The 72,089-nt window shown below is 37.1% G+C and overlaps 2 long non-coding RNA genes across 2 annotated transcripts; both read left to right on the forward strand.

The window, feature by feature from the left end:
• Positions 1 to 23,105: 23,105 nt before the first annotated feature.
• Positions 23,106 to 24,453, forward strand: LOC135086369 (uncharacterized). The gene is made up of 3 exons (XR_010260450.1): positions 23,106 to 23,137; positions 24,059 to 24,157; positions 24,367 to 24,453. It is a non-coding gene; the product is annotated as an uncharacterized LOC135086369 (long non-coding RNA).
• A 21,515-nt stretch (positions 24,454 to 45,968) lies between these two features.
• Positions 45,969 to 47,358, forward strand: LOC135086280 (uncharacterized). Its single transcript, XR_010260369.1, has 3 exons — positions 45,969 to 46,565; positions 46,676 to 46,898; positions 47,085 to 47,358. It is a non-coding gene; the product is annotated as an uncharacterized LOC135086280 (long non-coding RNA).
• Positions 47,359 to 72,089: the final 24,731 nt, after the last annotated feature.

A 72,089-nucleotide genomic window follows, 5' to 3' on the forward strand; every position in this document is an offset into this window, starting at 1 on the left:
GGTACTTACCGATGCGACTTCAGACAGGCCTCCGTCACTCGCCTATGCCGGCCGAGATAATTACCTACAGCGCGCGACAACTTCAAGTTGCAAATCAGTCCGGGCCGCCACGCGCCTGTTTGCTTACGCGTATTTCTATACACGCTCGGTCGATCATCGTTGCAATTAAGGTTTATTGTTCCAACAGCATTGTTATTCTTCTTTAATGAAAAATTGTAATATTTAGGAATAATAATTAACTGTAGTGATTTAAATAATAAAAAAAAACTACACTTTTTAAATAATAAATTATTTTGAAATACTTATGACAAAAAACTATAGCAAAAAAATTATTTTAGCTAATAAAACATTAACTTTACTTCACCGTGTCTATTTTCCGACACTACACCTTTTAAAACTGTTTGTTTAATTTCGAATTATCGCAACACTGAAGTTTATTAATAGGTACTTTAGAGATGGTACGATTATACAAACTCCACTAGATTAAAGTTTTCTAATCGTAAATACAATAAATGCTTCTTAAAATTAAGTTTTTATTTATTTTACTTTGCTCATACAACCCTGACGCTTGAGCGGTGACGTAGATCAATTCTAAACACAAAAAAAATGCGCTCTTGTGAGCGTAGTAGTAAGGTGCGATTTCGAATGTACCATGTGCGTTGGATATTTTGCATTATTATTATTACCGTTAAAATGTCGGCATCTGATCCTACACAAAGGAGTGCAATTTCTGTTGCTACTATTATGTATTCTGTGCTTCAGATGCGTTTCCACGTGCCCTCCCGTAACAGTAAACCATGTTTACGTATCTACTCACGAGCACTGTACGTATGGTTAGGCATATTCCTAACACTCACTCACTATTACACGTTCACACACTAACTACTCAAAACCGCACGAGAAAACAATCAAAAATCGCAAATTTGCACATTCGATGACCGAAGATCTTTGTTAACTAAAGATCCGTCCTATCATAATTAATGCTCTTATAGCAAGCTTCCAAAATACTCAAATGCAAATGATTTGTAGTAGCTCAATCGTTATTATTAAAAAGATAAGAATATCAATACATTTTGATAGTTATTTCGTGTAAAGTAATGAAATTAAGTTCATTTAAAATAATCACGAACATGATGATGAATTATTTCATGTAAGTTATGAAGAATGGAAGTTTAACCTGAACCTTACTAACAGCCTAACAGTCGTTCAGGGAATTTAAATTAAACGCCGATAGAAATTAAATTACGTTATTATTTTAAATCAAATTTTTACAGAGATAGAACACGGTAGTAAGAAGTTTATGTACTAGAAAACATTTATCAAGCAGAGAGGAAGAGAAAAGTTGATGTTACAAGGCAAGAAATAAAGAAATAGCGATTGAGTACTAGGAATTCTAAATACGAGCTAGATTTCGCGGAGCGTGCGCGCAGCCTCTCAACGTGGGAAGCAAAATCGGACTGATGAATGGAGAAAATCGATGATCCACGATTGAGCGCCGATGACGCCCGAAACACGAAGATGAGCGAAGTATGTATTGTCAGTGCGAGCCCGATATCCGTGCGGCGGTATTATTGTATTTAAATGAAAGAAGTGCTAAATGATAGAAATTTTGTTTAGATACTGAAATCAATCGAGTTTAAAAACAAAATCTTGTCTTATCTCCTATCGAAAGTGAAGGAACAAGAGTTTGCCAGTGTGTTATTTCTAGGTGTTCAGTTTGCGGTAAGTTAAGTTTTATTTTAATAATTACTATCGTAAAGACGTAAAAGTTTTTAAGGTAGAGAGCTAGTATGTAATGTAAGGAATAACGAACCTGTATGAAAGAGCATTATTGTCATCTGTTTACTTTTGAATGATAAGTAGGTACAAGCTTATCACACACATAAAAGCATGGTTTAATTTAAAAAAAAATGTGGCTTCTGTAAAAATTTTTATTTTGCGGAAGGAAGCAAATTCGTGTAAAAGGTTTTTTTATTAAAGACCTACTTAATTAATTAGTTTTTAGAACAAAAATAAACTCGTAACGTGATAAGGTGTAATTAACTAATTTACTCATTACATTTTTAGGGTAGATTTGGATTAAGCTCCGTCCAGTAGTCGTCGTTGAACTCACAGCTGATTGTGGCTGATAGTTGACTGACTCATGGGCGAGCGCGGGTAGTGGGGCGCGGGACGGGGGGCGCAGCGTTTGCCCGGGTCACCGGGTGAGCGCCGCGCGCCGTTTGCGTTGGGGGACTATTCTGCACTGTAGTGGTCGATTATGGAAATCGTAGATATTTAAAATATAATTTTAAAAAAATTTGAAGTCAGTTTTTTTGCTGATTCGTGATCAGAATAAGCTACTTAATCAACTCCCTAAATATGGCGGGTATTGAAATCAACACCCTGTATAGTACAGATAAAAGAAAAAAATCGAAAATTATAAATTTGAAGTTACATAAAATATTAAAATATTATTTTTGCTTACATGACATAAAATATTTTTTTAATAATTATAAACTTACTACCTACCCTTTTTCACATGAACGCGTAGAGATATTAAAGTTGAAATTCATATCAAACACTTCTTAAATCTAATTGCCTCTAAACTGTGAAAAATTCTAAATCAACGCAAAAATTCAAAACGCTGAGGTAGGTACCTACCTATAATCATACCGCATATTTTGAAATTCGCCACTACTCGCAACGGAATCAAAACTTAAAGACTACTAAGTACGATATCTATAGTCTGGTCCGTGAGCACGTAGAATTTTGTCCAATGACCCCTAGCTACGCATCCTTATCGCTCGCGCGTAATTATGTTGCTATCGCGCTTGTTAGATTAATTATATTATGTACATACCTGATTGATATTAATATTTCATGTGACCTATAATTAATATTAGTAACTACACTATTTATTAACTTTCTATAACATCACACACACCAAGTATCAAACAGCCGCCATATTAACTGTCAGATAAAATTAAGACTTCCGTTTGCAAATAAGAATTTATTGTAAGATTTCCGGCTTCTGAATAGTGGTTATTAATGTTTCTTAAATATAATTAAATTGATAAATTAATAAGCTAACTGGCTAATATTCAATCAAAAATAAATCTGGGTCCGTTTTAATATTATTAGTTATAATATATTCGAACTTCCTGTTTATAGAATTTATTGTAAGATTTCCAGCTTTTGGATAATAATTATTAATATTTCTTTGATCAAAAACAAATATTGTAAAATGAGAAATTCCAACTTCCGGGTCCGTTTAAATATTATCTAACTTCCTGTTTTCTGATTGGTCGTCTTAAGTGACCAATCAGAGTTGAGTAGAGGAAAGGTAGGAGTATGGGTATAAATATATGGAATTCCTCGTTGAAAGGCAGTCTCGATGGATCTTTGAGGTGATGCTGACCAAAGTTAAGTGTACATTGTTTATTGGTACTATTATTGTGCTTGTTGTGTTATTGTATTGTATTATTGTGATATTGTATTAAAACCTGGCTATGTGGCTGCGCCAGGGCTATTATTTTGACACCTGGCCAATTGATGGTGACATGCCACGGGGTCGGGTCGGTAGTTTGTTGACCAGTATAAAGAAGGACAATGCTAATAGTTGCTGGTTATGTTATGGTACAAAACCTAAGTCCTAACCTAACCTAAATCTAACTCTTGACCTAACCAAAACCTAAGTCTTAACGTAACCTAACTTAGAACTTGTGTTCTGTGTGTTTGATTATAAATACTGGTTATACAAAATACCGTCAAAATGTTAATAATAAATAAGACTTAATTACTGCTAGATTATTCATTTTTATGTAAGTTATAAATTGTTGTATCTGGTTGGAAAAGAGGCTGACAAAGGTGACTGAGTTTCTTCCGCCACTTCTTCTCAGCACCAGCCCATGATGTCCCGAAGTGGTGGTAGGGCAAGCTATATTTGGGACGTGTATAAATGCCCTGGAAAAGGGATTTATACTGAATAAACTATTTGAATTTGAAATTGGATTTTTAATTTGGAACTTATTAAATTACAGTATTATAGTCCTATATATTTCCATGGTATAATACGATATGATAGGAATATAGCATAAAGTATTTATGCTAGATTTTGCTTACTATTATTCTTCTTTTTGTGGTAACTTTATTAATTAAAGAATCTGCTTTAATACATTAATATTTCCTAATTTAGAAATGACTAATGCCCAAAAATCTAACATCAGAAGTGGGATTCGAGCACTTTTGCTAATACGTCCTTGTCTAAGTTTCAGAATGGAACCTGTTCTCTGGCTCAGACCTGAAAACCGTATGGGATGCTGCTTTCTCGAATCGAAGACCTGATGAAGATGTGGTGCTGCGAGTCTTCGAGCCAGCGGCCGGCGGCAGCGGTGCAGAAAGGTAGTGCAAATACTTCGAAGAAAGATCGAAAGAGTTTGGATGGAGCAGCTTGGTGACGTCGCAAAGGCCGGTAAGGCCCTTAGGGGCTTTGCTTTAGTATTTATTAAGTTGTGAAATTGTAACACCCATCTGAACTGATAATGCTGTGCTCTAGTATAATATCAAATCTAAGAAACATCCCTCAGAGCAGAATTGTACTGGTAGTAAATAGTCCTCGTATGGCAGTGTTGTTTAACTTATGGTCGAAAATAGGGGGACTTTGTCAGATTAAAAAAATAAAACAAAGCATGAAATTTATTCCAATAATCAAAATACATTGTGTAGGAAAATATCAAAAATAGTTTTCATATTAAAAAATCGCATAGTTAGATACCAAATACAACTAAAATTTGTCAGATTTAAACTACAATATTATATTTGAAAATATGTCGGGTCAAATTGACGAGTAAAATAAAATGAATTTCAAAAACAATTAAAAAAAATCGTATATATTCACTACGTCTTTTTTTTTTTTTTCTTCTTTATCTCACCGCCCGGATGATTTAACACCGTGTCTAGTTATTTCCTTCTTTTGGATGTATTATATTCGATAAGTCTTTCTTCTAGTCTCGTGGCATTTTTCTGTAGTCTGCTGCTTTACCCCTTCATGCCATTCCGACTCATATAATCCATTGTAGGCTATGTACATATCCTAATCTTGATTGATGGTTTTTCTAAATTTAGTTTACTTACACTATTAAAAACACTTGGTTCATTACATGATTACTACCGGTACATCCATCCAGTGGAATGTAATATTTATGCTGTCTCTGATATGCTCAACGCATAATAATTTGTATTTAAATGTCAGATTGGCCGAACGATTCCAAAGTCTACGGGTCTTTTTACAGCCTCGTGTGCTAAAAAACAGTGAAAACAAATATACCATGTATATAATCTGCACTGTTTAATGGTACCTAGGTCCTTGATAATATTGTATACCTTGATTCATTTCTAATTATTTGGATTCTACCGATAGCGTCTTATACAATCTCTTTTACACACAATCACACTATAATCACTTACGTTCCCTTAAATTACACGTTATTTCAAACCATGTTCATTCCCACTATAAAACAAATGTGAAACATTGTATTGAAAACAACCTACCTATCTTAGCAACATATTTGGATGATAAAAATTCGTGCTAGTCGTTATACAACTAAAATGTACTAAAATTTAAGAAATTGACAATAATCCGTAAATTTAGTTGATTAATATTATTACGGATACTGTTTCTATATAATACTTATAAAATATGGCAAAATAAATCATTTAGTGTAATATTAAGTATTTCAATTTTCTTTGTTTATAAATGAATCTCTAGTTCAGCTTTAGACATCTATTTGTAAAATACATATCGCACGTTCATAATCAAACCGTCACTATACGAAATTGGGAGAAATTGAGTTAACAACGCCATCTATCAGAGCTCCGCGAAAAGTGCATGCTGTAAAAATCCCACGCTTAAAAGTCAAATAGTTCGGCAGATATGACTAGTGTCGTTATGGAGTTTAATGGGGAAACCGGCATATGTTGTGAGTAACAGTGACACGTTTTTAGTAGTAACGGGAACTGGACGGGCACGCCGTGATAGTTATGTGGACTCTGTGTTGAAAAACGTCATTTTTAGCATAAAGACGCTTTTACTCCAAATCATTAAGATAAGTCACAATAAAGTAATACGAAAAACGCCTTAAAACAAAAAGTGACAATATTTCTCTTACATTTTTAAGAAGATTGTTCCATTACTTCGTAGAATATTGTGTTTATCCAAATTGTGTAATATTAAAACAACAAGAAAGATTTTTAAATGATTAAGTAGGTAGTTATAATTTTTTTTAACAGCTAACAAAAATGCCACCAGTCAATCCAAACACTAGTAAAATCAAAGAAATTATCAATTACAACTGTATCTAGCGTTTGTGGATTATTTATTTATTTATTCGATCACCAACAAGGTTACATTGAGGCTTCACAAAAGTAACTATAAAGAAATGAAAATGCCTTGGATTCGATCGAGATCTGAACTGAGAAAGGCTTGTACGAAAACGCCACAATGTCGGTTCGTCTCCAGGATCAGGACTCGAAACTCATCCAGTTGCAGCAAGGGGTGAGACAGGGAGACGTCATAATATCTCCGATACTGTTCAACACCGCCCTGGAAGATGTTTTCAAGCTTCTGGACTGGAGTGGATTCAGCATAAATATCAACGAGTACATCATCCACCTTCGATTTGCTGACGATGTCGTAATCATGGCTGAGACTGTGGAAGATCTAGGCATAATGCTCGATGGCCTAAGTAGAGCCTCTTCAACAAGTGGGCCTGAAAATGAATATGGACAAGACAAAAAACATGTCAAATGTCCATGTAGTATCCACTCATCTGGAGACTCTACACTCGAAAGTTTGTTGACAATTTATGTATACCTGGGAAAAACTGTCCAGTTACGTAGGTCCAACTTCGAGAAAAGGGTCAATCGTCAATCCAACTCGGCTGGGCAGCGTTCGGGAAGCTTAGTGATATTCTCACGTCCGAAATACCGTAGTGCCTCAAGACAAAAGTCTTTGATCAGTGTGTGTTGCCAGTCATATTTTATGGATCTGAGAGGTCACCCAAAAGGTGATGGAGCGTGCGATGCTCAGTTAGTTTCCCTACGTGATTGAATCAGAAATGAGGAGATCCACAGGAGAACCAAAGTGACCGACATAGCCCGCAGAATCGCTAAAATCAAGTGGCAGTGGGCGGGGCACATAGCTCGCAGAGGTAATGGCCGCTGGATAATGATCCAGAATTTAAACCTACTTCTCTGAGCCCTTTTCCCATGAAAAATCACTATCTAGTTCGTCAAGTTCATCGAGGTCATCAAGTTCTTGTTGTTTAAAGGCTGCCTGAACAAAAGAGTACCTTATTTTCTAAGAAGTTGATTTATGTGATTTAATTTTATAGTAATTTCATGTGTGTAACGTATTTATTTCTGATCGAGAATTTACATTTATTACTGTTACCATAGGTACCACTTAATCCAAATTATAAAGTTTTAAGTTCATTAAAATTACTGATTTTTCTATGTTAGTTTTATTTAATAATAATCATTTTTTAATTTTTCATCGTCAAATTTATATGAAAATAGTGACATTTCTACCGGAATTAATAATACAACATTAACATGTTTTTAATTGAAAACTGTCACTGTCTCAGTTTTAGTGGAAAAGTGACACTATTTTTAGGGAAAAAATTAAATATTAAATAAACCATTATGATAATTTGAAAGATTTTTTTTTTTTTTTTTTTTTTTATGTGATAGGAGGCAAACGAGCAAACGGATCACCTGATGGTAAGTGATTACCGTCGCCCATAGACACCCGCAGACCCAGGGGCGTTACAGGTGCGTTGCCGGCCTTTAAGGTAAAGATACGCTCTCCTCTTGAAAGCTTGCAGGTCGTATCCGTCCGGAAACACCGCAGACGACAGTCCATTCCACAGTTTGGTTGTACGGGGCAGAAAGTTTCTAGAGAAACGTACTGTTGTGGACTGCCAACCATCTAAGTGCTGGGGGTGGAAGTGCTGTCGGGTAGATCGGTGGCGAAAAGTGGCGGCAGGAATAAGTCCGGATAATTCTTCGGAGCACTCCCCGTGATACATGCGATAGAATATGCACAGTGAGGATACATCTCTACGCAGCGCCAAGGGGTCAAGCCGATCCGAAATGTCCTGGCAGTCAACGATTCGAGCTGCTCTCCGTTCAATGCGGTCCAGAGGGAGAAGCTGGTACTGGGGTGCACCTGCCCAAAGATGAGAACAGTATTCCATATGAGGCCGAACCTGCGCCTTGTAAAGTTGCAGACGATGGGCTGGAGTGAAATACCGTCTCGATCTATTGAGCACACCAAGCTTCTTCGAGGCTAATTTAGCCTTACCCTCTAAATGACCACGGAACTGGACTTCGCTCGATATGTCGACACCAAGGATTCCGATATTGGCTGAGGCAGTTAGGGGAGTGCTCTCGAAACAGCGGGATACGACAAACGGCAACTTTTTGGCGGTGAACGCGCAAACTTGTGTCTTTGTAGGGTTAAATTGGACCAAATTGCGTCGACCCCAGTCTGAGACCTCCTTCAAGGAGGTTTCAATGTCGGACACAAGTTTGTTACGGCTCTCAATGACGTTCTCCCGAGAGATATTTGCGCGGCCGGTATAAGCAGCATCAACCGTGCTGTCGTCCGCATAGCAATGAATGCCGCTAATTTGCAGCATATCATTGATATGCAGAAGGAAGAGCGTAGGCGATAGCACACAGCCTTGGGGGACACCAGCATTCACAGACATAGAGTCTGAGCATTTACTGTCGACAACGACCTTAATGCTTCTGTCTGCTAAAAAGCTGGCGACCCATCCGCATAATTTCTCGGGAAGCCCATAGGAAGGGAGCTTCGAAAGAAGCGCTTTGTGCCAAACCCGATCGAAGGCCTTCGCCATATCCAAACTGACCGCCAATGCTTCCCCCTTAGTCTCGATCGCCTGTGCCCAACAATGTGTCAAGTAGACCAGAAGATCACCAGCCGAGCGACCTCCACGGAAACCGTACTGTCGGTCACTTAGCAACTGGTGGGCCTCTAGGTACCGAAGGAGCTGGCTGTTGATAATGGATTCCATTATCTTCGAGAACAAGGAGGTGATTGCTATCGGCCTATAGTTGGACGGATTTGAGCGGTCACCTTTTTTAGGGATCGGGTGCACCAAAGCTGTCCTCCATGAGGTCGGCACTATGCCAGAGAGGTAGGAGAGCCGAAAAAGGCGCGTTAAAACCGGTGCTAACTCTGGAGCGCACGTCCTCAGCACGATAGGAGGGATTCCATCGGGCCCACTCGACTTATGGATATCCAGGGAAAATAGAGCCAGGCGTACTGAGCTTTGGTGGAACCGGATATCCGGCATACAGCTCTCACACCTTGGTATAATCGGTGGCTCATGTCCCCCGTCATCCAGTGTCGAGTTGGACGCAAAGAGTTTGCCCAGAAGATCGGCTTTCTCCTTTGCATCGTGGGCCAACGAACCGTTTCCCATGTGCAGGGGTGGAAATGATGGCGTGCAGAAATTTCCTTGGATAGCTTTGGCAAGAGACCAGAACGCACGAGTTCCAGAAGGAAGACGCTCTAGCTTCCCACCAATTCTACCAATGTGCTCCGACTTCGCCCTTGCAATGACTCTTTTGAAAGACCTAGAGGCAAAGTTAAACTCCTTTTTTAATGCGCTGGTGTTTTCATCCCGTAGCCTCGCTGCATTTGCCCAGGCTTGGTAGGATTCCTGCTTCCGGCGTAAAACCTTTTTGCAGGATTGACTAAACCAAGGCTGAGATTTGCCACCAATGGGAACAACAGAAGACGGTATGAAAAGTTCCATACCCTGCAGCACCACATCAGTAACAAGATCAGCAACGACGCTGGGATCATCCTGCGTGAAGCAAACCTGCCTCCAGGGGTAAGATGCGAAGAAGGACCGCATCTCATCCCAGTCTGCTGACCTGTAGTGCCACACGCGGCGACTGCATGCAACTCGTGGTCGCGGCGAGCACGTGAGTGGCACCGTACTCCGGATAAGGCAATGGTCCGAGGAGCCCAGAGGGGCGCCAACGGATAGCTGATAGCCATCCGGATGGGAAGTCAGCAGAAGGTCTAACAGTGAAGGTTCTTGGCTCTCTACATCTGGGATTCGCGTGGGCGTAGTAACCAGTTGTGTCAAGCCATATGCGAAGGCGAAGTCGTGAACAGATCTCCCTGCATGATCGGTTTTGCTCGATCCGAGCCATTCGGTGTGATGGGCGTTGAAATCGCCAAGTATCACGATCTCTGCAGAGGGGATCTGCTGCTGCACTGATTCTGCAGCCATTTGGACGTGCTCAATGAGTCGGTCAGTTTCGGCATCACCGCTATGGGACCTATAGAGGCAGGCGTAGACGCGGGGGTGGTCATCGCTGTCTACGCGGAGCCATAAGGTGGAGAGGTCCCTGCTTTCGAGGTGGCTGAGGCGTCGAGAACTGATATTGCCCCCTACGTACACGCACACCCCGGCCCTAGGCACAAAGGCATGTTCCAGTTTATACCCAGGGTAGGAGAGATAAGATGTGTCCGCAGGAGACGATATCTGAGTCTCGGTTAAGAAAAGCAAGGCCGGCTTTGCTGTCTCAAGGTGGTGGTGAACAGCATTGAGGTTAGAGTGTAAGCCCCTGATATTGCAAAAGTCCACGGCCAGCGTGGCAGGGGGTGCCATGGTAAATTTGCTCTTGCCCCAGGTGTTGAGCGCGGTTTTGCCCTCCCCAGAGTACGAGGGGCGGCCTGGGCATCCACGCTCAGGTGTGTTGTGTCCTGAGCATGGATGTCCAGGGAGGGATTCTCCAACGCTAACGCAGCTGGTACCCTCCTGGGGTAAAATAGTTTTTAACTGCGCTATCATTAGGAGGTGGGGAGGGGGGGGGCCTCCGGTACCCTCACTCACTCGGCGAAACACAACACAAGTGCTGCTTCACGCCGGTTTTCTGTGAGGCCGTGGTATCACTCCGGTCGAGCCGGCCCATTCGTGCCGAAGCATGGCTCTCCCACGGTTAAAAATAAGACGTAATTACTGCTAGATTATTCATTTTTATGTTAGTTATAAATTGTTGTATCTGGTTGGAAAAGAGGCTGACAAAGGTGACTGAATTTCTTCCGCCACTTCTTCTCAGCACCAGCCCATGATGTCCCGAAGTGGTGGTAGGGCAAGCTATATTTGGGACGTGTATAAATGCCCTGGAAAAGGGATTTATACTGAATAAACTATTTGAATTTGAAATTGGATTTTTAATTTGGAACTTATTAAATTACAGTATTATAGTCCTATATATTTCCATGGTATAATACGATATGATAGGAATATAGCATAAAGTATTTATGCTAGATTTTGCTTACTATTATTCTTCTTTTTGTGGTAACTTTATTAATTAAAGAATCTGCTTTAATACATTAATATTTCCTAATTTAGAAATGACTAATGCCCAAAAATCTAACACGCTCGTATACTCACTGCGGGTGTCAGTCGCACAGTCGCGACAGCAATATAATTATAGCAATATATTACGCGCGAGCGATAAGGATGGGTAGCTAGGGGTCATTGGACAAAATTCTACGTGCTCACGGACCGGGCTTTAAATTAAAATTAAAATTCAAATATATTTATTTATAAAACATAGGTACAAAGGGTGATAATTATAATTACAGTGAGCTCTATGCTTAACCTATTCAGGTACATGAATTATTTTGTGACTTCCGTCAGAATACATAATCAAATTTAAAATTATTATTAATTGTCAATTGAAATTAAATTATAGTTCGTTCGTTCGTTCGTTATTAGTTAGTCATTACGTTACATTAAATTAAATAAAAAATATAAATAAATCAGAATGTCAAGATATCATCTAAATAATCGTTAATATTATAATAGCATTTGTCAATTAGTAATTTAGATAGTGCATTTTTAAATTCATTATGTTCAATAGTTCAGCAAATGTGTATGTGTGTGTAAGGACTTCTAGGTTTCTTGAATAAGCAACAACTCAAGTAGACTGGTAGTTAACAGGTTTACTATGAAATATTTAAGTAGATACAGAGCAATGGAAGTAGAAACCGCGACAGTATGGATTCGTAAGCAAAAGAGAAGGGCCCCGCGCGGCGCGCAAACGTTTATATATTGTAGCCCCCGCTCGTGCCCCCACCATCCTGGGAGGCGCTGAATGCGTGGGGCGCGACCATGCACCCGGCCGTTGAAGATGCTTCTTCTTCAACTGCATCCACTGGCAGAAGGCATATGTTGTTGTAGGCTCGGCGGATTATGCCCTTTGACGTTTGAACGTCAGCAACCCTTGCAATCCCGTCGTTGCCAGGAATGAGCCGTACGATGCGACCCAGCTGCCACATCATAGGAGGTGCGGCCTTGTCCTTAATGATGACCATGGCCCCGGACCGCAGCTTGCCAGATGAAGATTTCCATTTGGTTTTCTGTTGTAATAGAGATACATATTCATTAGCGTATCTTTTCCAAAAATGTTGTTTGAGGAGCTCGACCCGTTGAAATCTCTGAAGACGAGTGATGTTGGTTCACCGACTTCAGGGTGTGGAACTGATGTGAGAGACCGACCAATAAGGAAGTGAGAGGGTGTGAGATAGGTAAGATCAGATGGGTCACTTGAGATAGGTGTAAGGGGTCTGGAGTTTAAAATAGACTCTATTTGTGCCAAACAAGTAATCATCTCCTCATAAGTCAAATGTGAACGTCCTAGAATTCTAACTAAGTGAAATTTAACAGCTTTCACAGAGTTCTCCCATAAACCGCCAAAATGTGCTGTGTAAGCAGGAATATGTTTAAATTGTATACCTTGAATATCATTACGACAATGTTTCATTAAATAATTAAATGCTCCTACAAACGTGGTCCCGTTATCGCAATATATTGTTTGTGGTTTCCCCCGCCGAGCGATGAATCGGTCCAGTGCGCCAACGAAGCATTCCTTGGTGAGGTCCGAGACGAGCTCTAAGTGCAAGGCCTTGACTGCAAAACAAACAAAGACACATATATAACTTTTTATAAGTCTACTTCCACGTCCCTTTCGATTGAGAATCATCACTGGCCCGGCATAATCAACACCTGTATTTAAAAATGGATATTCTAAGTGTAGTCTATCTTTAGGCAGGTTTCCCATAATAGGTTGTGTAGTTTTTGCCTTTTGTCTAACACAACGAACACATGAATTTACCACTTGTCTAGCTAAGTTCCTGCCACCTAGCGGCCAATATTTTTGCCGAATTTGAGATAATAAAAGAAGAGGGCCAGCGTGAAGAGAAATTAAGTGTTGTTTTTCCATAATTAGTTTAGTAAGTTTATGTTTACTACATAACAATATTGGGTGTTTTATGTCGTAAGTGTAAAATGAATTATCTAGACGTCCTCCGACACGAATGACGTCATCAGAGTCTATAAATGGTGACAACGAAAGCAATCTATTTTTTGAAGGTAAACTTTGACCTGATTTGAGAATGTGATATTCTTCCGGAAACATGTCGCGCTGTGAACATTTTAATAATAAGTTTTCAGCTGATAATATTTCTTTACATGTTAAATGAAGATTATTTGATATTTCATTATGTTTTAAGTTATTTATAAATCGCTTTACGTAAGCTAATACTCTGACTAATTTTGAAAAGTTTGACATTTTACTTATTAGGTTATTTATTAAATTTTCAGATACATCTGAAACAAAGGACATTTCCGGAAGAATATTATCATTTGTCTCCGGAAGCGTTTCCGGGTTTACGGTAGGATAAGAAACATTAAGTGAATGTAAAAATGACGGGCCAGTCCACCACAAACTGGACACGCTGAGTGTATCAGCCCTCACCCCACGAGAAACCAGGTCTGCTGGGTTCTCTTTTGACGGCACGTAGCACCACACCTGGTTATTAGTATTTTCATGTATTTCATTTACTCTATTTCGGACAAATGTTTTTAATCGACTGGATGGTGCAGATAGCCATCCTAAAATGACAGTTGAATCAGTCCAGAAATAAGATTTATCTAATTGAATAGTCAATGATTTAATAATTTTCTTATAGAGGCGTGTGCCTATTAAGGCCCCACATAATTCAAGACGAGGGATGGTGCTTGATTTTAAGGGTGCAATTTTATTTTTAGAAGCCATGAGATGAATGCATACCTTCCCATCACGTGTAATAGTTTTAATATAACAACAGGCGCCATATGCGCGTTCTGAGGCATCTGTGAATGTATGTATCTCAACAGTAACAGCATCATCACCTAGTACCCACCTAGGAATTTTTATAGTTTTAAGCAAGGGAAGAAGTGTAATTAAATTGCTATATTGCATTTGTAACTCAGTCGGAACTGCGTCATCCCAATCTGACTTGAGTTTCCACAGTTTTTGTAAAATGGCTTTGGCCTCGACTATGCAAGGACCAACTAGTCCAATGGGGTCAAAAATTTGACTAATTGTCGATAAAATTATACGTTTTGTTATTAAAGAATCTTTGTTTGGCTGAAATTCAAAAAATAAGTTATCCGATTCTGAGTTCCAATAGAGCCCAAGAGTTTTACTTGGCATTGAGTCTGATAGATTTAAAGCTTTATCTTTGTCATCCTTTAATTCTAAAATATTTTTTAAAATTTCAGGGTTATTAGATTGCCATTTACGTAAATTAAATTTTGCTGAATCTAATGCTTGTATAACGTTAGTGCATAATTCTGTAACAGATTCGACTGAGCTTCCTCCTGATAAAAAATCATCAACATAAAAGTCGTGCGCTATGGCACGTTTTGTTTGAGGGTCTGTACACTCCTCTGCCAGAGCAAGTAAACATCTCGTGGCCAAGTAAGGTGCGGATGCTGTACCGTAGGTTAGTGTATTTAATGTGTAAGTATGTAACGGTTCCAATGGGGTAAATCTGAAAATAATTTGTTGAAGTGATCGCTGGGATGGGTCTAGCATGACAGCTCTATACATTTTCTCAATATCGCTTGTAACGACATACTTATGTTGTCTGAAGCGAAGTAAGATTGATATGAGGTCGTCCTGTAATGTAGGACCGACAAGTTGTATGTCGTTAAAGGAAACATTAGAGGATGTAGTTGCGGAAGCGTCAAATACTACCCTGAGCTTGGTTGTTGTGCTGGATTCGCGCATGACTCCGTGATGAGGTAAAAAATTATTTACTTGAGATTGGGATTTACCAGAAGTAAGTTTACTTGAAAATGAATCTGAGTTTTGAGTCATGTGATTAAGATTGATGTATTCCTGCATAAAATGATGATATTGTTGTTTAGTTTTTTCATCACTTTGCAGTTTTCTTTCTAAAGACAAAAACCTACGTTTTGATATTATGTATGAATCCCCAAGAGTATCTGGTGAATCTTTAAGAGGGATTTTTACAACAAATCGTCCATCATTGTCGCGTTTTGTTGTATTTTTAAAGATTGACTCGCATTTGTATTCGTCTTTTGACATGGAATGAGTAGGAGAAATGGAATCTAAATCCCAAAATTTACTGAGCTGAGATTCAATAGAATCACTGAAATTACAATGATTAATATTATGACAATGATTTGTATTCCTTGAAGTAGGATTTTGAAGAATGCTACCTGACATTATCCAGCCTAATTTTGATTCGCGTAGTACTGGATAATTCTTCCCTAAAGATATGGAATTTGCTTCTAGAATATTCCAGAAGACTTCAGCACCTACTAGAATGTCTATTGTTGCTGGAATATTGAATGAAGGATCGGCTAATTGAAGACCGTTGGGTATGGGTATGTGTTCCCTATAAATGAACGTTGAAGGTAATGATGATGTGATTTGAGGTAAGATGTAGCAAGTTATGTTTGTTTTATAGTTAGTATGGCGAGATTGTAAGGTTAATGAGCAAGAATAAGTGCTGGATGAAACCTGACTATTGATGCCTATGATTGTGGAGCTCGTGACGCGTCGCGGCAGACCCAGTTTCTCGCAGAGCTCGGAAGTCACGAAGTTGGACGTGCTGCCGTTGTCCAGAAGAACGCGAGCGTTGTGGACTCGCCCGTCCCTGCCCACTACTTCCACCAATGCTGTGGAAAGTAACACGTGCGAAGCTTTAGCAGGTGATGAAGATAGATGATATGCATTTGTTGATAGCACTACGTTTTCAACATTATTAGATTTGCCCTTATCCAAATCTTTGTGAAGAAGAGTATTATGTTTTAAGTTGCAATATTTACAATGTGTAAGTCTGCACTGTTTACTTTGATGTCCAGTACGTAAACAATTTTTACAAACGTTATTCCAAGAAGCAACCTTTGTGTTGCGTGTATCAACGTCTAATGTACGGAATGATTGGCAATTAAATAGGTAGTGTTCTTGTTTACATAATGGACACATAGGTTTACGGTTAGTGTTTTCAGTTACTATTGCAAAAGATCTTGATTTTTGAGTAATTGTGTCTGTATTAGTATTTTTGTTAATTGTTTTATTACTATGCAATGTCTCTAATAACTCGGCCCTGTTATTTAAAAAGATACAAAACTGTTTTAAAGTTGGTTGTTCAGTTAATGTATTCTTGTATTCTTCCCACTGTCTATTACTAAGAAAGTCTAATTTTTTAGCCATCATGAAAATAATTAAAATGTCCCACTGGTCTGTGGGTTGCCCTAGAGCACTAAGGGCACGTAAATTCTTGTTAGTGACATCTATAAGATTGCGTAATGATTTAGATGAATCTTTTTGAACTTGTTCTACATTAAATAATGCTTGTATATGATTTGTAATTAGTATCTTATTGTTATCGTATCTTTCTGTCAAAAGTTGCCAAGCTATTTTATAATTACAAGCGGTAAATTCAAGACTTTGAATAACCGAAGATGCACTGCCTTTAAGAGACGCGCGTAAATAGTGAAATTTACTTATTTCGTTAATTCTGTCATTGTTGTGTATGAGAGAAATATACATATCTCGAAACTCGAGCCAGTGTTGAAAATCTCCGTCGAAAGAAGGCGGGTTGATGTCTGGAAGGCGGAAGAAGTCATGCTTTGCACTTGAGCCCGGCTCGGCCTGGTCATCAACGGTCAGCGGGTTCTCCAGCACGCTGCGAGCGTAGGCCGAGTTCTCATAGTATAAGTTCTCAAATTGCTCCCGTTCTGCAAATTCCTTCTCGCTATCATCCGATAGCAGTTCGATCTCCGTCTGTAATTTATTAAAATCTTCGTAAGCATCATCGATCACCTTAAGTCTATTTTTAAGTTCGATTTTATGCGGAAGAGATAATATTTTATAACTTTTTATGATATTAATGAAGTTCGTGAAGTGCGTGAGCTTTGCTTTTATGCTGCTGCGCGTTTTACAAAGCTTTTTAAGTTCGGCCATGGCTTAAAGTGCTATAAAGCTTGGTGAAATAAGTTGAAGAAATATAGAAATCGGTTAAAAGATCGATAAGTTGTTTACTTAAAATATGCAAATGCAGTAAACTGCCGTAGATCGCTAAGGAATGCGGCCCGACCGCGAGAACAAAAGGCCGGCCGGGCGAGAACAATAGGCGGCCGCGTGGCCGTGCGATAAGCGTTTATTTTAAAGTAAATTATGCATCGGAAAGATGTAACCTATTAATTTGACCTATTTAAATGACAAGAATTGAAATATTTGATGCTGTAAGCTGTGCACGTGGCTTAAATTCACATTTGAGGTGTATGAAATGATTAAAATAAGGCTCAAAACGAATCTATAATTAATCCCAGAGGAAAAGAGGAATGATAAAAGGATTATGGAACGGACTCACTCAGTATTTTGACCATTCTTTGACTTGGCACGTGGCTGTGTAGGTTATCCAATTCCAAAATGGTCGGCTTTTTCGTCAAGACGGTTTCTTCCAGGAAGGACCAGCTGTTCAATAGTTCAGCAAATGTGTATGTGTGTGTAAGGACTTCTAGGTTTCTTGAATAAGCAACAACTCAAGTAGACTGGTAGTTAACAGGTTTACTATGAAATATTTAAGTAGATACAGAGCAATGGAAGTAGAAACCGCGACAGTATGGATTCGTAAGCAAAAGAGAAGGGCCCCGCGCGGCGCGCAAACGTTTATATATTGTAGCCCCCGCTCGTGCCCCCACCATCCTGGGAGGCGCTGAATGCGTGGGGCGCGACCACATTATTACATAACATTCTTAAATTAACAGGCAGATTATTATACAGACGTGGAGCCATAATTACTACACTTTTCTTAAACATGGCAGTTTTACACATTTCAGTGCGTATACAGGGTGTCCCGTAATGTAACGTCAAGCCGAAACTGGGTGTTGAGGCAAGTTATGCTGGTTATCAGAAAAATATAAAAAAAAATCTATGTGGCATTTTGTCAAAATAATAAGCATTTAAAAAAAAAAAAAAAAAAAATTCTACTCCCGGTGACGGTCTTTTTACTCGTGTTGCCACAAATCTTCACTTTTTCCAAATTTTTTTTTGTTATGTAACCCTGAATAATGCTTCTCTAAATTGTTATCAAAATTACAAAATCGGCTGCTCCAGCTTGGATAAAAAAAATACATTATTCCCAAAAAAAATTTCAAAAAAATTTTTTTGCCTAGTTTAAACTGACTGTACTGAAAAAAAATTGTACTACGCGAGTGTGGCAAGTGACGTCATAACTTGGCGCATTTAGTAAGGATTCCAAAATGGTATAACACTTGGTAAATTCTTGCTGTAATTGTCGACAATTTTTGTTTTTTTGGAAATAATCCCGTTTTTAACTTTATCTACCTTGGTTAAAAATTATTATTCTAATGTGCCCAAAATTCAAGTTTCCGTGACTGACTACCGTACAGTCAGTCACAGAAACTTTTGTCACCATGACAGTAATTAGTAGTTGACATACTGTGACAAAAGTCACCCGTGCGTGCGCGCCGTTACTACCTGCTCTGCCTGCACTTGTACTTGGTAACAGGGATAATAAGGATATGAAGTTTCGGTTATGGATACGGTTACGGATATTAGAATAATATTATACCGGTTTCGGTTACGGTCACGGGTATGCAATCATTTCAGATTATCTGAAAGTTTCGGATAATTTCGGTTACGGAATTATTAGAATTTCAAAAATGTAGGTATAATTCAAATAGCAAGATGCTGCGTGACCCACATAGCTACTTTATGTACCAACTAAGACGACACCTATGTATGATAAAGGTAAAACAGGCTGGCATATTAGATGGTGCCAGGGAATGCCAGACAAGTTGGTAACAAATATTAAGATTTAAGGTACAATTCCAAGACGGGCCGCAGACCGCAATCGGCAGCGCGGCATTGCAGCTGCGGCGTGTATACTGCAGATTTCATAGAGTTTTGCAGTTTGAAATACTTGTACCCTTAGACTCCGCCTTTATCCGAAACTATCCGTAACTTTTGAATCAGTTTCGGTTACGGTTATGGATATTTTTTTATTTCGGATATCCGATAGTTTCGGTTATGGTTACGGATATCCATAACATCCCTGCTTGGTAAGATGGCCCTCTCCGTCCCGCTCATATCTTTTGAAATGGCTTCTCCACCTCACTTAAGCCAGAAACTTGAATTTTGGGCACATTAGAATAATAATTTTTAACCAAGGTAGATAAAGTTAAAAACGGGATTATTTCCAAAAAAACAAAAATTGTCGACAATTACAGCAAGAATTTACCAAGTGCTATACCATTTTGGAATCCTTACTAAATGCACCAAATTATGACGTCACTTGCCACACTCGCGTAGTACAATTTTTTTTCAGTACAGTCAGTTTAAACTAGGCAAAATTTTTATTTTGAAAATTTTTTTGGGAATAATGTATTTTTTTCATTCAAGCTGGAGCAGCTGGTTTTGTAATTTTGATAACAATTTAGAGAAGCATTATTCAGGGTTACATAACAAAAAAAAAATTTGGAAAAAGTGAAGATTTGTGGCAACACGAGTAAAAAGACCGTCACCGGGAGTAGAATTTTTTGTTTTTTTTTTAAATGCCTATTATTTTGACAAAATGCCACATAGATTTTTTTTATATGTTTCTGATAACCAGCATAACTTGCCTCAACACCCAGTTTCGGCTTGACGTTACATTGCGGGACACCCTGTATAAGGTTTCCTGGGGCGAAGGCGAACGTCCTTAGCGGATTCTATCAATTGAAATAGGTGTGGATTGCATTTAACAAACTTGCAGCATTCATAGATGTATAGGCTAGGAAAGGTTAACAAACGTAGAGACTTAAAATATGGCTGGCAGCTCTCTGTTGGTTTCAGTCCACAAATGGCCCTAACGCATTTTTTCTGTGCCTTAAAAATAATCTCTCTGTAAGAGGAATTCCCCCAAAATATAATGCCATACCGTAGGGTTGCAACTACATGTCCGTGGTACACCATTAACAGTGCTCTCTGATCCACCACTTTAGAGAGCTTATAAAGTGCGAAAGAGGATGTATGTAATTTTTTACAAACATTCAAAGAATGTGATTCGCAAGTCATATTGCTGTCTATAATAACCCCCAAAAACTTGCAGTATTTGTATTATTGATATTTGCCCCTCGAATATTGATATTCACATTCTGAGTAAGTTTTCTTTGCGAGAAATGCATTATGTTTGTCTTTTCTAAATTTATTTTGAGACTAGCGGCCGCCCGCGACTTCGTGCGCGTGGATCTCGTTTTACCCCCCCTTCATCTATCTTACGCGGTTCAGATTTTTTCATACAAATGTTTTTTCCCGCTAACTCCCGTTCCCGTGAGATTTTTGCAATATCCTGTTGTAACTAAGCTTTAAGTTTACTAAGGTACCTGCATGCCAAATTTCAAGAGTCTATCTTACGCGGTTTAGATTTTTTCATACAAATGTTTTTTCCCGCTAACTCCCGTTCCCGTGGGAATTTTGCAATATCTTGTTGCAACTAAGCTTTAAGTTTACTAAGGTACCTGAGTAGGTATGTATTGGGCATGACTAATTCACTTTTTTCGAATGAGCGATCGAAGAGAGCGAATACCAAACCAAACGATTTATTGTAATAATCAGAAAACTCACCAGTAATCAGCTATGCTTCAGTATCCACAACACAAGACACAACACAAAATATTCACAAAACTGCACTTCACTGTTTAGATCACGCTCGATGGGAACCGCTTAGCCTGTTTATTGCTGAAGGTTTATTCTAGCGCGATTCGTCGTACTTTTATTTCATACTTCGTTCGGACAAGCACATGTCGTTCTTCTCACTTTTGCCAGAAAATGTCGGCACCCTGAACCGGAACCTTTCGCTATGGAGTGGCTCGTTCAGGCCCGATTGGTCGTATCAACATAATCTGAACTTAGTTTCAAATACTAAACACATTGTGCTATGCGTCCTACTTGTTTCGAAATAAATAGTACCTAGAAAAGAAACCTCGCAAGACAGTGCGAAACCCATGGCGATCACTATAACACTGGTGCAACACAAATGAACGATAGAATTGATTCATTTTTGATTTGTCAGCACTTGGTTCCCTGGTATTAGCGTCAGCCCGACGGATACTGCAACATGATATTATAGGTAGCTGTTTCTTGTATGAAATAATGCTACTAATATTATAAATGCGAATGTTTGTGTGGATGTGTGGATGGTTTTACTCTTTCACACAAAAACTTCTAAACGGATTTTGACGAAACTTTACAGTAGGTATTATTGTTTATAGGTACATCAGAATAACATTATAAGCTATAATTTATAAAGATCTGTGACAAGTTAAATTTCACACGGGCGAAGCCGTGGGAAAATGCTATAAATAATGAATAATTATGAAATGTTACTTTAGAAAAGGTTCTGTAGAATATTACACAAATAAAATAAGGCATTTTGATAAACGCTGTTGTTAGATATTCCACAGGCACATGTTGTTTTCCTCTTTAGAACTAAACGAATTTCATATAATGACAATTTAATTTTTATTTAAAATAATTTGATTTCATTAGTTTTATAACCCTTTGGTGTGTGAGCACTGGTTGTAGGTGATATTAAAATATTAAAAGTATTTATGTTGAGTTATATTCTTTATGTAGTCATTAAAAAATGTAAACAACAAAATCTAAACAAACTTATTACAAGATATCAATTGTAAATGGAATTATAATGACTGACGGGCGGGATACTGTTTGAATTTTATGTGTTCAACAAGGAACCCTAATACTCTAATTATGAAATAATGTCAATTCACGTATATTTTTAACTAACAACACAGTTTTGAACTTAAAGTACAGTCACCTGCAACGACATGTGTAAAATTTTTACGTTTACATTAAAAACATAACCTGACCTAATACTAACGCAAATGTTCTTCAAAAGTTTAAGAAAGCAAGCTATAAAGCAACTAAAACAGAAACCGTAATCTCCACGTTACTACAGTTTGCAATCAAAAATAGGTTAACGATCAAAAGTTAGGTGTTAATATTAGCTTAAGTGTTATTTGTTTGCAAAATTGTCAAATACAATTGACATTCAAAGACGAGATACCTACCTACATTTTTTATGTATTAAGTAACTCTTAAATGTTGTTATTAATAAAATATTAACGCTAACTGTACCTAAACTAACCTTTGATCACACATGCTTACCTTTGCTGTAAATTGAAACTTTTGTTTTTCGTTAAAATATTGGTAAAATTTTATATTTGCTGATCATAAGGAACATTTTTAGGCAGTGCTTGTAAACCTTTTTCGCAATGTTAATTTTCACAGTTTTGCATTGAAGTTTATCTAAAAGTTTTTAACTTTTACGACAAAAATGTTTACGATTTCTTTGTCTGAATTTGCAAAATTTTGGTATAAATCGAGACCCCGAGTTCATTAAAAAGAATTAAATCAGTGTTATTATACCGTGTTCATCAAGAACCTGCAAAGTATTGTGATTGTGCTTCAACGAGAGGATTCCTTGCAAAAATCATGTTCGTAAGTTTTTTACTGATTCACTTTGATTGTGTTTATTGTGTGAGTGCTAATTTAGTGTGTTATGTTTATTAAATCATCTTTAGGTCGGACATTGAGTATTACAACAAGGTTGAAGCCAAGCCTCGAGCTGCCCGCAAGCGGGAGGACTTGGAGGACGACGAGCGCCCCATTCAGCGGCGGTGTTTTACGATTCTGAGGACGAGCATGCTAGCAAACGGTGAGTTTAAGTAATTTTAGGCTTGACTGTCGTATAACTTGAGTTCGCGTATTATCACCAATGATTACTGTATGTTTATTTAAAACTAGCGGCCGCCCGCGACTTCGTACGCGTGGATCCCGTTTTACCCCCTTTATCTATCTTACGCGGTTTAGATTTTTTCATACAAATATTTTTCCCGCTTACTCCCGTTCCCGTGAGAATTTTGCAATATTCTGTTGTAACTAAGCTTTAAATTTACTAAGGTACCTGCATGCCAAATTTCAAGCGTCTATCTTACGTGGCTTAGATTTTTTCATACAAATGTTTTTTCCCGCTAACTCCCGTTCCCGTAAGAATTTTGCAATATCCTGTTATAACTAAGCTTTAAGTTTACTAAGGTATCTGCATGCCAAATTTCAAGCGTCTAACTTAAGCGGTTTAGATTTTTCATACAAAAGGATTTTCCCTCTTGTTCCAGTTTCCGTGGGAATTTCGGGAATTCCTTGTTGTAACTAAGCTCTAAGTTTACTAAGGTACCTACATGCCAAAATTCAAGCGTCTATTTTAAGCGGTTTAGATTTTACATACAAAAGGATTTTCCCGCTAATTCCCATTCCCGTGGGAATTCCTAAGTATCCTATAACCTGCCTAGGAGTATGAAGAATAATTGTACCAAGTTTCGTTAAAATCCGTCGAGTAGTTTTTGTTTCTATAAGGAACATACAGACATACAGACAGACAGACAGACAGACAGATAGACAGACAGACAAAAATTTTACTGATTGCATTTTTGGCATCAGTATCGATCACTAATCACCCCCTGATAGTTATTTTGAAAATATATTTCATGTACAGAATTGACCTCTCTACAGATTTATTATAAGTATAGATATAGAAGATTACTTTGTGATTAAACAGATATTTTTGTTATAATTTCAGTACAAAGACACTAAAGAAGCCCCCACCGTCTAAGCGCAAGTCTGCTGCAGGCCTTGAAAAAGATCTCTTCGATTCGGAAGACGAACAAGTTCATAAGCGGTAAGTTATTATGCAATACTTAACAGAGTTACACATATTGGTTCTGGTAGTTAAGTTTATTAGAAATCTCTTATGGATGATAATTTTGCTCCCATCTTTAAATTCATCTTCTTTTGTTTGATAGTAAAGATATTATAAACGTCATATTAATTAATTTATAAGATGTTAGTTGTACCTATCATTTATTTATCGATGATTGATCTTTTCAGAGTCGGCAAAGAGACGAAGAGACCTGCAGCGTTGAAGCGCAAACGAGCTCGGGCTGACGGTTGGGAGCTGGAGCTGGACGACGAGGAAGACGTCGAGGCCAGCAGAGCGCGCGCCGCGCCCGCCCGCCTGCAGTCCGTGCTCACGCGCCGCGTGGCGGACGGCAACCTGCGCAGCACCGCCAGCCTGCCCGGCGACCTGTTCGTGGAGCTGCGGCTCTACAACGCCAAGGACATCCGCTCGGTGGCGCCCAAGGATCGCTGGGAGAAATCGGTCTTGGCGCTCAAGTACCAGGCGGATTCTGACGCTGAGGAAGTGAATCTCTTGCGCCAGTTTATTAAGAGAGCGCGCGCAGAATTCGTTGAGGAAGGTACATTTTTCCCCAATAGGAAGTAGGTAGATTTAGGTACGAGTAGTTTTAGTTTTTATTATAATTTGTATCTTAGTTGTAAGTTATTGAAATAATAAATACTTGATTATACTTTATAACGTACTGAGTGCTCAATCTATTTGATTTTATTTATAACAACCCTTTCCTTAAGTAACTTTTGTATTTGTAACATAAAATTAAATATTAAAAATGTCGAACAGATCTATATACTGTTCGGTTTGTGATATTTTTGTCAAAAGTAAAGCTTTGTCAGCTCATCTTAGAAGTACGATTCATAAAAATAACTCAGTCGTTGAAGTATGGTATAGAAAAAGTAGCCAGTGCTTTCCGTAGTCGAATCGCATCGTACCTCAGATCATAGAAGGGAATAGATGTGAAACGGGGGCGTGGCGCGTGTCTCCGCGATATGCCCAGAAACGAACATCGGCCGCGTAGCTAGGTTAGTCGCGATTCAGTCGTACTAAGGAAATGTTCTCCGATATTTTGGATAATGCGTCGTTACGTGCAATAAAACAAGTGAAACGCAGAACTACAGGAACAATGGAGTAATTTACTACATGTAAGTATTGCAAATCCATTGGTATTTTGCTTATAAATAAAAAAAAATAAAAAACTAAACATTTTTACGAACGAATTCAGTGCCGTAACAGTTACTGCGATATCGAAATCAGTGGTGATAAAAATTCTAACACACTTGTACATTGACGATTTAGTTAGCAACCACTTTATGTCATGCTCAACTACTGCGCAATGTATTTAATTTCTTCCGATATCCACTGTCGTGTGAAAATACACAGTACGGCCGCATGTGCCGGTCGTAACATAGTGCCGTGCTCGTGTTCTAATGCGGTTTCCTATTATCGATAAATATAAGTAAATTATAATTTTCTATTTTGTAATTTTAAATAAAAAAATGATGTGTTACTTGCGATTATAAGATTTTACAAAAAAAAATTATAACAGTAGAAGTAATTAGTAACTGTCAACTATGTAATTACTATAAGAGCTAGTTGAAAGCCTAATATAGGCATTATTTTTGATAAACATTATGCGGTACGCAGATCGCCATAATTAAAAAGTAAATGCGTGATAGTAGTTAATAATAACGTATAATAATAAAAAGGTTTTCATACATAAGCATTTTGTGAAATCAGTTTCGATCCTTGCCCCTAGCGATTTAAAGTATCGATATCTTGTCGACTCCATTTTATCTTTGTTCTCTCACTAGCGATTTTAATGTGTGCGTCACGTCACGCGGCCATTGATTGGCCATAATTATATATATTAGAAATTTGTAAATTTCTCAGGAAAAATCTCCATGAATATGCCCAAGCAATCTCTCCATGAATATGCCCAAGATCTTTATTCACAAGAAAGAAACTTAAGACATAGAAATAGACCTTTTACTAAATTGCATCTAGTTAGCTCAGGCACTTACCATATGTCAATAAAATTATATAATAAGATACCTACGAATATAAAGAATATTGAAAATGATAATTTATTTGGTAAAGAATTGAAGGAATGGTTATTAAAGAAATGTTTTTACTCTTTGAAAGAATTGTATGATCTGAAAAATTAATTAGAATTTGTACTTACATTTATTAAAATAATTTAGATTAAGCTTAATTAATATTATGTATAATGTTGCAATGCCCTCACAGGGCTCATGTTCTGGGACTATTTTATTTTTAATGCCTTGTTTGTACCACATGAAGCAATAAAGATATTATGATTATGATTATGATTATGATAAGGCATGCCTTCTGGCCAATCACAGCACTTTTAAGCCGGTTGCACACGTTGTCGTAGACTCTCAGTCGCTTTGTTTTTACACAGTTGAATGTGTGTGTGGGAGCTGTGGTGGGGGAAATGTGGGGACACTGGTTCTCGTTGTAGTTACGCGCGACTTCATATCTATTCTCTCTCTATGATCTGAGCATCGTACCAATTGCGCTACGGCGTGGACGAGCCCAAGCGCGCCGCGCAGCCGCCGGCCGAGTTCCTGCGCGGGCTGCGCGCGCGCGTCCTGCAGCTGCTCCGCACGCGCCAGTTAACTTTCGACACCATTAAGGTGAACTTTGAATTGTTTGCTGAATTCCATTTGAGAACCAATGATTCTGACAAGACTGAAATAAAGTCTTTCGCTACGGAAAACATTATCATTCACAGGAATTTTAATTTTCAAGACATTTTTTCTGAAATAGTTGACATCATTTCAACTAAAATTGACGAATTTGAAGAACGGGACAGCGGCTGGTTATTTTTACGTAATTGTCACTTGGAAGTTAATATCAATAAGTATAATCCTCTTCGAGCATCTAAATTTATTGACTTGCCAAAAGCTATAAAGCTTAAACGTGCGTGCATTAACATTCAAAATAGAGACGAGTTTTGTTTCTTGTGGAGCGTCATAGCTGCGTTGTTCCCAGCTAAAAACAATGCGCATCGAACTTCTTCTTATCCTCATTTTAAAAACGTAGTGAATGTAAATAATATGTCGTTTCCCGTGAGGTTTTCCGATATAAAAACGTTTGAAAAAAATAATCCTAGTATAAGCGTTAATGTTTATGGGCTCAAAAATAAAACAAATATTGTTGGTCCGTTATATCGAACCCAGAATAAAAAAAGAAACCATATAAACTTATTGTACATAGAAAGAGGAAATTGTTCTCATTATTGTTTAATAAAAAATCTTACTCGTTTAATGAGATCGCAAATAAGTTCAAATAACTAAGCATCACGGCAAAATATATTTTTGTGACGATTGTATGATATTTTTTGAGAATGAACATAAATTAAATTCTCATGTGTGTGGTGGTGTCACCACTATTTTGCCGAAGCGTGGTACACTTATTGAATTTAAGAATTTTGAAAAAATGCAGGATATGCCGTTTGTAATATACGCGGATTTCGAATCCCTTTTGCAAACCAGTCCGGATGGTCCGAGTTCAAATTGTACCGAAACGTTTCAAAAACACATACCAGCTGCTTTTGCTTATTACGTTGTCTGCTCTTATAATAGTTTATTAAACCGTTACGTATCTTACCGCGGTGAAGATTGTGTTGAAGTTTTTATAAAAAATATAAAGAGAGATGTATCAAGAATATTACAACTTTACAAAAATCCAATCCCCATGAAAAAATTAACAAATTACGAAGTGGAAATGTTTCAAAAAACAAAATATTGGTTTTTGTGCAATCAATTATTATTTGACGATAGAGTTAGAGACCACTGTCACCTGACAGGCAAGTATCGCGGTGCGGCACATTCTTACTGTAATCTTAATTTTCGTTTACCGCAATTCGTACCTGTATTTTTTCATAACTTGTCGGGCTACGATAGCCATTTATTTATTTGTCAATTGGGACAAACATCAGGACCCATCAAGGTTATAGCTAAAAATAAAGAAAATTACATATCATTTACTAAGTTTTTTACGACAGATGACAATAAACATATGGCGGTTCGTTTTGTAGACTCCTTTAAATTTTTGGGCACAAGCCTTGAAAAATTAGTTTCAAATTTAAATACAGAAGATTTTGCACATTTACTTAAATTCTTTCCTGAACATGAGAAGTTCGAGTTGTTAAGACGGAAAGGTGTGTACCCATATGAATATATGTCCACCTGGGAGTCATACAATGAAAAGGAACTGCCTCCTCGACAGTGCTTATAGAACTTGTATAGACAAGTTTAAGTGATTCTACTGTTTCAGAGTCTGATTATAAACATGCTAATGATGTCTGGGAAGAATTTAATTTAAAAAATCTGGGCGAATACACAGATTTATATTTGAAATCAGATGTATTGTTACTAGCAGATGTGTTTGAAAAGTTTCGCCACACGTGTAAGACAAATTACAATTTAGACCCTTCGTTCTATCTTACAGCCCCAAGTTTGAGTTTTGACGCTATGCTTCTTAAAACGAACGTTAAACTTGAATTGATCGAGGACTTGGAAATAATTCGATTAATTCAGAAAGGTACTCGCGGAGGAGTATGTCTCTGTTCTACGAGATATGCAAAAGCAAATAACAAATATTTATCAGATTACGAACCGACTTCTCCGGATAACTATTTATTTTACATAGATTGTAATAATTTGTACGGATATGCAATGTGTTCGTATTTACCACATTCGGAATTTAGACTATTAAATAGTTCAGAATTTGATCGTCGTGAAATCCTTGAGACACCCGATGATTCTGAGGAAGGCTATATTTTGGAAGTAGATTTAGAATACCCAGAAAATTTACACGATTTACATAACGAATTACCCTTTTGCCCTCAAAAATTTTGTCCACCCGGTTCAAAAGCTCCGAAACTAATACCAAACTTATACGATAAAATCAACTACGTTATCCATTATGTACATTTAAAAACGTGTTTAACTCATGGTTTAAAGCTAAAAAAAAATTCATAAAGTAATAAAATTTAAACAGAGCCCTTATAACAATACATTGATTTAAATACAGAATTACGACAAAAAGCTAAATCTACTTTCGAACAGGATTTCTTTAAGTTGCTAAATAACAGTATTTTCGGTAAAACTTTAGAAGATACGGAAAAATTATAATAAAAAAAACTTTTTTAAAAACAAGCTTTATCCTGAAATGCAATTGTACTAAAACGAAAAAAATAATTGTATGCTTGGTTCAAAGAATTTCGAAAGCTTGTATCGCGCATGGAATTTATTCCTCTTTTTTTCTGTTTGCGCTACAAGCTTTCGAAATTCTTTGAACCAAGCATACAATTATTTTTTTCGTTTTAGTACAACTGCATTTCAGGATAAAGCTTGTTTTTAAAAAAAATTTTTTATTATAATTTTATTTTACACTTTTTAGTTGTATCTCAATCTCTGGGTCATTATTTAGCACCAAAGTGCTCGAGAAGTCGAATCCAACGAACCCAAACTCGATAAGATTCCGCCGTTTCGTTTAGGAGTTCCTATGGCCACCTCCTGACTCCATCATCAGGACCCTGGACATCATCTAGCACCCATTCTTTTTTCATTGTACGTCAATGACATCCCCAAATATCCGAATACGGATTTAGCCCTCTTTGCGGACGACACCGCACTCTACAAGTCCGGACGTAATCGGAATTACGTCATCTTGGCGCTCCAACGCGCAGTCACACAATTAGGCGAATGGTTCAGGAAGTGGCGTATTGAGGTAAATCCCGAAAAAAGTGCAGCAGTGTAGTTTTCTAGGGCTTTGTCTGCGAAACGTCCTCCGGTTCGCACTCATCCTAATGTCCCCACCCATCTCACCTTATTTGAACAAATTATTATTTGGAAGAGTGAGGCCAAGTACTTAGGTGTCACCCTCGACCAGAGATTATCGTTCGCTCCGCACCTCAGACGTGTCTTGAGCCATGCGAACCACTACACCCACCGACTCTACCACCTAGTTGGAAGGAAAAGTAAATTGTCACTTAGGAATAAGTTGACAATTTACAAAACCTGCATCCGTCCAGTGTTGACTTACGCCCAGTCCGGTGTTTGCTCACACGTCCTGCACAGTCCTTAAGAAATTCCAGACCCTCCAAAACAAATTTTAACGCCAAGCCGCGGATGCCCCGTGGTTCGTACGTAACACGAATCTCCATAGAGATTTCGAGATCCCATCGATTGATCACTTTATGAAAGAATCCTCTCGCCGCTACTTTGATAAAGCGATCAACCACAAGAACCCTCTTATCGTTAGCGCCGCCACGTACACACCCCAGAAAGATGTCGCTGCCCAATACCGACAACCTAGGCATGTCCTAGACGACCCGGACGATCCTATTACCGAATTTCTGAACACAGACATCCACAACACAGTAGCTCGTTACACCGTACTCGCCGGCGAGTACGAGGCCCTGCCTTCCATTTCAGACGGTACAGACATGTACCGGGCCGGTTCTCCCCAATCCGTCCCCCGGACACGGCCTGAGCCGAGATCCGAGCCTACCGTGGCGCCCTCAGGCCGCGTCCGTAGTCCCCCTCGATCGGGCCCACTAGAGTGAGCCCACCGTAGGCTGGACTTTGGTCCAACACCGCGGTGGGCAACCCTCTAGTTGGGTTCGCCACTGATCGGGCGCTTTATGCGCTCGATACTGCCCGATCGCGAACGTCGGTCTGCGACGAGCGCGCGTCCCTTCAAATCATCTAGCACTAAACTGCTTGAAAAGACAAATCCAACGAACCCAAACTCGATGAGTTTCTGCCTTTTCGTTTAGGATTTCCTATGGCCACCTTCCAAATCCATCATCAGGACCCTGAAAATCATCTAGCACTAAACTGCTCGAAAAGACAAATCCAACGAACCCAAACTCGATGAGTTTCTGCCGTTTCGTTTAGGAGTTCCTATGGCCACCTCCTGACTCCATCATCAAGACCCTGGACATCATCTAGCACTAAATTGCTCGAAAAGAAAAATCCAACGAACCCAAACTCGATGAGTTTCTGCCGTTTCGTTTAGGAGTTCCTATGGCCACCTCCCTAATCCATCATCAGGACCCTAGACATCATCTAGCACTAAACTGCTCAAAAAGACAAATCCAACGAACCGACACTCGATGCGATTCCGCCGTTTCGTTCAGGAGTTCCTATGGCCATCTCCTGACTCCATCATCAGATCAGCTCAATGGTACCATAACATTGCATTGTCATCGTACTTACATAAGTATACCAAATTTCAGCTCAATCGGTTGAGGAGAAGTGGTCTTAAATTCAGTTGCAAGATTTGTCCCACACATACTAACAAGTGAAGTCAATATAAAGCTTGTAAAAAATAATTGTATGCTTGGTTTAAAGAATTTCGAAAGCTTGTATCGCGCATGGAATTTATTCCTCTTTTTTTCTGTTTGCGCTACAAGCTTTCGAAATTCTTTGAACCAAGCATACAATTATTTTTTTCGTTTTAGTACAACTGCATTTCAGGATAAAGCTTGTTTTTAAAAAAGTTTTTTTTATTATAATTTTATTTTACACTTTTTAGTTGTATCTCAATCTCTGGGTCATTATTTAGCACCAAAGTGCTCGAGAAGTCGAATCCAACGAACCCAAACTCGATAAGATTCCGCCGTTTCGTTTAGGAGTTCCTATGGCCACCTCCTGACTCCATCATCAGACCAGCTCAATGGTACCATAACATTGCATTGTCATCGTACTTACATAAGTATACCAAATTTCAGCTCAATCGGTTTTAGGAGAAGTGGTCTTAAATTCAGTTGCAAGATTTGTCCCACACATACTAACAAGTGAAGTCAATATAAAGCTTGTAAAAAGACTCGATGTAAAGTTAGTCAATAAGTGGGTTGATACTAAAAATAAAACAAAAAAACAATTCACTGCAGAACAATTAATAGCGAGACCAAATTATCATAGTTCTACTATTTTTTCTGAAAATTTTGTTGCTGTTCAATTGAAACCAGAGTCCGTTATATTGAACAAACCTATTTATATAGGGTTTACGGTGTTAGAAATTTCAAAAAGCCACATGTACCAATTTCATTATTCTGTTATGAAACCGTTTTATGGCAGCAATTTGAAACTTTGTTATACGGACACAGATAGTTTCCTTTACTCTGTGAAGACTACTGACGTATATAAAGACCTTAAAAATAATTTTCAAACCTATTTTGATACAAGCAACTATGAAAAAAATAATTCTTACGGTATAATATGTCAAAACAAAAAGGTTCCTGGCTTGTTTAAAGACGAACTAGGCGGACAACTTATTACGGAATTTGTTGGTCTGAGATCTAAATTATATTGTATCAAAACGAAAACTAAAGAAATAAAGAAGGCAAAAGGCATTAAAAATCCCGTGGTAAAGCAGTTGTTTTTCAAAGACTACAATCAAGCTTTGTTGGATAAAAAAATAATTCGCAAGAAAAATATAATTTTTAGATCTATCAAACATCAAATATTTACTCAATCTGTTAATAAAGTGGTTTTGTCATCTAATGACGATAAACGTATCATATTAAGGAATAATTATAGATACATTGGCTTGGGGCCATAAATCCAGATTATTTTAGGTAATTACAATAAGTTTCTTAGATTCATATGAATAGATTGGGCATGCAATACAATATTTAGATTAAGTTTATTTTATATTTTAATTATGTAAATGTTTTAATTAGATTGCAAGCGCTTAGTTTAAGGCTAGGCTAACACAATTGTAAATTACCTATAAAATAAAATAACTAGATTAAAATACGTTTGTTGTTTTATTTAATACTTTTTATGTAATGTAACTTTAAAATATTGCTAAACTCAACCTAGGAATCGAACCCTGAACTGCTAGTTAACGAAACATTTAGATTATAATATTTTACAAATACATACCTGTAAAAAAATTGCAATCATGCAAATAGTTAACAAACGGGGTCATATTGCCGTTCAAGTTCCAGCATGTTTGCAGCGCGATAGTGTTGTCAGATATAAATTTTAGAATGTTGGTTCTAATAATTACTTACAACGCTTTGACGTTATGAATACATTTTTTTCTGTTCAGTTCAAAGGTTACCTGGCAGAGAATGCCCGATGTATGCCTTATGTACCAACTTTGTGATATTAAAATATAAATAAATAAATAAATGTAGTTACAACTATTAATGTTTATATCCTAACCAATATAAAAACGAGTAAATCTTTAGTTACTTTCTCAGTACCTGTTTATTATTGAATGTGTTATGGAAAAGATTGACAACCCTAGTAGCTGGACTTGAAAAATGTTAAGTTTGCAAGAAATTAGAATCCGATCAGATTATTATATTTTTTTGTCATTCATTTACTTTTCGAGCTCGGTTGAAGCGGTGTGCAATTGCATCACAAAATTGTAAGTATAATTTGATTCAAATTAAAAGGTTATTAAAAAAAATATCTATTTCCTAATAATGTGTGTAACGTATTTTATAATTATGTTATTTTTTTGTTACAGAAAATGTCCGACTGCGAAATTGTGTTCAACCAGTACGCACAAGACCCATTTGGAGCTGCTAGTGCGTTCAGGCCAGTTTGCCCTGAGCTGTACCAGCCGAGCCCCGCCGTGCCCGTGCCCGTGCCGCGGGAGCGGCAGCCCCGGCGCAGGAGCCACCGCTGCAAGAAGTCTCGGCTGCGCAGAGCTTCGTACGTGATCAACAACGAGCATCAGAGGGGGACTCGTCTCATCAAGATAAAAGTGATCGATATAAGTGGAGAATTACCCGATACATTGAACATTGAATGCGATGAAGAAAATGTAGTGTTAAGTGCACAATATATTGTAAAAGACGATTTGGACGACATAATGGACGATACGGAAACGGTAATAAAAAAAATATGTAAGAAAATAAGTGACAATAATAGTTATTAATGTATTGAAATATTATTAGTGTATGTTATTATAGCGTAATATTATGTTAAAATAAAATAAATGTTTATTTCATAATTAATGTGTTTCTTTATAATGTCTAATCTTTTAATTCGATAGGTAGGTTAGTAATAATTTTGATAGGTACACATTACACATAAAATAAAAAAACAAAAGTTATTTACACCATGTTTTTATTCAAAATGTAAATTATTGTCTACACACCATTTTTTAATACACAGAACATTTTTTAAAGCACAGCATTTAATATTTCTATGACTTAAACAATTTTTAAAACTATCTTTAGAATAAAGTTCATGAAGGCATTTTAAATTAGGAATATTTTGATTGCTAATGTCTAGTACATTTTCATGCTCACTCAATTCTTTAACCCACTTAATTTTTTCCTCGCCCTTTACAATAATTTTCTTATTTTTCAAATGAGGTTTTATAATTCTGTGGAATTCTCTATAGTCAATGATGCCTTCGCTCCAACGATGTCCTCTATTCTTTTCTATCCACCTCACATTTCGCTTCTCTTCATCAGTTAGCGCAAAAAAAGGATATGGTGGTTTTATTAAAAATATTTCTGTATGTTGTTGAGTAGCTAAACCTAATTCTTTGATTATAAATTTATTATGTTTATCTTTAAATCCTTGCAAATCCAAGAATATTGTGTTACAGTTCATGATATTTTTTTGACAATATTACTCAAAGGCTTATACTCAAATATGCAATCGTTTAATAGTAAACAGTAAGCAGCCGTTTGGTCAGGAATTTCTTGATCTGACTCTATTTCAACTCTTACATCAATGGAACCTTTTAATGTTTCGTGTTGACGTGAGCAGTCAATCACAAATAAAGGAGCTACGTCTCTGAATTCCTTCAAACTCATCAACGGCTCTGGTCGACGTCCGTGATAAGACTGTTGAAATCTTGCGTACTGTTCGTATAATAAAGTAATCTTATCTTCTGAAAAACTAACATTTAGCCCTTTATATGGATAATATGATGAGTTTCAAAAAACTCTTATGTCACGCACATGACAATGATCAAACTCGGCCATTGACAAATCACTCCTATGTTTTCTATTTGTTTGTAGAGCTATAATAACATATCGCGGTTTTTCCAATTGAGATGATGTTTTGATGGGGTGCGTGACAGTTTATATAAGTTTATATGATATAAATTCATTTCAATAACGTTCATATTGTATAATAAACGTATGTTATAATAACACTTGATATAATTTTTTAACATATAATGTTTACTTCATATAATAAATCATTTCTAATAATATCATTTCAGATACCAATCACAACGCATAAAGACATTTGATATAAACCTTACTTAATCTAAGACTCATTTGATGTAATTTTGTTTAATATAAATATTATTTCACATAACCATTACTTGTAATAAATATTATTTGTTATACTCTTTAATTGATATAATTTCTGATAGATATAACTTTAAGTATGTTCTTCTTTAGCTTGACTTATAAATGACTTTAGTGACAAAAACGAATCGCCGTAAAACCGACTCCACGTAGTCTTGTCTGCCCTACCCCTAGAGTGTAATTTAGAAGCGCGTAGGCACGGAGGGGCGAGGCGGCCCGCGGGCTGAGGAGCAGGTGGCTGGAAGCGAGGCGCCGCGGCTGAGGCTGGCCGGCTTCGCCGGCCAGCCTCAAGCCGAAGACGCGGTGTCGAGCGAAAGCCATCTGCGACGATTAGCACGCGAGGGACCGCCAGAGCCCCGCAGTGCCGGAGCCGTGACAGAAGTCTCAAGTTTTAAGTCAAATTTGCATGCTGCATGCCTGCATGCCTGCTTGCTTGCTTGTTTGCCTGCTTGCCTGCTTGTTTGCTTGCTTGCCTGCTTGCTTGCTTGCCTGCTTGCTTGCTTGCTTGCTTGCTTGCTTGCTTGCTTGCTTGCCTGCTTGCTAGCTTGCTTGCCTGCTTGCTTGCCTGCATGCTAGCTTGCTTGCTAGCTTGCTTGCTTGGTCGCTTGCTTGCTTGCTGCATGCAATGCTTATTATAACAAATGAACTTTATATAAAATTATTATTGTTATATGATTTAAGTTTTATAGGAAAAGAATTTTATCTCATTTGATTGTTCGACATTTTATTTTTATATGATTCGAATGTTATTTGTTTTAAATAGTATACATTGTAAGTTTTATAGAAAATATTCATTATATCAAACCATTTTATATCAGTTAATAGTTATTTGTCTTAAAATTATTCGTTTTAAAATTATATTATTCGTTTATTATAGTAAATAATTATTATATTAAACGATTTTATATAATTTGATGTTATATCCTCTAAGTATTATATGATATGTAGTTATATCATACATTACACACCCGTTTTGATGGACCACGTATGTTTACGTGTTTTTGGCAATAAAGGATATTCGTATAAGTCCCAATTGCGGAATGCTAAAGTGATAGCTTTTCGTCCAAAATACCTCAATGCCTGAAGACTAGAGTGTATAACCAATGTGTGTTACCAGTGATAACTTATGGCTCGGAAACGTGGCCTCTCACTATAGGCCTTATACAGAAGCTCAAAGTTGCACAGCGTGCTATGGAGAGGGCTATGCTTGGTGTTTCTTTGCGAGATCGAATCAGAAATGAGGAGATCCGTAAACGAACCAAAGTCGCTGACATAGCCCGACGGATTAGCAAGCTGAAGTGGCAATGGGCAGGGCACATAGTACGCAGAACTGATGGCCGATGGGGCAGAAAGGTTCTGGAATGGAGGCCGCGTACCGGAAAACGCAGCGTGGGACGTCCACCTACAAGGTGGACCGACGACATCGTAAAGGTAGCAGGGAAGCGCTGGACGCAGACCGCTGCCAATCGATCAACATGGAAAGCATTGGGGGAGGCCTATGTTCAGCAGTGGACGTCCTATGGCTGAAATGATGATGATGATGATGAAAGTGATAGCTCGATCTTTTTCCAAATGTTTTAATAGATTGATTCTTTCACGGTCTGATACTTTAATATGAGGAACCCGCCAAACAATTTTATTAATTAATATCTTCTACAACTTTACCCGAGTTTAACTTCAAAGCGTTGAGATTTGTATTGCTTCGCAACAGCACTAGCTCATGTTTATAGTTCATTATGATTTTTTCATAATCTTCAGCAAAACCCAACATTTTGTTCAAAGGTATAGACGCAGAGAATGTACCATCGCCAACATTAGTTGTGCCTGTAGTTGACCATCCCCAAGCTCTCGCGCTTTTGGATTCATTTTCATTCAAGGATAGATATGACTTCATGGTTGTTGTAATACCTGCATTTTTAACTTTATCTATTTCTATTCCATTAAGTTCATATCGGATATCTTGAAATAGAAATAATATCGGATTATTTACAAAATGCACACTGGATACTTTTTCTTTTTTGCTGTTGTAAACGTTCACTTTGCCTTCGATATATAAAGTGCTGAGTGACGGTAACACATACAAGTCTTGTTGATTTATAGGTATTCTTATTTCATCATTCTTGTTGAAACTTGTTACATACGGTTTGTATGAGTGATATTCAAAACTTTCAATGCTGTTATCGTACGACGTTTGTTGAGATATATTTAAAATATTCATTTTAACAAACCTATTAACTTTAAAAATTCCTTATTGCTTTTAGTTAGCCTTTTTTTCAGTTGCACCGGTGTTCTTTTACGGGAAGTTCTTTTAGGACTGACTTGAATGCATGAGGTTGTTGGGTATTTATTGAAATTGATAATTTTGGTCTAAAATGTAAATACAACTGCACTTCTTCACCGCGTAAATTAATTTGGTTATTTTCTCCGTCCAGTAAACGTATATTAATCGCAGTAATTGAACTTTGATTAACTGGAAAATATATTAAATTGTTAGGTATTTCAATAATCCGATAACCAGGTGGTACGTTAGGAACAAATTCATAAATAATATGACTTGCTTTTCCATTCACAAAAGATCCACTAATCACATCACATTCGATGCGCACGATGGTTTTAGGTAGAATACTGACAGGGTACTGAGATTCAGTGCTTATATGTGCTTTTATTTTTTCCTTGCCGAATCCCAAAACTGTACCAAGTGAATTATTTTTATTGAAATGAACTTCTTTAGAACAAAAAATGGTTGTCTTTAAAGTGTTATTATTACAAGTCAATTTTAAGACAGCGTTTTTAATATGACCTCTTATTAATAATCACAAATATCTTGAATTTCATATGATCCTTCTGGTATTTCGATAACTTCACTCTCATCATAATAAAACTTATTATTTCTTTCATCGATATTAGGTATCGAATTAAAAGTAGAAAAATACAAAAGTCCACATTCATAATCTCCGCGTAATTCTAAGGGTGGTGAGTAATCTGTTATTAAAGACGCTCCTCTCCCAGTGATAGACACAGTGAAAGACATGTTTATACTGACAATTTTATTTACTTTATTACATATTTAAATGATTTTTCCAATAACTTTTTAAAATTTTCAGACAAAGGTGACCACAGTTTGTAGTGCCAAAAGTTTGATGTTGTAAATAGTTATAGTTGACAGGTAAGTTACCTAAATATTTCATTAATTCTAATGGTGGCTTTAAATTACCAAAACTATCATAATATTCAGCGTAATTATTCTGCTTGACGTAGGCTACCCAATGGGTTCCAGGGTTTTTGGAACTATCCAAATTTAGTATTCCACACTCAATTTTACTAGGTTTTGATGGTTTTTTTTTTTTTAAATAATCTTTGGACAATTTCACACAGCGCCAGCTAGCCCCAAAGTAAGCAACTTAATGCTTGTGTTATGGGTGCTAGCTTAACGGATATACTACTTATATACTTTTTTTTTTAAATACATAAATATTATACATAGTCACACCCAGACCCGTCACAGAAATTAAAATTCATCATTTCAATTTCTGCCCGGCCGGGAATCGAACCCGGGACCTCTCGGCATAGTAGTCCGTTCTGAACCACTACACCAAACGGCCGACCGCCAAAAAAATCTTCGGTAATTTGTCTCTCATAAAAACACCTCGAAAGAATGGAATATCGTTAGCGTGTTCTAAAATATCTAGATTGGTGAGTGCACGTCTGGGTAGCCTCTTTCTCAGTTTTTTGAAGGGTTCAAATATAAACCGGCTCCCTTCTTATGAGGTTTGATGTAAAGGCCTTTTCCTAGTGCCACTGCTTCCATCATCCTGTTGTTTCGTTCCGCTTCCTGAAGATTTTTTTGGGCGGCTTTCGAATCATTAACAGCTTTTGCTATACCTGCAGCTCCTCCAGCCAGAGAACCCAAAGCCGACAATCCCGCAAAAATAGGGATAAGTGGTAAAAGCCCTCCACATTTTGGAATAGCAATACGGCGTGGTAAACGTATTCCTTTTTTATTTGTGAATACTTTCTTTGCTGCCGCATAGGCATATTTAATGGCTGATTGATTGTCTATAGATTTCAATTTTTTTAATTGAGATCGTATTTTTTTCACACCCGACATAAACGATTTGACACCAGCACCAGTTCTTCAGTTTTGCTTTCATAGCATTTTTTACTATCCATAATGCGATTTTTTCTCCTTTTCCAGCATCTTTTGAATTTAGTCTCTTTTTCGCCATATTTAAAAGTTCTAAGTCGGCTTTGTGTCGATTGTTTAAATCACTGTTTGAATAAGCAATGTCGTGGTACATACACGCGTTATCCAATTTGTTTATCCCTTTATAGGACGGCCCATACAAAGTGGCCAATAAACTGGACAGTCACTTTACGGCCGATAATTCAATGATTTTTGTAACAATGTCGAACCTTATGATCATAAACGATAGCCAATAAAGCACGCTGGCCTAGAAACGAGCCAGCGCTCAAGGACGTCGCACGCAATCAAAAATTCGCGCTCTTTTTTAAGGTGGCCTGTCAACTGGTCACTGTGCACACCCGTACTAGTATTTGCTGCCATTGCAAGCAGACGATACATATTTCCGAGTGTAGTTCAATGTAAAAACATTTCTTCGTAAAGAAGATGAGTAAAATAATAATGTTATAGTATATACTTTATCATCACGTGAAAATATAGTCGAAAACCGTAAAATAAACATGTTATTTTTGCAATTAAAAACAGACTAGTGTGTTGAAAAAGCCTTGTGTAGAAATTACACATGTGAATTTGAGGTGGTCTCATATTTATATGTTTTGATTTTTACACACAAATTATATCGTTTTATACTGAGTATATTATTAATTTTTATAATACAATAACATAATAAGCCCAAATATACGGGTTCGGTAGTTATACCCCATTATTATAACTGTTTAGGTATTTTTTCATACATTGTGGATAATGTATAAAATAATCCTGGGTTTATTGAGTTTTCATTCACGTTTTTTTATTTTATAACATAATATTGTCTCTAAATTATTATATAAAGTTTACTTTAGTTGACAAAACTTTCAATTTTGTTTTTTTTTTTCATGTTATTTTTGGCTCGGAAGAAGAAATACAATCATTTTATTTGATACTTTGTTGAATATTATGTTTTTAGCCTAATTAAAGATTGATAACTAAATACGCAATTATTTTATTTAGTATAATATGTAATTTACATAAAAATAACCGGTTTTTTTTATAAGTGTCCAGTTTACTAGTATAGTAGTTTACACCATAGGTTGTCTGGAAGAGATCGCTTCATAGCGATAAGACCGCCTAATTGTACCTTGTGTGTTCCTTTTCTTCTGTTATGTTATTTGTTTGGTGTGCAATAAAGTGTATTTATTATTATTATTGTTATTTACTGGCCAGTGATTTCACATGAATATTGGTGATTTTAGTGATGCAGAACGGTCAGTGGTCAGTATACTGACCACTAGTTTTTTTGTATTTTCTCGTAAAATATCTAGTTTCTGATAATTTTATTAATACATGTTGTTATAAATAACGCTATAGAATATATATCCACTTAGAAATATAGCGAATTCAAAAAAAAGTTAGGGTGTGCGTTAAAGGGTTATACCACGATCACCTTTCTGCAACCTTTTCTGAAGTCTTGTTCCGGGGCCACAAAATTGATATCCAGGTAAATGTAACTCAAAAGGTAAATTGTCTATTAACTTATTAATAATACCACTGCCTTCCTTCATCGATAAATTTAAAGTGAATGCGAAAAATAAGTTTGCTTAATATATAATTATACACATTTACTGTACTAATTCACTCTTATCAACCCAACTGTTTTCTTTATTACTTAAACCTAACCATTTTACAAAAAGTTTACTTCCCTTTCTTTTAATAACTTTTTCAATCAGATAATGATCGGGATACTTAGTTCTTTGTAATTCGTATTCGTAAAACGTGCCTAAAATTATTTGCCTGTGTTTATCTTCAATTGTATATGTTTCAGGATTTGTTTGATTAACTTTTACTACACGAAAAATTTCCGTTGACCAGTTAGGGGTATAACCTTTATAAAATTCTCCTTTATATTTACTTATGCGAACAAAATCACCAACTTTTAATTTTGATCTAAGATTTTTTTTCTGTTTTTGGGTTTTAATTATGTTTGATCTAACTAAGATATGATTAGAGGTATTAACATCGACAGGCTTAAATTTCGTTATTCTATGCACAGTATTGTTATACTCTTTCACTACAGAGTTTATATTGTTTCCTAGCCATATATAACGTCCATGTAAACTAAACAGTTTGTAAATATGAGATTTTATCGTTCTTATTACACGTTCTACTATAGATGCTTTTTTTACAGAGTATGTGGAATAGTGGTTTATTTTATATTTTTTCATTAATTGTTTAAATATATCATTATAAAACTCTGTTCCTAAGTCAGTTTGCAAATTTTTTGGCTTTCGTGTAGAATCCAATAAAATATTTTGCATTGCAGTCGAAACACATTTTTTTGTTTTCGATTTTAGAGGACTAATCCATACATACTTGGATAGAGCATCTATTACAATAAGAATATATTTATATCCCTTATTGAATCGAGAAAACTTTTTAAAATCCATAAGATCTGCTTGCCATAAATCATCTATTCCTTTTATAATTGTATGCCTACGAAAAAAATTTCGTCTCGCTGCTTTGTGAAGTTCGTTAACTATGTCTAGTTTACTCATTTTTACTTGTTTTTGCTTCAATCATGCGATCGATTTCGTTTTTTGTGTAATACAATGTACTTAAATTACTAGGAGTTAATTTTTCTAAATTGTTTAAGTAAATTTTTAAATTACTTTGAATTTTTTTCATTTCATTTTTAAGTTCTTTAATGCATCTATCGACATATTCCTTATTCACAGCTTCATCATCATTTTCAAGAGTTTGTAATCCCTTTAATCGCGAAGATTTCAAATCGAAGTCACCTGTATCTGATTTAACTAATGTTTCAGCGAGCGTGTCAATAAATTCAGATAGTCGTAAACGTTTATGTACGTGATGACCAAATTTATCAATGTTCATTGCAACCTTTCTGCTTTCTTTGCTCAATTAAGACTGTTGTATTAAGCTGATTGATGATGTTTATATTTCACATTTATTATACCAGCTTCGGACAGTTCCTCGATTATTGCATAAATTTCATTATCTACTCCAGTGTTGCCAGCTTCTCTTGATGCGAGTAGTAATTTTAATCGTTCGACTAATTCGTTTGGATCGTCCCAATAAACCAAATCGGTATCAGATTTTACTTTTTTAAAAATATCAATACCTCGCCCCTGTGAAACACTTTCCATGCTACTAGTTACGTTTCGTGCAAATTTAAATAATGGTTTTATTACATTCGTATATTTAAATCCCTTATTACTATTGACTGGTTTGGATGCATCCCAATTTCGCCTATGTGCATTAGTGTCTATAAGTAAAAGTTTATAGTTTTCCAAATCATCCTTCGAAACAATATCTAGATTTGGAATCTTTTTATACAATAATTCCTTTAGACCTTGAGTGTTTTCCATGACTCGATTTCCGATTTTTAGTGTTCGACCATCATCGTAAACACGTGATTTTCCAAGCATAAGTTTCCCTCGTTCATTTCTAACGCCATAAGGCACGTCTTTCATCACATCAGATGACGTGGACCATGATAATGATGCGTTTCCAACACTTGATGGAGAAGACTGAAGGGACTTAAATGAATTCTCGCTCACGTTATGCTCTTCAGGTGGCGATGTCGTGAGAGTTTTGTCAGATGTTCGAAAAACGTCATCTGTCGAGTTTTCTTCTTTATCTACAGATTCTTCATAATCTTCGCTTTGGGAGTTCGATGACTCGCTTTCACTGTACTTAGCTCTTTTTATAGAATGATATTGCTCAGTTTCGTCTTCGTTTATTTTCTGTTTTTCACAAGGTTTGTTTGCCAATCGATTAAGTGGATCAACAATAGGCTTAAACATCGTTTCCAAAGCAACGTCATTAGCACTTTTAGCATTTTTTATCATCTTAACTTTCCTTTTTACAGCTTTTGCTGATTTAACAATTTGTTCCTTTAAATTTCTGTTCATATTAATAAGTTTCCACTCAGCATGAAATCACAAATGAAACTGATTAATTACCAATATAACATCTATTTATGAATGTTACACCACCATTGTTAGTCGACTACTATGAACGTATCGAATGCCATTCTATAATATCCCTTATTTCGTTCACAGTCTTTGTTGATTACGACATAACTGTAAGGTTTTCTCCAAACAGTAGAGCACATTTCGCGGAACTGAGTCCATGTCATATCAGATCCTACATGTTCTTCATAAACATGTTTCAAATTTATATCGTCTTGCTTAAATAATATTATCAAATTGGAATTGTCCCTCACAAGTTGTTTGGGTATTTTAGTGTAAGTTTGATTAATATGTTACTGTAAAAGCTCGAATTGCAGTAAATCCTAAGATATTCCAGTAAAACCTAAGATTTACCAATTCCTAATGGTAAATGTCCCAAAAGGTATGTGATTCGAACTCTTACCACCATTTCGTTGGTAAATCTTAGGATTTACATTAATGGCACGGTAAATGTTGAAAAACAAATCATGTCAGCCGTTTAGAAGATGTAAAAACTGCAAATAACATTAAAAAGAAGGAAGCTGTTCATACAGGCGTATAAAATGCTATGATATTTTGACTATAGGCGGCGAAGAAAAGCTAATTGATACGATAGAGATTGAGATATTCAGAGATACCTATACGTTATGTATTTTCAGGGTTCCGTAGCCAAATGGCAAAAAACGGAACCTTTATAGATTCGTCATGTCATTGTCTGTCTGTCCGTCTGTCCGTCAGTATGTCACAGCCATTTTTTTCCGAAACTATAAGAGCTATACTGTTGAAACTTGGTAGGTAGATGTATTCTGTGAACCGCATTAAGATTTTGATGCAAAAATAAAAAAAATAAAAAAAATATTGGGGGCTCCCCATACTTAGAACTGAAACTCAAAAATTATTTTTCATCAAACACATACGTGGGGCGTATCTATGGATAGGTCTTCAAAAATGATATCGAGGTTTCTAAAATATTTTTTTTCTAAACCGAACAGTTTGCGTGACAGACGCTTCCAAAGTGGAAAAAAATTGGTCCCCCCCTCCACATCCAAAATAAGAAAATGAAAAATCTAAAAAAAACATCGATGTACATTACTATAAAAACTACCAACGAAAATTGTTTTGAACGAGATCTAGTAAGTAGTTTTTTTTAATACCTCGTAAATCGTAAACCGCTTATTACCGCGTAATCTTTCATACAAATAACTTAAATAAAAAAATAATAATTTCATAAATCAATGGTACGGAACCCTTTGTGCGTGAGTCCGACACGCACTTGGCCGGTTTTTCAAAATAATTTAAAGAAGTTAGAAAGAAAGGAAGAAATATAATTTATTGAACACAGTAAGCACAAATTATAAACAATAACAACACAAAACGAATATAAGAAGTTGGTATTAGTTTGTACTTATTACTATCAAATCAAATCATATGATACCTTCATAATACTATGTACCTGTTTTGTCTAATAATTGATTAAAGTAAGTAATTAATAATTACTCATTGTTTTATTCCTAAAACCAACATCTACCAGCTGACGGAGGTAAAACCTAGCATATACTGAATTCGAATGGTAAAAGCTCGAAAAAATCGTCGTATTTTCAGAAATTCTTACATTTACCAATTGATGTCGGTAAATCCTAAGACTTCCACTTAAATCTTAAGATTAACCATAGTTCGAGCTTTTACAGTAACAAATATAAAAACAATCAATATTTTTATGGCGACCCATTGCAAAATAGTCCCTGATGTTATTTTGGTTTTCACAAGCAACGTCATCGAATATAATAATTGAGTCAGGCAAAGCTTGATGGGGGCTCAATATTTCACTGTTATGATTATATTTGTAATAAGATATGCCTGCAACCCTATTTAACACGTGTTCTAAAAATATGTATTCAGGTTGATACAAAGATTTAGAATACACGTAAAGGTTACGAAAACGCGGACCATCCTGATGTAACAGTAAGCTAATAACTAAAGGACAATGTTCATTTCTGGCCTGGCGTGGACAAGCTGCTAATGAAAATATGAATTTGCCAAAAATTTTTAGTCAATTTTTAAAGTATTCACTTAGTGTAACTTTGTATCAATTTGCCTTTATAAAAATCCATTTTAAATAGTACTTTAAGTGATAATTACAACTTCCTGTCTTTAACACTCAATTCAGTGTTGCCAAAATGAATCTTATCGGTAAGAATCGATTCATATCGATTGTTTTTCGACTATGACAAGTAGTATTTTTTTAAATACGTATTCATTAAAATGACATTTATAAAACGTTTTTAATATTCCAATAACACTACCAAAAATATTTAAATAACTAAATGAAACCTTATTTCACACACACCTTATTATACACCTTATTTCGAGTCATCAAAAAATACTATCGATTTTTATATCGATTATTTTTATTCATCACCACATTATTAGCATGGCAACACTGAAAATATTGTCACAGCTGTTATCTGTCATTCGCTTTGTTTTGTATTTTTCATCGTGAGTGTTGTTTATTTCTCAAAACCAAGTCTTTGCCAAAATAAAAGCAGAAGAGTGTTGTATAAGTTTCCCTTTTGACGACTTTATTTTTTTGACCATGGTCCTCGATGCTTCCCTTCCCGATGACCCTGGCATACTCTCGAACTACGAATCTCACTCAACCAATGACCAATGGCTCACTTTCGGACATCGAACCTTGCCTAAACGCCGACCACGGCTTACGTATGGACTCCGACCCGAGCCCCAATGTTAACCCCAGCCCGATTTTGGATAATGCAACCAGCAATTCCTCAATCTCATGAGGAACCTATGATATGTATCAATTGTATAGCTGACATGATGCAGAGGAGGCGACATAGCCTAGAGCTTATTAAGTTCAGTTTGTTATAACGTCAGTGGATGACTCCTCAGCTGGTAAGTTATTGAATGAGCGTGTGGACTTGTTGAATACCTTTTACAATGTACTTGATCAACTACCTTTACTGTAGATTACCATAATCCTAATAAAACCTTTTTTTTTTTAGATTGGTAACAGCAGTGTATGTTGTCACTCATGTTGGACCGTGACCACGGTGTGGCTCTGCACCAATCAAGGACAAATAATATTTCAAATGAAGAAGCAACCACTAGCACTGGTAACGTGGATTATCTTTGTTACAAATACGTTCCATAGACTGCATATTAACACGGAAAGAGAATCACATATTCGAAAATAATGTAATAATGGAACAGATTTCACCTCGTCGAGTAAGTTTTTTCATAATTATTTTCATTATATTTTATTAAAGACATTGGCTTGATATATTTGAACAAAGTGTATATTTTTTTCTATAATATACAAATACTTCTTACTGATAAATAAAAATTGACATCACATCTCAATATCTCAAAGAATGAATTTGAATGATACCATAATTAATTTCTTTGTTTCAGCTGCGGGGATCAGACCAAATATGTCATCCCTGATGGCAGTGAGCTGATCGAGCTGCTAAACATGCTGTGGAGCCCCAACAAACACATGATGGGACGAGGATTCATTTGTCCTTATATTGGCCGAATAACAGTAGGTTGCTGTGCTCATGTTATGACAATTTTGTGGTTTTTGAGCTGGGCAAGGTATCAGGAACATGTATTTCCACCTGCCTAGTTCCTAGACAATATTTTGTTGACCCATGAGTCAGATTAAAATAATAATAATAATAAAAAATGGTGTTTTATTTTGCTTCTAACCTTTCTAGTCTTAAGCAAAAAAAAATTTTTTTAAGGACTTGGATACAAAATGACATTTATATTATGTTTCTTACTGGTATAGACTATTTAATAAATAACAAATTACATGCTGTAATGTCTGTCCACCTCAGGCCAAAGGTCCCATACTAAGTGGGCATAACCCTTTGTCTTTCCGCAATTGGATTGACCACAAACAAGGCTGCGTATAGTATTAGGTAATAGTTTACCATGACGTTTTGGTACAGTTGATGACACAGGACCAACACATTCTAATTTTAACGAGTCTTTTTGCTTCAGGAACTTCATTTATCTAATTAAAAGGTCCGCTGTGCTGCAATAGCTTAATTATAATGACAATATTCATCGCGTTAAAACATTTAAATAGTTCAGTTTAAAGAAGTTCATTAGCTCTGGTAAGTATAATAAGGTGCGCAGAATCCATGCATTGTAGTTCAAGCAATCATGGATATGTTTTCTGATTATTACAATCGTTTGGTATGTATTGGGCATGACTAATTCACTTTTTTCGAATGAGCGATCGAAGAGAGCGAATGGCGAATTCACTTTTGAATTAGAATGCTCAATACATACCTACTACCACCTCTACGCTCATTCCTACAGAACGATGCGGCAAGTTTAAAATTGCTGATATTTAAAAAAAATTCAGAACCTTTCTTCATAAAAGTTTCCGAAAAACAAATAAAATCAACAGAACCCAGTTCTTTTTTATCTCAAGTAATGCTACCTCGAATAGATCTTGTTTGCTGAGAATGCTAGCTATATTCTGATGAAACAATATCAATGTATTTGTCATTGGAACGAAAAAGCTCACTGTCACCTAGCTCGCTTGAGTTTTGTTTTTGTTTTATAAAGTATGACGGTATGTTTGCTTTAGATTTTTTTTACTTAAAACAAATTTATCTCGTGTTACTCTTGTGGTTTTACTGTGTATATTTTGAAAAAGCAATGTTTTTACTCTTTGCGGTGTAAGATACTCATCTCTATAGTGTAAATAGTCAATTTGTACATTAATTTTGAAGCATAATTCTCTTAAATACATTTTACTGTGTGTAATTTGAATAAATTCGCAATTGTCATAGTTTTTTATAAGTAAATTAATATTGTAGTTTAATAAGTCTACGTTTAAGTGTGTATTAAACAGGACGTTTACAACAAAAACTTTGAAATTTCTTAATTTATACAATGCTATCCCTAACTCAGATAGCAGGACGTAAGGATTTTTATCATTTGCTCCGATGGCCAGTACTACGATGTCGTCTTTCTTGAGAGTTTCTGTTAGGTTATCGCAGGTATTCAGCACCTGTTTACTTGTTGCCTATGTTTTCGTCATCGTAGTAATCGTATAGGGATTATTCAAGATGCAGTTCCGGCTACTATGCAGCTTTTTTGATAAGCCCTTGATTTGTTCGTCGCCCAGAATGAAGATCTGAGATTTTTTCTCACTCTGTGTATCATTTTTGATTCTATTGTTGACACAACTGCTGCCATCCGTCGAGATGTCAGTGTTCCTATCGAAGGGTGTACAGGTTTCTTCTGCTACGTGGTACATACGTAGATTTCAATGATTTAGGCTAGAGATGAAACGGATATCCGGTAACTATCCGGTAGGCCGGATATCCGGCCTAAATTTACTATCCGGCCGGATACCGGATAGTAACTCACTATCCGGCCGGATACCGGATATTAAAAAACTACGACAATTTCCTATTAATAAAATAAAATACATTAATCTTTAAGGTAAACGTCAATAAAATGGCTTATAATAATGACGGCTTTTATTTTAAGTCCAAAAAGTTACAAAAAGTCATATTAAGACCTTTAAAAAAACTAATTTCTTTTTCTGGGCTATTCACTCTAATGACGAATACATAAATAGTAAATATCTGTTATTAAATCGAAATATTGCGAAATAAAATAGGCGATTTTTTTTCACTGAATGGTCTGATGGACTAATTTAATTTTCGCTATTCAATCACACACTCACGATGGCAACCGAAATCGCCCAAATTGATCTGCCCCCTAGACAAGTGGCAAAATCTGACATTCTATTCGGACTGATTCGATTTTCGAAAAGTGTGACTAGTCTAGTTTACTAATAGACCCACTGATCGCGTACGAAGCACCTGTGCGGCGCTAAACTCGTCACGACATGCAAAGAGACAATGGGCTAACTATCCGGCCGCCGGATATCCGGCTATCCGGCCTAGCAGCTGGCCGGATAACCGGTATCCGGTATCAGGCCAAACAACTATCCGTTTCATCTCTAATTTAGGCGGCCAAAACCCTGTTTTCCAAAAACAATCTATTGAAAAATAAACCATGTACGCGGGTAGTACACACTTCCAGGAATACCATGGTACCTTTTTTAATGTTCAACGAGCGCAAATCTACCCTCTAGAGTAGTCTGAATACGATAGTTCGCTTAACGTGTATGTATTTGTTTTCGGGCGCTCTTAAACTTACAACTTTTGTAAATTGCATATTTATTTTCAAAACCATTGTTTTCGAGTGACAGTGGTGGATTGCGATAATTAAGGATAGAGCCTATGTTTTTTCAACAGTAATTTACTTAGTTTTTGTTTTCCTAAATATATTAAAAAATTGTCAAAGATAGCTGTATCAGAAATGAGTTTTTTTTTGTATTTTTTATTTTAAAGTGGTCGTTTAACTAACTTCAGGATCCGTCCGAGCAATAATTTCTTTATTTTTTAATACTTTACCTAATGTTCTTAAAATCTGCAAAAATAGTTTGCCGCGGAAACCCGCGCTTTTTTAAATTAACAGCTTTGAAGACTTGGAGAAAAAATTGAGCAAAATATCATTTTATTGCTACTTTGTATTAAATCCATTTACTTTTTATTTTAGGCCTGTCTGGTGCCTCGGGTACTAAAGTAGTTACTCGGAAATACTTATTTGACCAGATACAAAGGAAAAATTTACCAAGTTTCAGTGAAAAACTTGATTTTTATGAAGATTTTCTTTTGAGTCGTTATGGAGACAGAAAATGCTAAAAAGAGTTTGAAGCAAAGTTCTTCATATGTGAAAAGCTAATTCAAGAAGGGGTGGATAAAAGCCAATAAACATGGAGAAGTGTTTTTTTTGAAGCCGCAGAAGCCCCGAACAAGCATTTCCGGTCATATCGGCTTAACTTTGCTAGAAAGTTTTATAGAAAGGAACGCAATGTAGATAGGCTTTTATTAACATCAGACCCCTTGATCAGCTCCAGGAGACACATAAAGACCTTCTCGCAAAGCATTCTTTCCTGAAACAATGGAAATGTTGATGTCTGCCAAGCCAAGTAGCAAGTAATGACCCAATGAGGAATGCTCTCTTTTTTATTTATTTATTTATTCACAACAACAACACTTCACTGTCATCACAGGACATCCCACTGCGACAGCGAAGACAACACATCAACATACACAACGTCAAATACAAAACTAGTAATCACCTACATACAAACCTACACATAACATATAACAAATAATGATGCCTTTGTAAATTCACTCAGAGTACAAGAAAAAATATCTATTTTATCCGAAATTAGATTGAGAGTGGAAATGGCGCGCGTCAACGGCGCTTTATTGAGCAGGTTAGTCCTCCCGCGCGGCACCGCCAGCAGCGCCGGCCGGCGCCGCCGCCACACGTACCGGTCCGGGGCTCGCAGCGCGACCCGCGCCTGAATGTCCGCATCGCATACCTTCCCTCGGATAATCTTAAAAATATACAGTGCCAGTGCATGTTCTCTCCTCACTCGCAATTCATTATACCCCACCATTCCTAACACAAACAACGTTGGATACATTAGTGGGTAAAAAGGATATACTCCATAAAGCTTTTTGTATAGGTGCCTAGTAAATTTATTTTGTACCTTTTCTAACATAAGCGTATATTTAGCTTCATGTGGTGCCCAAATTACCGAATTAAATTCCAGTTGGCTTCTCACCAGCGCGTTGTATAGGTTGATGATCGCTTTAACATTCGTGAAGTTTCGAACACTTCGTAGAATGAATCCTAAATTTCTAAATGCCTTCTTACAGACATTGACGATGTGTTCCCGAAATGTCAAACCCGTGTTAAGCCGAATTCCTAAATCCCTTACTTCAGTGACTCGTTTCAACGGTACACCTCCTACCTCGTAAATATGTTGTATTGGGGAACGGGTGCGAGTGAAGGTAATTATGACACACTTTGAAGTGTTAAACTGTAGCTGGTTGCTTTTGCTCCACGCTACCACCCTGTCTATGTCCCTTTGCAACTTTTCGCAGTCTTCGGATTTTTTTATCTCAAGGTATAGTTTGAGGTCGTCAGCGAATAACAGACATTTTGCGTCTTTTACGACCTTAGGAAGATCATTGATCATCAGGATGAACTCGAGAGGCCCTAAGTTACTGCCTTGACTTACTCCAGACCTGGTGAAATAAGGTTCTGACCTATAACCTGTATACTCAACATACTGCTGCCTGTCTGTCATATAACTGACGAAAAAATTCAGCGATTGGGGGGTGAAACCGACACCGGCCAACTTTTTAAGCAATACGTCATTATCGACCAAGTCGAATGCTTTTTTAAAATCAAAATAGGCGGCGTCGACCTGCCTCGAAATACCTAGCAAACTCATCCGCAATCTGTTGGCCCGAGAGCATCTCACCGTTGTTCAAGATCGTTTTTGTGCCAGTATTACCTCTTTTGGATTTGACGTAGTTCCAAAAAGATTTTGGATCGTCTCGCAGGTTATGTTGCACTAATATTTCATATTGCGTGCGAGCCGATTTAATCTTTTGTTTTACCCTGGTTCTTAGTTGAGCGAACGCGTCATAATCTATTTTCATCCTACTCCTTTTATACCGTTTATGAAGAACAGTTTTATGCTTCAAGTCACTAATTATCTCAGCCGTATACCATACAGGATAGATATTGTTACGATTAGTCTGAACAGGCTTTTTTCTAGGAACACATTCGTCAATAACTGAATTAATAGTGTCATAAAAAAACACTAAGCCGTCCTCCAATTCTAAATTATACAGTGGCATCCAATCTACGGTCGCTAGTGAGGAATATAACAACGCAAAGTTGGCTTTGTTAAAATTCCACTGTTGCACGTTATGCTCACGGCAGCCGCCAGAGGGCGCGGGCGACGCCGCCGGCGGTACGGCTGCGCGCGGACCGGCGGCGCGGCGCGCGCGCAGCCGCACCGCCACCTCGAGCGGCGGGTGGTGCGCGTCCACAGGTACGAGCGGCGCCGCCGACTCGCTCACGCTCACCCCCACTCCCTCCTCGAACGCGCTCAGCACTAAATCCAAACAACGATTATTGCAATTACCTATTCTGTTACTCTGAGTGAATGAACAATAAGTTTGAAAATATTCATAATAATTAATTACATACGACGAACAAGAATGCAAATTGAAATCACCTATTACTACTATCTCACTATAATGGTTACAAAACCGTTCAATAATACTAAACAATAACATGTATTCACTGTCACTACTATTTGGTGGAATATAAACCACACATAACAAAAATAAAAATCTGTTTCGATAGACAGCGGCGCAAGCTAGTTCAAACGCATGCTCGTCAATGTTTATGTTACTCGGTATCGGCACTCGACGCAGCTCGAAACGCGGTGTGGCCACGAGAAACGCGCCGCTCTGCTTCCACCCGTCGTCCCGGTCACAGCGGATGATGTTATATCCCGATGGTACTATTTCTGCATCATGGATTGATTTATTGCAGCCAGTTTCTGTAACGGCGAATAAATCAACATTTGATAAATCTGCATAAAAATCATCCAATTTTGTTCGGAGTCCTCTGACGTTTTGATAGTATATCTCAACTTGTTTAGTCGAGATTTTTTGATTTCCCGACTGATTTCCGAAACCACACCCATTCACAAAACTCGATATTCACAGGCCAGTTCTCTGGTTTACATAACTCACTGTATTTGCTCTCCGGGACTCCTATAATAAAGGACGCGTAGTCTCTTTCCGTCTTATGTTTAATTCTGTCTACTTTGATAGGGACGTCCTTGCCACAGATATTTTGAACATATTTTTCTAGTTTTTCTGTTGAGGTTTCTGCTTGGAGACGCCATACGTGTAAGTACTTCTTTCGTTCGGTTCCTTGAATATCGACTAGGTGTGTACTTCCGCCTTTTTTGACTTCACTATTAGGATACCTACTTTTTTTCCTCTGTACAACCGTCCAATCTTGTGCATCTACAGTTCTATTATTTTGGACAGTGTCTTCCACGTTACATTTTTTGATGCTACTTGTATTTTCCTTTGCTTGCATCTCCGCCTTAGTCGGTAAGCTCGCTGGTTTCGTGGCCCCACTCGTAACTTGATTTTGTGCAACTACCCTCGCAAACGAAACTGTTAGAGGCTGTTTTTGTTGAACTGGTGCAGTTATTATCTCCTCTTTTTCAGTTTTTGACTTCAACATCTCTTCCAGTTGCTTATTTTTTTCTGTCAGGGCCATGACTTTAGTTTCTAGTAGATCGACCTTTTGCGCCTTTTCTTGAACTACCGTCATTATTGTTCTTAACTCTTGTAGTTGAGTTTCGGTTTTAAGAAATCTATTTTTAAGCAGTTCATATTCCGTCGCCTGCTCGTTCATACGTGCCTTCATTTCTGAGCGAAACTCGCGTAGCTCTTCTAATATTTTGCTCTCGGTATCAAGGATGGACAACTCATTTGGATTGAGACGACCACCTCTTTCAGTGTTGATGAAGCTAGTTGGTGTAAATGTTTTGTTCATAATGGTGCTTCCACGTACCGGTGTATTAGTGTTATCCCGCTTTGGAACAGCGCACATGCATTCTGGACATACCCATGCATCCTTGTATTCCTGAGTGAAACTTGCGAATTTCTCCGCTGTCACGGCGATACACTTCAGGTGATACATTTTCTTACATGGTTCTTGAGAACACTCCATAAATAATATATCAAATATTGCGGCATCGCACCCACCACATTTCGTACCCATTTGAGTGATTTCTCACTGCTATAAGTATATTAACTTTAAAATTTATTCACTAGCAATATAAACACGTCCGCTCGAGTTCAATTTTTTTTTTCTCTCTCAAAGTGAGATTGATATACCTACTTATTGTTATTACAAAAATTTGCCAAGTGCGTGTCGTACCAAGCGCAGTGTAGGGTTCCGTAGTTGTCAGTCGTTACCATAATATATTTCATAAGCAAGCAATTACCTCATCTAAAGTCACTTTTAATATTTTCTTCTAAGGATTTTTTATTAAGTATGCATTTTTACACGAGTTAAACAACTATTACTCTTGAACTAACTGATCTATCTTAACCGTCATAGTTTTCCTTAAAAGTTCATGAAAAGCACTATTATTATGAATTTTTCCAGATTTTTCAAGTCAACAGTTTAGTTTTTAGAGGGGGGAACGCCATTTTCGAACAAAAATTATCACTTTAAACTTTAATATTTTGCAAACGGATCCCTAAATCAAAAAATAGTCTTAGAAACCCCTAAGTAATTTTAAATGACCTATCCAACGATAACACACACGATGGGGTATCAATAATAACAATGAAACTTTTTAATATATTCTTAGAAATGATTGAAGAATAAGAAAACATTTAATGACAATTTTAGGTTTATTAAAAAAAGGATTTCACGTTTTACAAAAGAAACTATTTTACAGGGCTAACAAATGCACAAAAATAATTATCAGTAACTTAAATCAGAAAAAGGCAATTCGACTCTCAAACGGGCATAGATTCCCCTAACCAAGTGAACACTACCAAATATTCCGTCCGACTGGACGTGCCGGGCCAGCTAACCGCGCCCTCACGCCACCTCTCGGTCACAAAATATAACAGAAGGTAAACTCATGTATGTACTTCGCTTCGCATACCGATTGTGAAACCGTTCACCAACAATCGATTGAGCATTGAACTACTCGCCAACAGAATCATTAACCCATTAACTTTTTGCCCAAAGATCACTTTACCCATGAAGCGTTCGCCAAGAGAACGGCACGCCAATGAACGTTTGACCAACAGAATCTTTTGACATCTTACTTTTCGCCCAAATTACATTTGAACCATGAAATGTTCGCCAGTAAATGTACATGGATTTGAACTATATATTCTTAGAGATGGCATCCACTACGTGACCGTGACGTCATATCTTTCGATCCGCTCGTTGCCGTGTTAGAGTGGGAAGGCACGAGAAACCGGCTGCCGGCGCACCGACTCACTTTGCCCGAGCGCTTGGCTGCGACGGACGTTACGTTTCTCTCGGATTGCGACTTTAGTGACCTACAATAATTATTTCTTGCATAGGCATTCTCTTTTGGTTTAATTTGATTTGTGGAATTGTTGTTTTAGTTAATTAATAAATCGTTATTTGCTAGTGTCAGTTGTTGTTTTAAAAGAAGTAGGTACTCTCACCTCTGATCCTTAAGAATATATAATTTGGCCCATCATGCTCGTATTAAAAGTTGGTAAGAAACTTCCATAATACATTATCTGGATTTTTAAAATATTTCCTATTAAATTAATTTCTAACATTTAGTAGGTAGTTTTCTTCTTTTCTTTGGTAATGACGTACGTTACGTAAGATGCATTTACACGGAAAGTTGAGAGAAAATTGTTTACTAGTCAGGACTTGGTTATTTATTATATTATACTTTCAGCGACATCTGTCGTTATTGAGCTAAATTATTAAATACTTAAACTTCGATCAGTCTGTAATTCAATAATGATTTAATTTATATTCAAAAGAAACAAATAAATTAAGTTTATTTTTTATTTTTATGCTACTTACGTATAAAATATCTAGTCAATCAGGCTGTATGGATAAAACGCCTTTATTAAAATTAGTTTAAATAAGTAGATAAATAATATTGTGGGTAGGTGGAAATAACTATGACTTTTATGGTGTTTTAACTGCTTAATTGTTTATTTACATTTGTCAACGTGTGTTTCGTGTAAATCTTTTGATTAAAAATACTAAATCCCAAATATGAGCGATTGTGAGATAGTCAAGTCTAAACGTGGAAAGGATATATTAGTGCACAATGGTTACTCTTATCATTTACACAGCAAACGGGATAATAAGTACTATTGGCGTTGCGTTAAGAGATATAATTCTAGTTGCAGTGTACTTATCTCAACTATGTACCTTGATAATACTCATACTGTGATGTCTCACAATAATGAACATGTGCATTTACCTGATCCAGAGAAACCAATTGATATGAAACTAAAGAAAAGCATAAAAAAAAAGCTAATCTATCTATGGATACTCCATCACAAATTGCACAAAGATGTATTCAAGACATACCTACGAGTAGCGCCCCGTACATGCCTAACAAATATTCTATGCGGATGCTAGTACATCGTGAGAGAAACAGAAACTTGCCGCCAATACCAAAAAAAGTGCAAGATGTCATAATACCCGAGGAATATACAAAAATAGATAATGACCAATTTTTGATCGGTCACTTTACTGAAAATGATATTTGCGTAATTGTATTTACCAACAAAAATAATTGCCGTTTGTTGAACGCAGCACCTTATTGGCTTATGGATGGGACATTCAAATCATCCCAATTATACTACTATTTTTTTTACACATAAAATCCTCTTAAAATGAATAAAAATATGTTAACTGTTTACTATCAAAACTGTCGAGGCTTAAGAACTAAGTTACATACGCTTTACATGAATGTCCTAGCTAATAATTATGATTTAATTATATTAACAGAGACCTGGCTGCACGGTGATATATCTGACAGCGAATGTATAGACGCACGGTATCGAATGTTTCGTTGCGACAGGGATCGAGAGGGGAGTGGGAGGCGCGACGGCGGTGGCGTGCTGATAGCGGTCCGTCGCGAGATCGTCGCCGTGCAGTGCGCGCGCGCCGCCGCGGCCTCCTCGCGCTCGCCGCTTATCGATCATGTTATTGTCGAGTTGAGATTGCGGGCTTATTGCTGTGTGGTGAGCGCGGCATATATTCCACCTAACTTGGGATCAGATATTTACACTACACATTTTGATGTTATCTCACACCTAATGCAAAATACAGATATTAATGACTTTATAATTGTTGGCGATTATAACTTGCCCACTTTAGAATGGCGAGACTGTGGAACTTATTTAGAACCCGTAATCCACAGCTCATACTGTTGGTCTAACAAAAGTCTTATTAATTTAATATCTGCTTTGAACGGCTATCAAATAAATACACATAGGAATATAAGAAATAGAATATTAGATTTATTTAAACCTAATATTAGGGATTCTACTACAGCTATGGTATCGCTACCGCTCGTACAGGCGGATGTAAACCATCCCCCGTTCTACGGATTATTACCAACAAATCAAAATAACTTTTCACACGTAATCAAGAAGTCTAGTGTACAATTTAATTATTTTAAAGCAGATTATGAAAATATAAATAAGGATATTTCTAGTGTGAACTGGGATGATTTATTAACGGATGTCAATGCGGAGACCGCTGTCTCATTATTCTATGAAAAAATATATAGCATAATTAAAAACAATATCCCAACTAAAAATGTAAAGTCTTCTCGTTTTCCTATTTGGTTTACTCCATCGTTAGTCCATATTTTTAAAAATAAGAACACTGCCTGGATTAAATGGAAAAAATACCACAATTTATCCGACTATGAAACTTTCTCCCTATATAGAACAAGGTTTAAAAAGGAAGCACGTAGATGTTACAATAGCTATATTAAATCAGTACAATCTAGTATTCAGGACAATGTAAAGCATTTCTGGAGGTATATAAAAAATAGACAAACGAATGCTGATGTTCCAAGTAGGATGACTTATGGTGACCAAACTGTTGACAGCCCTGAAGGTGTATGTAATCTTTTTTCTTCGTTCTTCAGGTCGGTTTTCGAGCCATCGAGTGTTAATGACACAGACGAACATCAATATCAAAATAATGATCACGCATCTGACCTGATTATCAGTGACATATCGATCTCAAGTGGGTTACTGTTGGATGAACTTCGTAACTTAGATATCTCGAAGGGCTCTGGAGTAGACAACATACCTCCAATCTTCTTTAGATCTACAGCTAAGACAATTCACGAACCCATATGCTATTTATATAACCTGTGCTTAAGAGAAGGTATTGTTCCTACCATCTGGAAGACCGCACGTGTCGTTCCTGTCTACAAAAGCGGAAATAGGTCAGACGTTGAAAATTACCGCCCTATATCCATATTACCCACTCTGTCGAAACTCTTCGAAAGGCTTAGTACACGATATTATATGTATATCCATCATTGCATAATAATATTATTCCTCAACAACACGGTTTTGTAAAACGCCGATCTACAACAACCAATTTGCTGATATATACATCATACGTTCTCGAAGGTAAAAATAAAAAAGGTATAAAAAATAGCATACAATGGTATCCGTGGGAATCTTTGGCGTTGGTTCAAATCATACATAACTAACCGTACACAGAAGGTTGTTTTAAATGGCTACGAATCAGATTTTGTACCAATAAGCTCTGGCGTGCCACAAGGCTCAATATTAGGCCCACTCTTGTTTATCTTATTCATTAATGACACTAGTAGTTGTTTTAACTTCTGTGATTTTTTATTATACGCAGACGATTTAAAAATCTTCCATAAAATTGACAACAGTGATGATCACATAAAATTTCAGGATGACCTTGACCGCTTCACTACTTATTGTGAAGTAAATAAACTTAGTCTTAGTATTAATAAGTGTAAATGGGTGAATATCCCAAGCACGTTTTTTACGCGGCGGAGCTGAGAATCGATGGGAGAAATGTAACTAGAGCAATGATTTTTTTTCTGTATATAGTTTAAACAGCGTTTTACACGATAGCAAAGTCTTCAGGACAATAGGTAGTTATTTTATGTGCTGAAAAAAATTTCAAAGACCCAAAATCTAATAGCGGTGGCGTGTCCTGACTCTATTTCTACTCATAAATTGTGTTATTCCTTCTTTCTCGGGGATTCTAGTAATTTAAGAATAATAAAGTCATAAAATACATTAAATAAGTCTTCCAAATGATATGAAAGAAATGTCATATTTCATCATTTAAGTGTTTTAAATAGCCTTTCAAAAATGTCCCACGAAAAAAAGCAATTACAGTGGCTCAATTTCGACACTCTCTTACTTCTCCAAAGAAGCTTTGAGAGACGTAGAGTTGTTCTTCCCTGCATCACTCAGCTGTGTCCTCCTGATCGGTCTATAAAGACTTGCGACTTGTGGTATTGTTTTTCCAGTAGACACGTAAATATTTGTATCAGCGGCATAGGAATACAAAATTTTTCAATTCCGCTGTCAAGTGTATGAGTGAAACCTACTTACTTAGATGCTAAACGATTCTTTTACATGATTAAAGTTTGGTATTTTGTTGTATCTGCATACAGAAATTATTGATCAGAATTATAGTTTTCTTTATAATTTGAATTTTGTAACAGTTTTTTAATTCCGGTGGCGCAATTTCGGTGGCTGCGGTGGCGAATCTATTGCCAGAATTGGTCTTATTGGCTCTGGAGCATTGTACCTAGGTCTACTAAGGTCTCAGTCACGACTAAAATATTGTCAGTTAATCGAAGTTGTATGATGTACTCGCCGTATCTTGATACTGAGCTCGGTCTAGCTCAGAAGCTTGAAAACCTCGGGAGGTAGTGAAGACTTAAAGAGAGGTGTCTCCAACTCTGAACCCTCGCAGCAACCAGATAAGTTTCGACTTCTGATCTTGGAGGAGGGCTGATTTATGATGAAGTTTTCATACAAATACTTCAGAAGTTGCATGTATCGACAGTCAATTTGACGCCATTAAAGAGACTGTAGCACAGCCCAGGTCTTGATCGAATCGAAGAAGGTTTTCTTATAGTACAAAAAGGCCAATAATAATGACTGATCATAGTCCTCAGTCTTCTGCATAATTTGACGCAGTATTAAATATGTACGTAGTATTACGAACGTCTTTTCGAAAATGAGGTTGTCTGGGAGACTGGATGTTGGATAGCGAGACAGTGATATTTCAGGAAAAAGCGATAAAGCCTGAAGTAGGAGGCCTCACCTGACTCTGGACCATCGCCAACGTCCATTCCATTCCAGTGAAATATAATTAAATAACATAATTAATAATTGTTACTACTGATCTAAAATTGTAACTTCTTCTTTTATTTTGTAAAATGTATACTTAATGCTTGCTATGCCCTTGCAGGGTGCATGTGATGTGCTGCCCTACCATTCACCAACTATCAAACCACATGTAATGCAATGCAACAAATGATTTGATTTGATTTGATTTGTCTCTACCACCACCACCATGTCTTATTTTATGGGTTATCGGCCAATAAACATTGTGGTATTTAAGGGAACTTTAGTACTAGCATTCCATCTGATTTCATAAGCTCAGTTGTGATTTCATTATCTCCTGGTACATGCCTTGTTGTTTTTAATAGGGCATTCTAATCTCGCTCAAGCTAAAGTCTAGCATATCTTCGCTAAAGTGTCGGGATAATCTCGATCTTCAGCCTAATTACTAGTATGCTTTTTAATATCTCCTAGCAGCTTAGGTATTAACCAAAATGGTTCTGCTATCCTCGTCATTCATGTTGGTATATTAAATTTGATCCTCGCAAATGCATACTTTCGATTTATTACAAAAAATCGCCTCTATAATACACTTTGTATCAGCGTGAGGACTTAGATAGCTATTTAAACATCGAAACTAAGCAGAATCTTAAAAACAGATGAGAATAGTTCTGAAACAGCTAAAATTTCCCTGGCCTCGTAGGTTGCAATAATATTCTGCCACTCGAGCTGAAAATTCTTGGGGTTTTGGAGCTGGATTGGTCGTGGCTTAGACTTCATCAGTCGACATCTTTTCAGCATCTTTTATTCAGCATTCTTCTATTTCGGTGATCACTTCTTCTTCTTCCTCGGTTCCTCACTGATGAGGATCGCAACCACAGAATAGTGTTCTTCCACAGACTGCGGTCATAAGCTGTGTGGTGATTGGAGAATGCACACGTGATTAAATTGCCTGTTCGTCTAAAAATTATGCCTACATTTTGATTTTTGCAGTTTTTGCTATTAGGGTGCAGCTCCGTACGCTTTTACAGTTGTGGCATCTTTTGCTTGGCCTTCTCCCTCCACGAGCCCGGCTGGATTTAGTCCTCCGTTTCTTAATTGTACTACTTTCATTTAGCTCATTGTCGCTAGGTTTGCATAGTTTTCCGTTAAATTACCCTGTCATAAATATGTAATGTGTTAGTTCAGTAGCTGGTATAGGTCTAGAAATATCTTAATACTTAGTCTCCACTTTGCTTGGTCTTTAGCGAATAATTAGTTGCATAATTCTGGGTGTAGGATAGGTATGATACCATCATGAAAACTTGGCTAGCTTGGACCAACCTTTTTACTTATGGAAGATAAACCTAACACCAACCTGGGACAGTTGGTCGCCCTCCCGGGACTAGAGTTGGTTTCTGAGTTTGAGGGTCATGTATGAATATGATGTCTTTGTGATGAGTCTAGAATAACGGGGCTGTTGGCGGCTAGAGCCAGAAAGTTTTGGATTTGTTCTCTATGGAGGGATTTTGCCGTTATCACCATGCTTAGCAGGCTGGTTGGTAGTTCCAGTATGGTAGTATAATACATGGAAAAATGCTGCAGCCCACCCTCCAGTATTTTGATTGCTTAGTCGCCTCTTAAGACTCACATGGGAAGATCTGATGCTTTTTAAGGTGTTGTGACCTTAAAAAGCATCAGATCTTCCCATCCCCAGGCCTGAATATTGTTATTAATTATAAACATCTTTACTGGATAATAATACTTAATGGATTACAAATAAATAAGTAATTTGAGACAATCATCCATAACATTCGTAATTCCGCTGTATAAATAAATTTCGGTGGATTGGTTTTTAATTCCGGTGGCTCAAATACAATTTCGGTGGCTTTTGATAATTTCAAATTAACATATCTCGAGAAGTTTTAATAATATTTTGATCTCTACCATATCATTGAATAATACAAGTCATTTACTATTATTTCTGCCACAAAAAAGTTTTGGAAAGTGGAAATTAAAATTCGCCACCGGAATTAGGCAAAAAACGAGTTTGTTGATATTCACCCAAATCAATAACCTTTACAAAGAAGCGGCTAATCAGCCATTATACTTACAAACTCACTGGTGTCAACCTAGAAAGTGTCCAATCCATTAGAGACCTAGGCATAACCTTAGACAGCAAGCTACATCTTGATTTACACGTCGATAAAATAATTAACAAAGCTTTCAAAATGTACGGCTTTGTTATGAGATCCAGTAAAAAATTTACACAACCATACACATTTTTTTGCCTCTATAATGCCCTCATCAGATCCCAATTAGAGTATGCCGTGCCCATTTGGAATCCTTACTGTAGTAAATATATTGAAAGTCTGGAAATGATACAAAAGAAATTTCTACGTGCAATGCACTACAGATGTTTTCATAATCGTTTGCCCTATACTCAACTATTGGAGAAATATAAAACTCTTAAGCTTGAGGATAGACGCAAACAACTTGAAGCAATGTTGTTATACGATATAAATGCCATAATAGATACGATTGTATCCTAATTGTGAACAGTCTGTATTATAATGTTCCTACTAGAACTCATAGCCGATATATTTGCCGATTATTTGCCACATCCCGATGTCGTACAAACGCTGGTAGACGATCACCAATGTATTGTCTAGCTCACTCTTACAATACCTACTTTAACTCAATTGATATTATGACACTTCGGCCTTATGCTTATAAAAAATTATTGCTGGAAGCACTGCGCAGTGATTAGTGATTAGTGTTTCCTAGTTTACATTATTATTAATTTACGTAGTTTAATGCACGGGCCTGCGGAGGTAGGTGCCGCACCGTTGGGACTTCAATTATTTTTTTTTTTTCTCTTTCCCATTTTTTTTTGTGTCTTTTGTTTTACACAAGATGTACTCGACTCGTAGTACTTTTGTAATATGCGAGTAAAGCTGTAGTGTGTACGCATCCTTTCCCCATATTAGACATAAACCACTAGTATATAAGCTTAGGATAATCTTGATTCAACTACGAATAAACCTACAGTGCGCACATCTTACTGTTTTATTGTGTCTCCCGATCGTCACACATTACATGGCGACCCTGCCAGTGCTGCCCACGGGCAGCGCTGCGCAATCAATCAAACAATAAATTAATTATGTGAATTTAGTTATGTGAATTTGTGAACGGACCGAATTATAAAAGACTTTCGTCTACAAATCAAATATGAAGTGCACATTATGGTGAATTATGGAGACCAAATTTTGGATGGCGTAAGATAGAAGAAATGCAGCCGCGTTATACCTATAAATGAAGAAATTTTGATACTGTGTTGGGCGTAGCTGCTGGGTGACGATGGTGCTGGAGGACATTGGCTGACGTGTGAGGATATTAAAATTTTAGCTGCCGGGAGATGCAGAAGGTGCGTGATGATGGATTGGCGCCGGGTTATGAAGATAACAAGACAGAAGTTTGGAACACGTACACGTGACCAATATTTTTAACCTTTTATTATTTTAATTAATATTCCTTCCTTCTTATAAGTGGCCACTATACATAATTATTGAAAATCATTTATCTTTGTAATTAAGGTCATATAAAAGTGTAATGACTTTTTTTTCACGTATGTATTCATAATAACGTAGACGAATCATTTTTAATTAAATTAATATTGCAGTAAATATTGTCGCAGATGTATGAACATAATACGTGGAGATTTTCTATTGACATTTTAAAATATCGTTTATAATTTTATGGAAAATACCTAATGGAAATTATGCAATTTATTTTCATAATTATGTGACATCTTTTACATACATACAAAGCTTTCTAACACAATTTTATTACATTTACCTTGATAATAATTTATGTTAAAAATTATTCTGTTATTATAAAAAGTGTCCGATTTTGAATATAAAGAAAAGTTCAACTTTACATTGCTGGTAATTAAAACTTTTAAAAATTCTTAGGTACTTAATGCTACTTCATGCAGTCGATAAAGGTAAGTTGTATTAATAACTTTAACTAATAAATTAATTACGAAACATTTCTTAAAATGTACTACATTCTCCATATTAATTATCGAATCATACCAACTTATTCTGCGAATCTAAATTAATTAAAATTTTATTTATTTGATAATTTTCACGTAACTGAAACATTTTAACAACAATCATAAGAATAATTCAATAAAATTTAAATAAATAAATTATTCACTACATCGCATAATCTAATTGTTGAAAAATTTAAAAATGATATAAGTAATAACTCTTTAACTTCTTTAATTATTATTTTTTTAAATTATCAATATTTTTATTTCATTTGGATGTGGTTACCCATAAACATAATTATTGTTGTCACTGAATGTAGCGCAGATATTAATGTGAGCTTAATAAAAAGTCAAAACTTGATCTGATAGCTATTATTACGTTTATTTATTTTAACAGCAGGATAAAAATTTATTGTTTAGTTTAGATGTGGTATTCTAACTTTACCGAGCGCGAAATAAAACATAAGACTTGAAACAACGGTCGTTTACTTCCGAACGTAATAGATCGATACAATCGAAAACCAGCGGCGCGCGCGCAGGCGGGCATGGGCTTCGCGTGGGATCGTAGCTGCGGACTGGCGAGCGCTCGGTTTCTGCGGCCGGCGCACGGCGCGCGTCCTTGAGCCTAGTGGGCGAATATGTATAGCTATACGCAGATCTATTGCGATCGCCGCACACAAGGTATTGACGCGGTTTTGCTTGTCGACGAAATATTATTTTATATGCGATTAATAAATAGTTTAATTGCGTGATGTATGAATGAATTTATTTAATAGTTAAAGTTTAGATTAAAGTTAATAGAATCCCACTAATATTATAAATACGAAAGTTTGTATGGGCGTATGTTGCAGAATTATTGCTATTACATCAGAATACATTTATAACGATCTTTGACAAACCAAATCCAGTAAAATAGAATAGATATTGTAACGAATCACCTACAACACTCCCCTCCAGAGGCCGTGTCTACGGACGGTAATTAATGTAGTGATCGGGAAAACGTACGCGCCTTCCCGAACGCGTAGTTCTGACGACATCAGTAGTTTCAGGTTGCTGGGGTTCTGGTTCTAAGGTAGGTGAATGCTCGTAACTTTGAAAAGGCGTTAGGTCGTCTGCCAATATGAAGGCCGGCTTAAGGCGGTCGACTGATACTGTGACGTCTTTGCCCTTAAATTTGATTTTGAAAAATTTCGCTCCTCTTTTTATTACTTCATGAGGTCCTGAATATGCAGGCTGAAATGTGCTACGTAGCATTTCTTCTCTTAGGAATACATGACTACATGTAGCGAGATTTTTATATACAAAAACTTTCTTTTGAGAATGGTGTTGGGTGGGGACCGGTTTAATTTTCTCCGCGAAAGACTTCATGCGGACGGAAAAGTCTGCGATATCTGTGGTATGGTAAGAAACTTCATGACCGAAAAATTCTCCGGGTAAACGAAGTGGCTCGCCGTACATTAGTTCGGCGGATGACGCACTCAGGTCCGCTTTGAAGGCGCTTCTGATACCAAGGAGAACAAATGGTAACGACTCAGTCCAATTGGGGTCAGCATGACAAGTAATCGCAGCCTTGAGCTGCCGGTGAAAACGCTCAACCAAGCCGTTGCACTGTGGGTGGTAAGCGGTTGTCTTACGGTGTTGAAATCCTATGGATTTAGACAACTGCTGAAAGAGTACTGATTCAAATTGTCTACCGCGATCAGTAACTATATCGGTAGGACAACCAAACCGAGCAACCCACGTTGAAATGAACGCCTTGGCTACAGTTTCGGCGGTAATATCGGCAATGGGGACAGCTTCGGGCCATCGCGTGAAGCGATCGACGGCTGTCAAACAATACCGATATTGACCGGATGGAGGTAGTGGGCCGATCAGGTCTATATGAACGTATTTGAAACGCTCAGACGGTAAGTCGAGTGTGCCTAACGGTGAGGAGACATGGCGAGTTACCTTTGAGCGCTGACAAAATAAACACGCTTTAGACCATTCTCGGCATTCCTTGCGCATCTGGGGCCAGACAAAGCGTTGAGCGACTAACTTGGCTGAAGCGTTAGCACCTGGATGACTGAGCGAATGGAGATCATGGAAGACTTGGTATCGGAATTCCTTAGGGACGAATGGCCTGGGAGACGCTGTGCTGACGTCGCAGTACAATTCAGTACGACTCCCAGGTATTTTCATTTTAATTAGGTGCAATGAGTTATTGCTCGTTAGGTATTCCGCAAGTTCGGGATCTGTAGACTGGGCTTGAGCTAAGGCATCAGGATCTATGTGTGACAGTTGGAGTTCGTCTATCCGAGAAAGCGTGTCAGCAACAACATTCTCCTTTCCGGAGATGTGCTGGATGTCGGTGGAGAATTGTGAGATGAAATCCAAATGCCTGAACTGGCGTGGTGAACAGTTTTGCTTTTTATCATGAAATGCGTAGCAAAGTGGCCTGTGGTCGGTATAAATGGTGAAAGTGGCAGCTTCGAGCATGTGCCTAAAATACCTTATGCTCTCATAGACGGCGAGTAATTCCCTGTCATATGGTGAGTATTTGACTTGGGAAGGGCACAGTTTTCGGGTGAAGAAAGCTAAAGGCTGCCAACCTCCATCTTTGTATTGCTGTAAGACTGCACCTATCGCCGTATCGGAGGCGTCAGTGACTAGTCCTAATTTAGCGTTACTATCAGGATGAGCCAATAGTGCTGCAGTGCGAAGGCTGTTTTTACAGTCCTGAAAAGCTTGCAGAGTGTTATCGACCAGGTCGATCAACTGGTTAGGTTTGAGATGACCGGTTAAGAGAGCGTTCAAAGGGGCCTGTATTTGGGCGGCTTTTGGGATGAATCTTCTATAAAAATTTATCATGCCCAAAAATCGTCTAAGCTCCCTGACGGTCTTTGGAACAGGAAATTCAGATATGGCTTGGACTTTACTTTCGAGAGGTTTAGTGCCATTCCCTGAGATGCGGTAGCCTAAGAATGTCACCTCAGTAGCGCCAAAAACACATTTGTCTACATTTATTAGGACACCGTAGTCTCTCATGCGGCTGAAAATTTCACGGAGGTGGTTTTCATGGTCTTTTTTCGTTGTGGAGAACACGAGGAAATCATCAAGGTAAGGGTACACAAAATCAAGGCCACGAGTCAATTCGTCAACAAACCTTTGAAATGTCTGCCCAGCATTGCGCAAACCAAACGCCATAAATGGGAATTCATATAGCCCGAAGGGTGTAGTTATGGCAGTTTTGGGAATATCCTCTTCATTTACTGGAATTTGGTTGTACGCTTTAACTAAATCTATTGTTGAAAATATAGTACAACCTGACAAACTATGTGAAAAGTCATGGATATGGCGGATAGGATATTTATCGGGGATAGTCCTTGCATTTAATAATCTGTAATCGCCACAGGGGCGCCATCCGTTGTCCTTCTTGGTGACAAGGTGCAAGGGAGATGCCCAAGGGCTTTCAGAGGGTCTGGCGGTACCGGTAGCGATCATAGTTTCGAATTCTTTTTTAGCAATTTGAAGTTTGTCCGGAGCAAGTCTACGTGGGGAACACGATACTGGAGGGCCTGGGGTAGTGCGGATGTAATGTTTAGTATGATGTTTTACAATACCTTGTGTACCGGCGGGTCGCGTGATTTCAGGAAACTCGTTCAAAATCGCGTGGTAAGTACTATTGCCGCCAGTCAGCACCTTTACACTTGACACTAACAGACAATCATATTTATTTGCTATAGCTGCTATACTGCTTAAGTTGGTCAGGCCATCGATAAGTTTACGGTTAGTGATATCTACAATAAGATGGTAATGTGAGAGGAAATCTACTCCTATGATCGGTTTTGTAACATCAGCGATCACGAAACGCCATGGAAAGTTACGACGTAAACCTAGATCTAGATTAAGTTGAATATAACCGTAGGTATCGATGACTGAACCGTTAGCAGCGATTAATCTATATGTAGTTTTGCTACGGCACTCGCGTATGTCGGATTTCGGGTACACACAAATATCACTTCCTGTATCCACTAAAAATTGTTTGTTAAGCGAAGAGTCCGTGATGAACAGGCGACTCGAAGAATGTCGGCAATCGTCGGTCGCCATTACGGATTGCCTGTTGAGTTTCCCGTTTTGAAATTACACGGCTTTTGGCATTTCTTCGCTTCGCCATGAAATTTGAAATGATACCAACAAATCGGGAATTTTCTGTAGTTGGAATCAGATCTGCGCGACGATGAACGGTTGCGTTGCCGTATGTGCTGCTGACGTTCGTGTGGTCTTCCTCTGCCGTTAAAGTTGCTTGTGAGGGCGCTAACTTGCTTAGTCAACTCGGCCACTTGGCGAGTGAGCGCCTCCATCGGCGTTAACGATGATGAGTTGGCTGTGACTTGGTGTACTTGTGGGGAAATATCATGAACTCGGTCAGCAAGCTCGGCGAGAGCGTCTAAAGTGAGGGTAGTTTGAGATGCGATGATGGGCTGCATACTAGTCGGCAAACGGCTGCTCCAAATAGTTTTCAGGAAATCCTCTGGTACCTTGGGACCGGCGAGGTGCTGTAGATGTCTCAAAAACTGGGAGGGTTTGCGACTGCCTAACTCCTCATGCATCAACAGCTGCTTGACTTTATTTTCTCTCGACACCGACAAGCGTTTAATTAACTCGCCTTTAAGTTTTTCATAATCTGGCGGTCCAGTCAAAATATCCTCTACCTCTGCTGCGTGTTGTCGATCCAGGTTGCCAAGTATCAGGTAGAACTTCGTGGTCTGATCTTCGATGCGTGAAATTGCGAACTGACCTTCTACTTGCGCAAACCATATGGCAGGTTTTTCAGGCCAAAATGGTGGTATTTTGATGGGTATTGGCGCAAGTGGTGGTAGAATCGTCGAAGAATCACGTTCATCTTCTGCCATTTTTGTGTTCTGCCGCGGGCGGGTATTCACGTTCGCCAGCGGGTCGACCGTTTCACTTCTTTTGCTCATTCCAATTAATGTGAGTGTCCAATATGAGGGGTCACCAGTTTAGATGTGGTATTCTAACTTTACCGAGCGCGAAATAAAACATAAGACTTGAAACAACGGTCGTTTACTTCCGAACGTAATAGATCGATACAATCGAAAACCAGCGGCGCGCGCGCAGGCGGGCACGGGCTTCGCGTGGGATCGTAGCTGCGGACTGGCGAGCGCTCGGTTTCTGCGGCCGGCGCACGGCGCGCGTCCTTGAGCCTAGTGGGCGAATATGTATAGCTATACGCAGATCTATTGCGATCGCCGCACACAAGGTATTGACGCGGTTTTGCTTGTCGACGAAATATTATTTTATATGCGATTAATAAATAGTTTAATTGCGTGATGTATGAATGAATTTATTTAATAGTTAAAGTTTAGATTAAAGTTAATAGAATCCCACTAATATTATAAATACGAAAGTTTGTATGGGCGTATGTTGCAGAATTATTGCTATTACATCAGAATACATTTATAACGATCTTTGACAAACCAAATCCAGTAAAATAGAATAGATATTGTAACGAATCACCTACATTTAGTAAGAACCTTCAAAAATATTTACGCTAATAATTAACCATAACTTTCCGAAATTTTTAAATTGATATGACTCAGTAACAAATACCTATACACAATGTTTCTAAATTAACCATGAATAAAGTTTTATTTTTTTCTCACAAGACATCAAATTTTCCAATTTTCACTACAACATTTTAATTTCGTAATTCTATTTTTATCGATTTAAATTAAACATAACTTTTAAATAACAGACCAATGGTTGACTGGTTGATAATGCTATACGATATTAAGTTCGCTTTTTTTTGCACTGTATTTCTGTAGGAATGCAAAACTTTTAATAATATAATTAATTAACAGAATTGGCTGAGATAATATTCTATTTTTAAACTAGTTTTGTTGAATATTACTGACATTTTTATTTTACATTTTAAATTATTATTCTAATATTATCAGATATTTAGTATCCACATTTTGAGTAGTCATAGAATTTTCAAGTAGTTCAGTATTTAATTAACCCTTAAATTGGCACTCATTGAACCCTTGCTTCAAAAATGGTCAAATTTGGGATTTAGGTATTGTTTTGATAGATTAAGAAAAAAATATTTACTTTTTGAAAAAAATTCAATTAGTATAGAAGTTATGACATGTCACTCAAAACGGACATTGCCAATTATTTAGCATTACAACCATGTCACTTAGGACGGACATTGCCAGTTTAGAAAAACAAACGTAAAACAACTTTTCTTAATAACAATACAGGAATCCCTGATAATCATCCTCTGGCTAATCCAGCGCCTTTTGCAATCCATCTGGACTATTTACTGTTGATTTTACATAAATTTATCAAAAAATACCCTGACATATAAAAACAGAAAGTGACTGCCTGATTTATCAACATAAATCCCAAACCGGTGGGTATAAAGACACAAAGTTTGGCATGTAGGTTCCTTATCAGGGTCTAGGGGTGTTATCAGAAAGGATTTTTCCAAAATTACCCCCTAAGGGGGTGAAATGGGGGTCCAAAGTTTGTAGGGCGAAACAAAATTAGTTACACTATTTAATTCGAAACTTCACAGGATACATTCCTATCGATAAATGAATAAACACGTGTTTCAGGTTATTTCAGAATTCAACCCCTAAAAGGGGGAAATTGGGTAAAAATGTCTAAAAATCAACATGAGTATTTATTACTGATACATGGCATTGTCCGTTTTAAGTGACATAACATTTGTAACCTTGAAATGAATGGAAAAAAATCGATATTTTTTTACAGTTTTGGCAATAACCGTCAGTTTTATTCATTTATATTCTAAAATCAATCAATAAAGCACAAGAACAAGTGTAATACCTACAGTATTGCCACATTTATCAAGAGTGAAAACTTGACATTGCTATTGCATTTATTCAACTGTCTTTATTTTTAAAATTCGCGGCTTTTTATTGAACTGCAGCCTCGTGTTTCACATAAAATAACATGCTTTTTATAAAATATCCCTTGAAAGTCGATAAATTGCTTTAATTTAGATTCTGTAAGCAATTATTTGACATGTCCTTTAAAACGGACAAAAACAATTTAAGGGTTAAAATGACTTGTTTCGTCATCGCAAAATATTTTGAAACATTGTTTTAAAACTTTTGGTATCAGTTATTTGTTTTCCAAGATTTTATAAAAATAACTTTTCTTAGTTTACGTTGATTTTAAAAGTAGAGCCAATGAAATATTCAATCATTTTTTTCTTCTCTCCATTGCAAAGAAATCATTGGTAATAATCACGTATGTATTCTAGTAAATCTTAATTGCATTTTCTATTATAAATATTAAAATCAATATAATTAAATGACATTCTTAAGTTATAACATAACATAATAACTTTTAAAATTGGTAAGTACTTAGTAGGTGATGCATTGCTGCATTCCATTCCCACATACATCGACACGTGTTAACGCATCAGCATTATTTTGCTAGCGAGACCGACGACGCGACGTAATATCTAGAACGAAACTTGAAACGAATAATAACATTGATAAGTATTGCAAC

Source organism: Ostrinia nubilalis, chromosome W (genome assembly GCF_963855985.1).
Source record: "Ostrinia nubilalis chromosome W, ilOstNubi1.1, whole genome shotgun sequence".
Taxonomy (NCBI): Eukaryota; Metazoa; Arthropoda; class Insecta; order Lepidoptera; family Crambidae; genus Ostrinia; species Ostrinia nubilalis.